Source organism: Helobdella robusta (genome assembly GCF_000326865.2).
Source record: "Helobdella robusta unplaced genomic scaffold HELROscaffold_23, whole genome shotgun sequence".
Taxonomy (NCBI): Eukaryota; Metazoa; Annelida; class Clitellata; order Rhynchobdellida; family Glossiphoniidae; genus Helobdella; species Helobdella robusta.
The window spans coordinates 121,910-193,998 of record NW_008704216.1 but is presented as its reverse complement, the minus strand read 5'-3'; the positions used below and the strand labels follow the sequence as shown (position 1 = coordinate 193,998).

The following is a 72,089-nucleotide window of genomic DNA, read 5'->3' as shown; positions in this document are numbered from 1 at the left end:
GAACAAACGAACGAATAATTAAATGAATGAATGAATGAATGAATGAAAGTTGTAGTGTAAAAATAACATGTGAATGAATGAATAAATAATTAAGTGAGTTAGCAGATGTAGTTGAATAGATAAATTAATGAAAAAATGAATGACTGGACGGACTAGACTAATAAATGAAAGAGTTTGAAAAAAAAACTACAAATTTTATTGGAATAGATTAAGGAATTAAACAAATAAAAAATAAATAAAGTAAAATTAATTTAATTATTTAAAGAAGTAAATGAGTGACATTAATCTTAACTCATAATGGCCAATAAAGAAGATCTACATTTCCGAAGAATAATGAAACGAAAAATTAAGCCCCTCGTATATCAAAGTATAATTGAATAAGTGAATGAATGATAGGATGAATGATTGAATAAATAAATGAATGAATGAATAAGTGAATGAAAGAAAAAATAAAGGAATGTGTGAATGTAGGAATGAATGGATGTTTAATTGTTTATGTGTGAGTGAATAAACAAACAAATGAATGAATGAACAAACGAATGAACAATTGAAACAAATGAACAAATGGATGAATAAAAAGATGACAGAACGAATGAGCGAGCGAATGAATGAATGAACCAGAAACGGAAGAAATTCTTCTCGATTGATTATGCATTACGTTTATGAAATTTGAAGGGTGTGTTTGTTCTCTATCATGTTTGTTTGTTTGTTTGTACGTATGTTTGTGTGTGTTTTGGACGTATTTGTTTGTTTATGTGTGTTTGTTAGTTCGTGCTTTTGTTTGTGTGTGTGTGTGTGTGTTTGTTTGTATGTGTGTTTGTATGTTTGTATTCATGTTTGTGTGTATGGTTATTTAATATTTTTTTTATAAGCTTTTTAATCATAGAAGAGTTTACACATATGGACACAAATTGACAATCACACACGCACACACACACACACACACACACACACACATACACACACACACACACATACACACACACACACTCACACACACATGGACACACACATACAAACAAACATACAACGTTATATAAATCTTTAAACATAAATGCAATCTTGTAAACTTTAAAAAAAAACAAAAACAGAAAAAAAAACTTCCAAAATTTTTCCAAACTCGACCCATACAACCTCAAACAAATTTTTCATACAAACTTGCACACCATTAAATCAATAAAGTAAAACCCACCTACACGCTAAAGTATCATTTAAGAGACACATGCACTCATACACACACACACACACACACACACACACACACACACACACACACACACACACACACACGCACACACATTATTTAATATTTTTGTATAAGCTTTTTAATCATAGAAGAGTTCACACATATGGACACAAATTGACAATCACACACACACACACAAACACACAAACACACATACTTTGTCACACCAAAATACATGCTACAACGCTATACTCTAACGCCGCGTTTTAAAATATACTAATTTTATTTCAAGGTGCATAATTACACGCCTAGTGGAACCGTTTGAAACCTTGAAAACAGAAAGAGAAAGAGAGAGAGAGAGAGAGAGAGAGTGAAAGAGAGATGGAAAGAAAGAGAGAAAAAAGAGGAATAGTGGAAGAGAAAAGAGAAAGAGAGACCGAGAAGAGACAGAAAGAAAGAGGTTAGAGAAAGAAAGAAAAAGAGAGAGAAAAAAAGAGAGAAAGAAAAAGAGAGAGGAAAAACATTTTTTTTGCCAAACATACTAACATAAAATGAATTTCAAGATCCGTCATTTTCTCCTTATCGATATAATTTGAAAGCAACAATTTTAATGCCAGAGCTGTTTCTTTTTTTTCAAAAATAATAATAAAATGATTATTATAATATTATTAATGATATAATTAATAATAACGCACAATTATAAAAACATAATTTATTTGTTTATTTGGTGAAATATAAAAAAGTAAGTTTTTTTAAAGAAAAGAAACATAATTAATCATAGCATGGGAATTTAAATAAAACTGAGAACGGATTTTAAAAACGTTAAAAATATTTAAACTTCAAAATTTTTAGTTGTGTGTGCGCGTGATTATGCGTGTGCTTGCATGTACGTGTTTATACACCTGTGTGTTTGTGTGTGTGTATGTGTGTGTTTGTGTGTGTGTGTGTATGTGTGTGTAGTGTGTGTGTGATATTTGAATGCATCTATGTAGTGTCTATAGGTGTGACTGTATGTGGACATATATGCGTGTGTGTGAGTGTGTGAGAGCTTTTTTCTGCCTTAATTAATTTAATTAATTTTCAAAAACATTCAATAATACACACCCGTAATTCCTTGAATTACGTTTACCTACGCACACATTGCAAGTTGTAGTTAAGGATCTCTTGGTATTCGAACAGGGTCATAGCAACATAAGAACCAGAAATTTTAGCCACTTGACCATTCCACCATCCATTGTGTTTGTTTGTATGTTTGTGTTTGTGTGTGTGTGTGTATGTGTGTGTGTGGGTGTGGGTGTGTGTGTTTGTGTGTGTGTGTGGTTCTGCATATTAAATTTCTGTGATGAAATATTCATTCGCGACAGATGCTAACGTGTTTACGATGAGTCTATTTCGTTTAATTTATCTAATTAATTTTTTAATTTTGATCAATTAATTTTTGATTGAGTAAAATGAAACTGTGGACAATTATGTGTGTGTGTAAATATATATGTATGTGTTGTGTATGTATGTATGTGAGTCTGTGTGTGTGTGCATGTGAGTATGTGTGTGTGTGTTTTGGCACGCGACAATTACTGCCACCAATACAATTACTACCAATTACTACTACTAATACTACTACCACAGATGCTTCAGTTACGACAGCCACAAATAAAATAACGACAGCTGCTATCGCCACTAACCATTACTACTTAATCTTAATATTATTACGTCTGCTACTACACCAACAAGTGGTAAAAATACTACACTGTAACTAGTTATTTACTACTATTATTATTATCATAATTATTATTATTGTATTATTATTATTTTTATATTATTATTTTTGTCGTTGTTGTTTTTAAAACTTTTATTATAAAATCTTCCTTTGTTTACGAGTATTTATTTATTCATCTGCTTTTCAAATGATTTTTCTTCGAACGAGCTTGAATTAATATTTGTCTTAATGATTTTACGTTTGCCACTACTACAACTGCTTCGGCTGCTGCTTCTACTACAACAACTACAACAACAACAACAACAACTACTACTACTACTATCAATAATAATAATAATAATAATAATAATAATAATAATAATAATAATAATAATAATAATAATAATAATAATAATAATAATAATAATAGTAATAACAATAATAATGATAATCAACAACTAACAAATGAATGAATGAACAAATCAGATTTCATATTAGATTCGCACACACACACAAACACACACAAACACACACACACATACAATCAAACAAACACCGAAATTCATATCGGAAATGGCATAAATGAATGATGGAATGAAAGAACGCGAATTGATGGCTGCATTAATGGATGAATGAAGAAATTTAATAACAAGTGAACGAATGAAAAAATCTGACTAATTAATCAATCGATACATGAATGCGTGTATAGAAATTGCATTTCTTAATATGACTGTTAGGTAAAAATGCGTCTGTCTTTGTATGTTCGTGTGTATGTTTGTATAGGTGGTTAAGTGTAAGCTTGTGTATGCCTACGTATGTGTGTGTAAAGATGTGTACGTGTGTGAGCTTGTGTGAGTGTGTTTGTTTAACTGTGTGTATGAGTTTGGGTGTTTGTTTGTGAATGTGTATATAATTGTGTGTGTGTGTGTTTGTTGGTTTGTTTTATGTGAGTGTGTATGAATGTGTATCAGAATACTTATATTTGTACGTAAGTGTATGCTTCTCTATGTTAGTGTTTGCGGTAGAAGTAAAAAAATTTTTAAAAAATAAAATAATAATATTTCTTACCTGTTTTGTTTAATCGCATCCGAGTTTTTTCTTTAAGTTTTTTGTATTCAAATCAAAATTTATAGGCAAAATGAAATTAACAAAAAAACAATTTTACCTAAATAACCAACAAAAACTACAAAACAAATATGAAAAAATGGCAAATAAAATGTATGCCGCTATCTTCGGTAAAGCTGCAGTCGGCATCACATCCGACCGTTGTTTTAAAACAGGAGATGGTCTTCTCAAGAAATGTCTGTATGTATGAATGCATGTATGCATGTATGTATGCATGTATGTTTGTATGTATGTATGTATGCATGTATGTTTGTATGTATGTATGTTTGTATGTATGTATGTGTGTATGTATGTATGTATGTGTGTATGTATGTATGTATGCATGTATGTTTGTATGTATGTATGTTTGTATGTATGTATGTGTGTATGTATGTATGTATGTATGTGTGTATGTATGTGTGTATGTATGTGTGTATGTATGTATGTATGTATATGTATGTGTGTACGTACGTACTTAAGGAAATATGCAAAATGATCAGCGTCAGATCAGGTGACAGCAGGGAACTGTTTTTCGCAACTAACCACATTTCGTGCTTGTTGCAGCGGTTCCTGCGTGTCTGTGTGCTTGAAAATATCCAACTGAATGCCGACATGTGCAATTAACGACAAATCAAAGTGTTAATCCATTTGTTACTTGATGTTTGACGGTTCAGTGTCACTCATCATGTTTTGGTTTTAACGTACGTACGTATGTATGTATGTATGAACCCGTTTTGATGAACAAGCCATGGTTAGGCATGCAATCGTTTCCGAGTTCAACTTTTATCTATGTCCCTGGTCTCGCACAGTCAGGTATCTAGCAGCTCCATCCAGAATGCAAAAGGAATTAAATTTTTGTAATAAAAGTGAAAGAGTTTGTTTTAAATAATTGCCTTCGTTAGGATCACCCGTTATATTAACTATTTTTCTTGTTAATTCGTTAATAAATAATGATGTGTGCTTATCTGTTGGTCCGAACGTTTCAATGCAAATGGGTTGAAATATTTTGCTTAAATTGTTTAATGAAACGTATTTTTCATTTTTGAAATCGGACGCTTTAAGGGCAGCAGTGCCCGCCTCAACTGAAGTGTAGCCGATATATCGGTCAGCCATAGTGTGGGGTAAGGTAACGTCCCAAGCCAGGGACCGTCCCTGAGCCCATGGAGTGATAGTGTAACCATCAGGCCTAAAGGCTCCTTCCTCTATCAAACCCATGGGTTCTTTTATAACCGGGATACCAGCCTTTTGAAAACATCGTACCAGGTATTCGTTGACAGCCGTATGTCTGGCTTGTCTTCCAGGACCCAGACGACAAGAAAGGCTATGGTATCCAAGTTCATCAACCCTTGCCCCACATGCGCATTCGTATTCGGTGACGATCTGGGCTCCGAGTCTCAAACCAAGGCTCACGCGAACACAGGAGTCATCCAATCTAGTGCCGCAGGAGGTGTTGGGTAGCGCTCTCAACCAGGCGGAGCCCAACTCACTTTTGACAGCCATAATTCTAGCCTTGTCAAAAGTAGAGCCATTCAGTTGCAGCCATCGATCAACTGATCTATTAAGACAGGGGGCGATCCAGTGTTTTTGCGAGGGGTTTTCGAGCGCAACCACATCTCCGTTGGTGGCGCGCCACATGTCGTATACTTGCATTCTGAAGTTATCGACATAAATCCCATCCCTCGGCAACATCAGATCCTGGAGGGCCACCGTGGCAGCAGCAGAAGCCAAAAAGGCAGAAGGTGCCAGCTCAGCCGCGGAACCCAAACCCAGGCCACCAACACATATAGGCAGCGTCCCCTGCAACCAATTTTTTTGATCGAGTTTTATGTTGAAGATGGACTGGAATGCGTCACGGAGGTGATCGTCAAAACTATTGAGGATCGAAACATCCAAACATGTTCTCAAAAAATAAACAAGACGAGGCAAAAAAGCAGCTTGTAATAGAAGGACCATTGCATCATGTTTATTGATGATATTTAGCCTTTGGGTGATAAGTTTAAAATTTTCAAATTTTTTAGCTATGGATATGTTTTGGCTTTCACCAGGAAAAATTATTGAGCCTAGAAAATCGATCTAGTTTTTTTCAAGGATTTTAATTGGATGTTTAATGTTAAGTGTAATAGGTTTGTTCATATACAACTCGCATTTTTCAAAATTAAGTTTTAAACCTATGTTTTTTTCTGAATTTATAATAGTATTAAGGTCGTTCAAAACGGACTCGACATCACCTCCCAATGAAATGTCGTCTAGGTAGGCAACAACAAATTTGGATTTTAGTGTTTTAATTAGTGGGTCAACAGAGAGTGCAAAAAGAAGGGGGCCCAGAGGATCTCCCTGCTGAACACCCTCAGCTGACAGGATCCTAGTGTCGCCGAAGGACAGGAAAGAAGGCGAGTCATAAGCCGAATAACAAAAATTGAAAATCTCCGGCAGAATAGATTTGGCGCAGTTCAACATATGGTTGCGTTTTAGAGTATTAAAAGCGTTGGAAAAATCCAATTTGAGCAAACACTGGCCATCACGCGTGCCATCCAAAAATCGTCTCACTGCATGTACCGCTCCCTCTGCCCCACCACTGACGCCGACACCCACCTGTTGTGGCTGTAAAATTGGAACCACTCTGTCTTTGACGGCTAACATGGCGCATTTTGCGGCCAAGCGCCTCCACACACACCCGACTGCTATGGGTCTGATCCCGCCGCATTTTTTCGATAGGGCCACCAGCCTTCCGCCAAAAAAGTATGGGGCCACATCAGGTGGGCAATCACCATTTAAGATCATGTTGATAAATGCAGTGATTGAGTTGATGAGATCAATCGAATCTGTTTTTGAAGATGTGAGGTCTTTGAGATGCTCCGGCGTAAGGCCGTCACTGCCACCTGATGTTCCCTTTGGGAAAGTTTTTAAACAAACCAGTACTTGTTGAGATGTAACGCACAAGCTTGAACTTTCTTTGGAGGGACTTTGCTGTTTGTTGTTGGGTGCGGTGGGATGTTTAGACTTTAGAGCACGTATAGTCTCTTCAGTATCAGGTGCCACGGTGTCCGTTGATGACAGAAGCTGCATTGCATTTTTTATGTTTCCTTTTTCGATCTTAGACTTTACCGAAGATATCAACTTAGATTCGGCTGATTTCTTATTCTCCAATTTATTAACAAATTCCAAGCAGTCAGCCATCTTCTCGACGGATTGTCCGCCAAAATTGTCAATCCTCTGGTTGATTAGTCCAGTTGGATTATGACGTCTACCGCCGCGGTGACTTTTCCTCAAGATCATTGCTGGTAAAAAGAGCAATTTGAGCCAACTGATTGAAATAGAGGGTTTATCAATAATTTCCCTTACCACTTTAGCCAGCGTCTGACCAAATTTTGTTCTTGAATGTTTGGGAATGTGATCCATTAAACAAAAACTAGCAGATTTTCTGAAAAACCTCTCTGCCATGTCGATTTTAGAAACCTGTTGCGGTGCAGCACTGCTGATCGAGACGTTGCCGACGGCATTGGCGGCAGGGGCGCAACCGGAAACGTTTCCCAATGACGCGCGTTTTGACCCGGTCTTGGGCTTCGCCAGGGAACCGGAACATTCTGAACCTTTAACCTTTCCTCCATGCCTAACCAATGCGCCATCGGGACGCAAGCGAAAATGTTTGGAACATACGTGACAACGAGTGAGAGTGCTAGAACCAGAAGAGGAGCTCTGGCTAGAAGCCATAGGAATACAATAAAACCAATGGAGAATACAAAAAAAAACTACTACCAACGACAACTGTGACTGAAGTGAAGTGCAACGATGGGACAACAAAGGATGGCTGCAATAAGCGCTGGCCGAGAGGAAGTAACACAAACCCACTTGAGGGTATAACGGAAATGTGCTCTGGAGGGCCCGCTAGTGAACGGTGCTGAAGCACACAAAAAAAGAAGACATATATACACACAGATACATATATATACACTAGTATTTGGTTGTGATTAATTATTATTGATGAATGATTAGCTGAAAATAGATGCCTATATATATATACATATATACATACATGCACTAGTATTTGGTGGTAATTGATTGCTATTGATGAACGATTAAATGAAGTGATGAATTATGATGAATTAACTAAATTGGTGATTATGGCTAGTTTTTGGTATTGATTGAATATTATTGATGATCGACTAGATGAGAATACGTACATATATGCAAATGCATAAATGCACCTGCACATATGTATATACCGGCTTATACTAGGAGAAGTAAATACTTAGTTAGTTTTTTTGTTTTGTTTTGTTTTGTTTATGTTTAGTTTTTTTTTCTGTAAAAATTAGTGGAAACCGCGTGCAAGTGTGCAACTGTATACCAGTGTACGGGAGTAAGAACTTGAAATTACGAAATTTGCTGTTGTACGAATAAATTAAGTTGGTATACAAATATGCTGTCACATAGTTTAGATTATATTTGAAAAAATGAATGACTGAATGAGTGAATGAATGAATGAATTTCCTAGATGATTTATTAAAATGAATTTATGTTGGGATTTAGTGTAAAATATAAACACAAAAAAATAAACGTCGTTTAACTTAAGGTATGCAGGTGAAATGAGAAAAAAAAATTTTGCAGTACAATTGTAAAATGAATATAAGTGAATTAAAAGTGAGAAACGCTTAATATAAGACCAATATTATTAGAAGAATAACGAAAAACAAGATACAAAATTGTAAAATCAAAGTTAGGTTAAAACCAAGTGATAGTGTAATAAATAAATACCTAATTTTAAACTTTATTTTAAGAATTCAAAAACTAACCAGTCTGTGCGAGACCAACATACAAAAAATGTTGTATGTATGTATGTATGTATGTATGTATGTATGTAGGTTTGTATAAATATATGTATGTATGTATGAATGTATGTTTGTATGTATGTTTGTCATACACACCTACATACCCCAACACACACACACATACAAACAATACAATACAAAAAATACAACAACAACATAAAAACGGAGAACTATTTATAAATCATAGAACCCTCCACGCATCACTACATACAAACGACCTAAACATAAAAACACATATACAATACATAAACGTTTAACATTTCATAAATGCATACAAACAAAATTAACGATACTATTGTCTTTTGGTGGGAATATTTACTCAATTTTATATTTTCTATAATTCAATAAGTATTAATTCTCTATTTGACATAAGTCTTAACGACAAAGTGTTAATGTATAAATAATGAAAGAATGTAAAGGATACACATTGAAACTGTGTGTATGTGTTGATATGCCATTTTCTGTTACATGTTATAGATATTTCAGTATAAGCTAGAGTTAGAGTTAGAGAATAGTTTTATTTACTGACAGTAAACTTGTGAAAGACATGTCAAAATAATCACCATTTATCTTTTGGCAAAACTAGTTTCAGTTGTTTTTTGGTTGCCTACTGAACTTCCACATCTCAAAATAGCCCCCCAAGACATAGAAACTCATCTCAACTTGTTTTAAATTTGGCGGTTCAGACGATAGTTGTGTGATGTGTATTTCATTTTTAAACACTAACTAACGAATGTGTTTGTCGTGGGTGAAATAATTGTTCAGCTACTGTGTAGCAACGATTAAAAAATACAATAGTAATGGTTGGTGTGGGATTTGCCGGTAAAACTTTTAAAAATGAGTATTGAAATTGGTGTTGGCAATACATTTTGAAGCCGGTATTGGTATAGGTATTGGCAATACAGTTAACAACACTGCTTAATATGAATGTATTTGTGTGTGCGTGTCTGTGCGTGTATGTGTGTGTTGTGTGCGTGTGTGTTGTGTGTGCGTGTATGTGTGTGTTGTGGGTGTGTGTTTTTCGCGAAAATGTAATAAATGTTTATGACCATAAAGGACGCTTAACATTAACGTTTAAAAACTTCTCCACATGCATGTTCTGTAGCATAATCTGCGGAGCACTGAATAAAAATTTTACATTCATATCTGGGAGTCTATTATATTTTTATATCCCCTTATCTTTTTACGTCTTCATGTTTCTTTTTTTTTTTGGTGAATTTTTTCATATTTTTTTTGTTTTGTTGTTTTAATTTTTTTTATTGTCTTCCGTCATTTCATCGACTCTTTCTCTCTCTCTATCTCTCTCTCTCTTTCTTTCTCTCCTTCTTATTCTTTCTCACTCTATTTCGTTTTTATTTTTTATTATTTACTTGTTTATTTGTTTGTTTGTTTATTTATTCATTTATTTATTTGTCTTTCACTCTTTCGCTTTCTCTCTCTCTCTCTCTCTCTCTCTCTCTTTCTACCGTGATGCATAATGTTGAGTTTTTAGTTCTCCACACAAATTCCTTCCTTCCATTATTCTGCACTCTCCCTCTCTCGACTTTCCCTTGAGTGCAAAAAACTGCAATGAAAGGAACGATGAAGATGACGATGATGATGACGACTATGATGACGATGATGACAGGTACTACTTTTACATTACCTGCTTTTACTAATATTTACTGATGCTCAAGTAAAAGTAGCAGCAGCAGTAGTAATAACAGTAGTAGCGGTAGTAACGATAGCTGCATTAGCAGCTAATTGACAGTTGTAGCTCTTGTAGTAACGACACCAGACACTGCGGACGCCAGCATTCCATTGCGGCGGTCGTGCATTTTCTACATTGTTTCCCGCCGAAATTTACGTCTGGCAGACGACAATACATCAGGCGCATGTCATGTTTGCTCACGTTCGTTAGTTTGTTGTATGTCTTGTTGTTTGTTCGTCTGTTTGTTTGTTTGTTTGTTTGTGTGAGTGTTTGTTTGACTGATTGTATGTACGTATGTATTTATCTTTTTCTGTTTATGTTTGATAAGATGAACAACATCTTATAACATTTGTGTTTTCATTTTGTGATTGTTTCTATTAAAATGTTTTATTTGAAGATAGATATAGATAGTTATATACCTATTTGTATTTACATACATCTGTATATATGCATGATAGTATGTTTTTATGTTTGCATGAATGTATGTTTGTGTATGTATGGCTGTATGTTCTTGTATGTTTTGCTGTATGTTTGTGTATGTATGGCTGTATGTTTTTGTAAGTATGTTTGCATGTTTTATTATGTATGTCTATATGTTTTTGTATGTATATCTGTGTAAATAAGCATAGTAGTGTGTTTTTATTTTGCATGAAATTGTGTTTCTACATGTATGGCTGTATGTTTTTGCATGTATGTCTGTATGTTTGTGTTTGTGTTTGGCTGTATGTGGGGCTTAATGTGTAGGATAAAATTTTGTCTCCGCATGTTCAGCAAATACATCGTCAATGCATCACTGTCGACCTTAATAAGTTAGAAAAACAATCACATAGCGTCAACATCTAAATCAGCAACAAAAATAACAACAACAACAACATCATCATCAAAAACAACAATATTAACATTAACAACAACAACAACATAACAACAACACTCATATCATTAAAAACAGCGATTCATTCTAGCTCCACCATAAAACACATTATTACATTACCCTACCATCTTCCTTCCAAAAAATTGGCGTCATAATTAACAGAGAAAAAACTCAAAGGAAACAATGCAAGATGAAAAAAAAGAAACACAAAAATTTTTTTAATTACTCAGATTTAACATAAACAACAACAACAAACATAAACAACAACAAACAGAAACAACAGAAACGTAATTAATAACAACATAAACAACAACATAAGCCCAGCAATTCAACTATTACATTATTTACATATTACACTATTACATCAAACAATAAGAACACACATCAACAAAGGCAAATATAAACAGAATGAACATGAAACAAGTTGAAACCTCAGAAACAATCAAATGTTACACACATACATACAAACATTTAAACAGACAAACATACTAAACAAACAAACAATCTGCAGCATAAGCAAAACCCCAAACAACAATTACGACACTTTAATTGCTCTACATATCTTCAAATAAAACCCCACTTAACTTAAATATTTAAATTATTATTCTTCCCACATACACACACACACATACACACACAAACACACACACACAAACACACACATACAAAAAATTGTGAAAATAATTAAGATAGCGTAGATTTGACAACAGCAGCAGTGAAGCAGTAAAATTGAATAATGACAAAATAACATCAATTAACGACACAAATAGAGGTGAGCGAGAACTGAAATTTGTTCCCAGTTCCCTCACATTTCTTCCTCATTCTCGATTCTTTCCCGAACTCCAATTTATGACAACTTTCCCGAAAATTTCAATTCCCTATTTTTTTTAACTCTTTCCCGCCTATTTCCCTCCTGTTCCCCATTTACAAAATTTTTAAACACAAAACACCATTTAAAAAAAAATGCAGATTCACTTCGGTACGGCGGTTCTCATACTCACCTCAAGTCTTGAGATCCGCTCTGAACTTCGTAAGTGATTGAAAAGTAGTCAGAGAAGGATGTAGAAAGTTCCAGAGAAAAGGGCCAAAAAAAGTGATTGAAAAGTAGTCAGAGAAGGATGTAGAAAGTTCCAGAGAAAAGGGCCAAAAAAAGTGATTGAAAAGTAGTCAGAGAAGGATGTAGAAAGTTCCAGAGAAAAGGGCCAAAAAAAGCAAAGGCCGATTTAGCAAAAGAGCGTTTAACACGAGTTAACAAGATGTGAGAACAAGAAGACGATCGTAAACCGGGGCGTTTAGGTTCATTTAATATATTTGATAAGTACTTAGGAAAGAATTTAGATTGAAACTTAAATATTAAGTGCAAAACTTTATAAATTATTCTATATATTTTATTTGAATTGGAGAAGTAATTTATTTGGGGTTGTGATCTGAAGAAAAAGAAATTTATTAGACGGATGATCGTGTTATGGTTTGGAAAATTTGAATTAGAAAATTTTTTTTATTTTGTTTAATATTATTATTATCTAATTATTCAAATTTATTATCATTATTATTCTATTATTATTTCGTAATAAAGTATTATTTTATAATAAAACAAATTAAAATTAATTGTGATAAATTGATTGGTCGGCGTGGTAGAGTAGATGTTTTAGGTGCCTGGCACACACGACGTGTGTGAGGCCTTGATTCACGTTTATATAAACACATACACTGTGTGTTTGTGTGTTTGTGCTCTCTGTTGATACATCTAAGAACCACCTACCGAGTAACCAAATGTAGAAGTATGTTTAAAATATAAATGTAATACATCACCAACTTTTTGCAAATGCCTAATCCTTAGACCAGATGATTAATTTCAAGTGAATAAACATCGAAAAGCATGAACCGTATAAACCACACACACAGACGCAAAAACGCACACACACACACAAACAAACACACTCACAAACAAACACACACACACAACCATATACATACATACATATTACATAGTGTATATTAAAGTATGACTGATGTCATAATACAGTGATAAGAACAAGAAAGCAATGACGTAGAACGAGTTGTTCAATGGCGCGTTGCGACAATAATTCAAGATAGTTTAAAAAAGAAATCGTATATCATTTTGTTGTTTGTAACTGTTGTGTCTTTGTCGGCCATTTTGTTTGTGTTGTTGGTCGGCCATTTTGTTTGTGTCGTTGGTTGAAAGGTCATACAAAGCACATACACATTTTCTTTTAGGCATGGTTAAGTTTTATTTAAACTGATTTTCAAGTTTCGACTTTAAAGTAAAGTCGAAGTCTTCTGGTAAAAACGTGTTTTTAATATAATATTGTCAACAATAAAGAATAAATTGATCCAAGAATAAACTGACATACATACGCACACACACGCACACAAACATATATTATACATTCTAAAATACACACAAAGATGTTTAAACTACAAATACAAATGCGAATAAAAATACGAACAATTAAGTAAGGCATGAAGTACTGAAAATGTTTATCAAATACAATTCTAAACTAATAAACAACGAATATGCTAATCGCTAGTATAGCCTGACATTATAATTTAGGGGGTTCATGAGAACTTTTTCACTGAGGAGTGCTTAGGTTTCACAAGGCTTTCACATTCCTAGGACACCTCTGATGTTAATATGGAAATCCAATGCTAAAAAATACGATGCATTACAGTTTAGTAACGTAATGTTAGTCTAGTTGCAGTTAGCAATCCTTGTATATGAATGTAGATATGTGAAGTATTTTAATAAGTATAAATTAGAATAAATTGTAAAATAAATTTTTTCATTAGTGAATAACAAATTGTAAAGTTGAATTGCTAGCTAAGATAACCTTTGCAAAAATATTTTTTAACGATTCATTTTTCAAATAAGACATTTCGGTGTGTTATTTTAAAGAATAAAATGAGTTTCAAGTTATTTTAAAATACTAAAAACGAGTAAATTTATAAATTATTTTTTTAAGAATGATAATCTCATCAATCTTTCTATAGCAATATGTCAGTACCGTCATCAAAGACAGCTCTTCACTCATCTGAAATCATCATCGTATTCATCATTATCGTCATAACTAATGTTAAAACCATCATCACCATCATCATCTTCTTCTTCATCATCATCATCTTCTCTGATGATAGCATTCTCATTGTTATCATTATCGTTATTAAGATTATTCTTATTGATATCATAAATGTTATAATTTGTATCATCATCGTCGTCATCATCACCATCGTCGTCATCGTCATCAGCATCATTCATATTTGCATTATCATCATCACCATCATCATCATAATAAGATTTATTGTTGTTGCTATTATAATAATAATGAATAATGTTACTAGCAGTAGCAGTAGTAGTAGCTATAGTAGTAGTAGTAGTAGTAGAAGTAGTGGTAATAGCAGTAATAGCAGTAGTAGTAGTAATAGTAGTAGAAATAGTAGTAATAGTAGTAGTAGTAGCAGCAGTAGTAGTAGTAGCAGTATTAGTAGTAGCAGTAGTAGTAGCTGTAGTAGTAGTAGTAGAAGTAGTGGTAGTAGTAGTAGTAATAGTAGTAGTAGAAGAAGTAGTGGTAGTAGTAGTAGCAGAAGTAGTAGTAGTAGTAGCAGTATTAGTAGTAGCAGAAGCAATAATAGCAGAAGCAGCAGTAATAATAGTAGCAGCAGCAGAAGGAGTTTTAATAATTTTAACATTATTATTCACAAAATTTTTATTATTATTATTATTATTATTATTATTACTATTAGCGTTGTAACTGCTCATGTATTTTCTACGACTAATCACATTTTTATTATTATTACTATTATATCTGCTTCTATTTACAATGAAATTATTATTATTACTATTGTTATTCTTGTTATTATCATAATAATAATTATTATTATTATTAATATTATTGTTATTATTATTATTATTGCTGTTCCTTTTAACAGCAGCAGTAGTATTAGTAGTAGTAGAAGAAAATTTTACACCTCCCTCGTTATACCCTTGTGCCATAAGAACTCTATCGCCACCATAGCTGGAACTATTTTCGGAGCAGCTAGATTTGAACCATCTAGAGGCAAACTTTTCAAAAAGCCTCCTAGCTTCAGGTTGAAACTTGTTGAGATGCGCGTCAGAGATAATTTGGGATATAGTTCCACAGTTGCTCACTTGTTTGTTGCTGTTTCTCTTGAAGCGAATGTCGCTACTGCTGTAGTCCGAGGCCTCGTCTGGCGATAGCTGGCTGGCGCAATTTCTCCATATGCTGGCGTTGTTTTCTGTGGGTTTGTGTGTTTTTGAGTGTGTGTGTGTGTGTTTGTGTGTGTGAGTGTGTGTGGGTTTATGAATGTGTGTGCTTTTTTTTGTGGGTGGTTGTAATTTTTCTGGTGAAATTTTATTCTCAAACAATTATTCAAATTTTAAAATTCATTCGCCATGAAATGTGAAACGCGAGCTAAAAAAATTTCTTTTGCTCACAGAAACGCTATCAATTGATGATATTTTTTTAGAGAATAATTTAACCTGCATGAAACAAAAAATAAAGATGGCAGCCAACTGGACACCCCTTCAACTGGACTCGTCCGAAGCACTCCATGCTGTTTATGTTCATCAAGTCTGCCGATGACGTCACCGTTCCGTAGCAGTTACCACACATTACGTAGGGCAAGAACCGCGGTGACGGCGAGGATGACGATGATGAGGAGGAAGAAGAGGAAGAGAAAGATGGTAATGAAGATGATAAAGAAGGAGATGGAGATGGAGAGGATGAAGATGGTAGAAATGTCTCCACTCGTGCAGATGGAGTTACCGTATTAGCCGCTGTAAAATCTGTGTGGAGATTTTAGAATAAATTTATTAGTATGATATTTTGGATACTGTATCTAAGTATAATTTCAAGTTTACAATCAAGATACTATCAATTGCCAGTTGGTTTTGGATATCATTTGTTGATACTCAATTGTTGATTTCTTAATATTTTAAATATTCAAAATTAACATCGTTATCGTTTTCATCATCATCATCTCTTTTAACTTTATAAATTTTATAATTATCACCATTGTTATCTTCATCTTTATCATCGTCACCATCATCATTGTCGTCGTCGTCAATTGAATCATTGCATAAATTATTATAATTACCCCTCTTACTCCTTAGAACCTTGACAGTATTACGTTGGTAAATAAACACCACTTCGTGCGATAAACAGTGCTTCCAATCTCTGAGGTCTTCGTCTATGTTATTTGGATTGGAATGATTACAAATAAGTGATGACAAATTTTAGGATGATAATGGATTAATTAGTGAAAACGGTTAATGATTTTATAATATAGTAAATTTATTAACCAGCCAAAAAGCCAACCAATCAATCAATCACCCAAACAACCAACCAGACAGCCAGCCAACAAATCAACTAATCAACCAACCATCCAACTAACCAGCCAACCAACCAACCAACCAACCAACCAACCAACCAGCCAGCCAACCAACCAACCAACCAATCTTATCAATCTCTTGAACGACAGCCACGTGATCGCACTGCTTCGAGCATTCCTCCTCATTCAACTTGCTGTAAACTTTGAAAGCCCTGCAGAGGACACAGTCCCTCTTCTCGTCACAAGCCGTCGGACACGTCTGCTCGGTCATTTTTTATCATCATCATCATCATCATCATCATTACCTTCACCATCACTATCACCATTGTCGTCATCATCACCACCAATCATCATCATCATCATCACCAATCATCATCAACATCGTCGTCATCATCATCATCACGACTGCCATTTTCACTATCATCCCACCACCACCACCACCACCATCATCACCATCAGACGTCATCATGACCAACATTGTTTGTTGATAAGGTTTTTTGACCTTGACTTATGATCATGTGACTTGGGCAGTTGCTGTTGAAGATGAAGTCAATGCATCTCGCTTCATCATCGTATGGCTGAGAATTAAATTGAATTAACCTAATTTCAATAAATTTATTATTAATCGTTAATAAAAAAAAGTTTTTACCTTATAATAAATTAATTTGTGAATAATATATGTAGGATACTTTACCCGAATGAGATTTGCAAATTTGAATTTGAGAATTTTATTAAAATGTCTTCGATTGAATATGTGACAAAATTTATAAAATAATTCTTTTCAGTTAATCAGTCAGTCAATCAGACAATCAATTAATCAATTTTAAAGATTTTCAGTTGGCATATCAATCAATCAACATATCAGTAAATCATTGAATCAATCAACAAATAAACAAACAAATCAACCAATTAATTAACAAACCAATCAGTCAATCAGTCAAAAGCCAACCAACCAACTAACTAACCAACCAACCATCCAACCAACCAACCAACCAACCAATCATCCAATGAATCAGTCAAGTAGGCTAAAATAATCCATTAAGACGGTTAAAAAAATTTTTATCTATAACGAAACAGCAAATCGAATAACAACTCAACATGTGTGCGTGCCTCGTCAATCAATCATTCACTCAAAACCATTTAGCATCGGCTCAAACTGATGCAGTGGTCTCTTTAAGCGGAGAGCAGATAAGGATAAATACCACCACCACCATCATCGTCATCATCATCTTTAACATCATTATCACCATCGTTGTCATCGTCGCATTATCATTAGCTTCATCATTAATATTGTCATCGTCATCATCATCAGCGTCCCTTGTGACGTATTTTCTGGTATTTCCGGGTTTTGCCCCTACCTTGGCTGGAGATTTCCAGATCTCCATCAAAATTGTTATCATCATCATCATCATTATCATCATCATCATCATCATCATTATCATCATCATCATCATTATCATCATCATCATCATCATCATTATCATCATCAGCATCATCATTATTATCATCATCAATGTCCTCATCATCATCGTTACCCTCACCATCTTGTAATCGTCATCATTTACCAGCACCACCATTGTCATCATCATCATCGACACAATCATACAAACAGACACACACACACACACACACACACACATTTAAATAACACCCGACATTAAATGAATTAAGTTTAAACTTGTAAACCGATAAGCCCAAGCTATTAAGACTACCGCCATCATTCATCATTTTACACACACACGCTCACACACACACGCACACATACAAAGACACGTACATACAAAACACACATACACAGACACACTGAAATATATACATGTTTATATATATATATGTATACAATTTGTTTGTTTGTTTGTGTGTGTTTATTTGTGTGTTAATGTGTGTGTGTGTGTGGTGTGTGTGTGTGTGGTGTGCGTGTGTGGTGTGTGTGTGTGTGTGTGTGGCGTGTGTAGGCCAACGTTCAGTAATAAAATTAGGAAAAGTAATGACGCCGTTGATTTGTGATGTTAACTGCAATCTTCAAACTATACAATAAATCATTTGAAATATGAGAGCAATCAAACAACCATCTAACCAACTAATCAACTAACCAACCGACCAACTTATCAACAAACCATCCAACTAACCAGTTAGCCAACCAACCAACCAACAAACCAACCAATCAATCAACCAGCTAACCAACCACTAAAACAACCAACTATCCAACCAACTACCAACCAGCAAACCAACCAACCAACCAACCAACCAACTAACCAACCAACCAACCAACCAGCCAACCCACCAACCAACCAACCAAACAAACCAACTAACCAACCAATCAACCAACCAACCAGCCAACCAACCAGCCAACCAACCAGTCAGCCAGCCAACCAACCAACCAGCCAGCCGACCAACCAGCCAGCCGACCAACCCACAAACCTCATGACTGCACCAGCCACACGACGATCCAGCCGCCAAACAGTCGTCACACGTCCTATGCCGTAAGCAGCTTTCTGCTTTTATATATAATTAAAAATAATTTTAATATAAATACTATAATAAAATAATAATAATATCATTTGTATTTATGAGTTTATATAAATGTTACTTCATAGTTAACAGATTCATTATTTCAGCAATTTTCTATACTTGTTTCGAGAAATTTGAAATAAAATCTATTAAAAGTCTAAATAAATGTGTATAAAGTAGAAATAATTTTTGGGGAAACTCTTAAAAATGAGAAAAATATAACCTACCAGCCACTGGTGAGGTTGCGACTAGAACGCCATTGGTCCACAAAAAGATAACGACTAGTGCAGCGAGAGATAACAAAAAATTATTTCTATCAATGCTCATAAAAAGTAACATTTTAGAAATAATATTTAATTGATACTTTAATAATTAATATTAGATTAAATTTTTTTAAATAAAACTAGAGATTAAGAAGTATTGCCTGTACATATGGATGCGTATATATACATACACGTGTGCGTTCGTACGTACGTACGCCATCATCATCATCTTCTTCATCATCATCGTCATCATCATCGTCATCATCATTAACATCATCATCAGTTTCATTTGGTTATTGTGGTCCAGTAAACTTAAATTATAAATCTTTCTATTCTTGACAGAAACGATAAATTTGAAAAAATTAACTCACCGATCAGACACATTTCGTCATCATAATAGACTGCGATTCAAAAAAACTTTTCAAGAACGATTAAAACCACTAACTTTCGCCAAAACTAGCACAACTCTTTGCAATTTCGGTATCAATGCCGGTTGAGAACATTAATTTTATTAGAAAAAATTTGTAAAAATGTGGAAAAAGCGATGTAAAAGATTGCTGAAACACAAATTGTTGCTCAATCAAGTCTAGGAAAAGCAATGAAAATAATTAAGGGCCTCCTCTTCTTCATCACTAACGACCTACCAAACTTCTACATCCAGCTCTGATGGTCCCGCCCCTGTGAAATCAACCCAGATTAGGGTAAAAGATCGAATTCGCAGAGTACACACTTGGGAGTGCCGCACTCCTCATCATTCCAGCCATCAGCATTCATCGCCACACAACTTGTTGATAGGTAGCCTGCATTTGGTTTACCGGATCTCCAAGCCGTGAACGTAAACTGGCGCTTGTCCGCTGCTTCAAACGATTGATGCAAGTATTTTTAAACTTTTAAAACTTTGTTGAATCAGGCTTTAGTGTATTTAACGTAATAATGAATAGCCAAAACTTTTCTCAGCGCTCAAATTTAAGAATTAGTGTAATTTAAAGTTAATTATCGAAACTATCATAATGATGCAGCATGTATGTGCTTTACATGCGTTGTTGAATCAAATACTGTTTCCAACTTCAAAAAGAATTTTGACTTATATATGGCCAACAAAGATTTTCTCTATGATAATAAAATTGATTTTGTTGCTTGACTGCTTTTTGTTGTCTTTTAATGCTATTTTGATATTGGCATATATAACTTAGGTTTAAGCCCATTATTTATTTATATTTGTTTATATGTATACGCGTTTCGCATTTATGAACTTGCTAACAAGGGTAAAAGTTCCAGAAGAATGGAGTTTTGGCGTATTGAATCCCGGACGTCCAGATGTCGAGGATATTGGGACAAGAGGGAAGAGCTGGAAAAATATAAATAATAATAATAATATAAATGATAATGATATTAAATAATAATAATAGTTTATCAGGTAGGTATTAAAAAAACTAAAATATTTAAACGAAGAATAAAAAATAAATAAATGTCAATTAACAACAATGTAAATTCTCGAAGATTGAAATCGTGAATGATTTTGCAAACTCGAATTAAATGATTAGTAAATGATTTACATGTAAATTCATTGACAAAAGACTTAATCTCACTGAATCCGTTGGTGACATGGAAAATATACTGCGTGACCGCTAGCATTTCGTAGCGGTCTTCCAGAGCCACAGAGTGAGACGAGAGTGTCTCATGGCAACGGTCTATAGCCGTGTTGTAGTCCAGCATCCTCGTGATCATTGAGTAGCACTTGTGCACCTCGACAATGTAGTCCAAATTCGCCGGACAATCTGTTTGCATTCAGTTTTTCTGAGTCGGTCTCAACGATTGGATTGAGGTATGAAGTGATTAGAATGTTTTATTTTCACTTTGTTTTGAGTATTTCCTTTAAATTTTTATTGTAGGCACACGTTTTCTTGGCATGTTAATTATTTGGTTCAATTTTTACTCAAATCTGACATTTGCAAAATTACTTAAAAATCATTTATATATTTTTCAAAATCAACTCTAGTGCTAAAAATCAAGCTCATCTAAGCCAAACGAGGTACAAGCAAATTCGTGTGCATGCATTCTTATTTTAAAATTTAGTGGCGGAAGCGTTTGAACCGAGTCAACAGACACTCCTACAGACTGAGCTAACAAGCCGCCTTGATAATAATAGTTTCGTGGAATTCTCCATTGCAAAATGTTTTCCGTTAAATTTGTTATGCAAATTTAAGGGACCAATTGAAACATTTTATATTTAGCGTAAATTGACATAAGTTTTTTTTGGCAAATTCGCAGTTCAGTTTTTCATAAAAATTTCAATGTGCTTCGACAAAAAAAATGAGAACTGGAAGAAGATGGTTGCAGTTGTTTGTTTGTTTGTTTGCTAACCAAACAGAAGCGAAGAGAAAAATTTGTTTGCTTTCAATTTTTTCTGCAACCATGCCAGGTGAAATGTACATTTGAATAAAAAGTTTCTACTGGTTTTGGTGTGTGAGTATGTGTGTGTGTGTATGCATGCGTATGTGTGTGTGTGAGTGTGTGTTGTGTAGTGTGTGTGAGTGTGATAGCGTGTATGTGTTTGTATGTGCTGCCTGTGTCCCAGTGTAAGACAAGAATTGTTATTTAATTTAAGACTGTCAACTCAAAAATGGAAAAGTTTTAAATGACAAACTGCGACATGATGCTGAAATTTGCGTACATAATTGTAAGAATAAATCCTTATTAACTAGGAAAACTTCAAGTGTTAATTTTAAAAAAACTTCTAAAAAAATTTAAAAAAAACAAAAAACTAAAAAAATTAATTAGAAAAACTTCAAGTGTCAATTTAAAAAAAATTAATCGATAAATTCTTTAAATATCAAAGCAACAAAAAACATTATCTGACCATGGGTGAAGTAAGCTACACATCCTTCAGGAAGAGTGGAAATGTTGGTGACATTGTACCAGAAGTCAGTTCTTTTCGGGACACAGGAACAAGATGCCCCTGACGACATGAAGTTGATGCCTCTCAAGTTGCTCTTTGTGGTTTTCTGGGGAACAATTCCCAAATAAATGTAGGGAATCAGTAAGTTCTTTTATGCAATTTATAGTATAAAAATTTTTATCAAAATATAATTATGAGACCAAGCCATCAGGCACTCACAAAACATTTCACAAGACAATCCGCAGACGATCTGGCTTTCAGGTTTATGATCCCTGCCATTCTGTCGTCATAGCACACGCTGGCTCTCCCGCTGTCCCCCAGATAGCTGTATGCCCTCTTGTACACTACCCCATCACCATGACACCACCAAAATTTGACGTAGGTTATTATTGCAACTACCCAAAAGATTTCCATTAAAAAATACATGATTGGATTGAAGTTGGATATATTTAGAAATAATATTTGATAGGAATATCAAGTAAAAACAAACGGTACGCTGTGTTAATGTTAATATTTCATCAGAGAACCTCAACTGCAGTAAATTAAAATCCCTGCCAGAGTAACAAGAAAAACTAACGAAACCTATGATCACATGTATTTCTTGGTGAAATAAGAATAAATTTTGTTAAATTATAAAATTTTTTACAGTAACATTATTTCATATTTCGAAACATGCCAGAAAAATTTAATATAGTCATTCTAGCAACTTGAATTTATTCCGATTTGGAGCGTGCGGGAGTTTGCTTAATTGAGGAACCATGTTAAAGTTTTTATAACATTTCGACATTTGTTTGTAGCTAACAATGGAAGGTAGTTGGTTTGTCTTTATAAAATGAATTCGCACATGCACATAGCAACACATCGGTAGTTGTGTTTTTTGTTTGCTCACTCAATGGTCAAAAGTAGAAAAGTGATTTGTGTTGAAAAAAAAATAAGGTGAGTAGGGACGAAAGGAAACAGTCATTGGTGGGATTCTATCAGGGTTTAGAATGGGTTTCATTTAAGGAGGAGTGATATTAAAGTGATTTTATAAGCTAAAAGTATAAAAACTTCCATCTACACCGATTGGTTGAATATATGCATCTAGCGACTGAAAAGAATCTTTTAAATGAAATTAGATTTTTAACTTTAACAGCAATACAAACCATGCTAAAACCAACTGAACTCTGATTGGCTGACAAACTTTTTGACAAAAACCTAACCGTTAATGAAGAAAACAGACATGTGCAAAATAATTTTCATCAGAATGGACAAGATGTGAAATTTTCATCATTCTATTCATTTTTTAAATGGATATCATTCACATCATAAAATCACTAAATTAAAACATTAGACTCTTTGTTACATAAAAAGACAGTTTAGTAGCAGATGGCAAATCCAGGTCCAATTTCATACACCGACCTGTATAAACATACATCCAAAGATTTTAATCTGTATACACATACAACCAAAGATTTTTATCTGTATAAACATACAACCAAAGATTTTTTTAACCAAACTTTTCAAAAATTCGTTAGAATAAGGAAAATGTCGTTAATTTTAAATTCCAAGGCTCACGCCAACTGACCCGTCTGATCACCCCCTATAGTCCGGCATTAAGTAGTAAGTACAACCTCGAGATTCAAAATTAATCAAAGTTTTTTTGAATGATTTTAAGAAGTAAAACTCTGTTCAAATTTGTCTACGTCAACTTTAGCTGTTTAAAATTATTAATATGGGATATATGTGTATGAACGTTTTAAATCTATTTGCCCAGTGTGAAAATTTTCAATTCATTCATATTCTGTACTAAATTTCTCGTTTTTTTTTACGATAAATATCTGCAGTCATTTGCATAACGGTGACGTGTTGCTATGTTTACATACCAACGTTGCTCATTAATACATTTTTATCTTTAATATATGCGGTTCTGAAGACAAAAAAATGCCAAACACGAAATGATTTGAATGACAAGGCATGCAAAAATTGATTTTATACACTCAAGAGAAAAAATTTTGACAAGAGATTGTCTGTCAAAAACAGAAATTTTCATTTTTTTATTTGAAAATACACAAAAACGAAGTAAAATATATGGCAAAAAAATGTATTGCTAAATTTGTGTTTTGGCTTTCAAGAAGAAAATTTAATTAATAAAACTCTTATCATTCACATATTCTTGTAAAATTTCTTTTCAAATAAGCCTAGTAAGAACGATTAACCAAAGAAAGTTATTGAAATATCATACAGTCATCCCCTTTTAATTACGTTGTGGGTGTTTTATAATATAGATTTTGTCACACCACAAACCATTTTTAAGCTTCAAAATACCAAATCCATTTCACAAAACACACATCTGCCGAAATAACAATAACTGTCATCCCATGCGTTTGTATACACAATCATGTACTGTAGACAATTTGTGCTTCCTAGATACGCGTTCGGTTCGCCTCTGTTCCATGATTTGAAATTCATTGTTAGGTTGACACCTTAGTTTAAAATGAAATGCCAAGAGTAATTAACTGAAACTACAATGATTGGTGAGATAGCTCAGTCGGTAGAAGCGCCGTATCTCGGCCAGCTACGTTATGGCCTGGTTCGAACATTGTCTGCCCAAAACTCATTAACTATTATACGCTTTAAGAGTTGGCGGTTATCATCTCATAAGAATCCATTCTGCTGAGAAGTTATTATTTGAAAAATGAGCGTACAAACCAGGGTAGGGGCACCAATAGAACGGAGTGTCGGCAGATTCCTTCAAAAACTGCTTGCCCGATGTCCAAAATACATATCCTACGCTATATCCATAGAAACACATCGTCAAATCTTGCACCATGAACAACGTAGAAGTATAAATAAAACAAATTTATTGGCAGATTAGTTTGATAACTTGCTAAAAATTTAATTTCCAACAATGCAAAACATCCTCTTATAAGAAAGTTAAATATGAATTGGAAAACTTGAAAATGACCTTTGGTGCCAAAGAGCGCGTATTTGATGGTAGCAGTCATTTCATTTTGATCGTCAACGGTCAAGGAATGTGCTGACAGGTTGTTGCAGGTTAGCCGTGCTGCGTCCCATTCCATCAATTGGCCGATCATTTTGTAACATTTGTTCACTTCTACCACGTAATCAAAACTGGAAGGACAATCTGCTTCAAGTTGAAACAAATTGCAGTGAATAAATTTAGAGAATTATTTTTTTATTTAATTTTTTTATACTTGAATACCGTGCGTGAAAAAAGCCACACAGCCAGGAAGTTTGGAACCGTTGGTGACGTTGCACCAGACGTCAGTTAGTTTCGGAACACAGGAGCAAGATGCCACAGATGCCACGTAGTTGATGCCTCTCAAGTTGTTGTTCGTGGCAGACTGTGTAATGGCAAAACAAAAATGATCAATTCTATGCAACCGAAATTTGTTGACCGATTTAATATTCATTTCAAGTTTAACAAAGTTTAATTTACTAAATTTTGTTAAGCAAAGTATCGGATTAGCATTCGAAACTACTCACCGAACACTTAGCAATGCACTCCACCGATGAACTCGCTTCCAATCTCATTACATCTTCCATCATCTCGTCAAAACAAACTCCCACTTTCAAACCACCAACAGCCAAATAGCTGTAAGCCTTGTGGTATAATCTTCCACTTGTTTGGCACTCTATGGCTCCAACCATAACGCATGTTAATATAACTTGAAACATTTTGCCAATTACTAAAGAGCAAGACACAAGAGCGATTTTTGTAGACTTTATCTTGTCATGTACATGAACTTAGCTGCTAAATTTATGTCATAATAATTTCGAGTCTTACTTTATCTTTGCTTACATGAATTTTGAATGGCATATTTTGCTATTCATGCCTATGTAAACATGGAATTCTCGATTTTATTTTACCGTTTTTCTGAATAAAAAATCAAAAATTACAACAATATTATAAACTATTTCAAAAGATAGAAAACTTAAATTATTCTGGCATTTTCACTTCATCTCATATTATGGCGCCTTCTGATAAACAGTTACTTTTATACTTATCTGAGCAGTGCATGGCAATCAGTATGCTGAGTTATATGAATAGTAAACTTTCACTTTGTATCTATTGAAAACAGTAACTGTTTTATTGATCAAATAAATTCTCTTAGAACATTGACTAACAAAATACTTCCATGAAAATTCATTAGAAAGCAACATAAAAAGTTAGTTGGAAAGTAACATAGGCTTGGCAAAAAGTTTGGCGAAAATTGTGTTCTTGGCATGAAAAAAGAAAATTGTATGGAATAACTGCTATCATTTACATTTTCCTAACAAGCCAGTCTTCTAAAGAGCTCGTGCTTGTTCCCAGAAAATCGTTAGGTTCGCCATTGATCCAAGATTTGAAGTTCATTGTTAGGTTGACACCTAGGCTTGAAATGAAATGCCAAAAAATGAAACAAACTGAAATAACAATGATCGGTGAGTAAGCTCAGTCGGTAGAAGCGCCGTGTCTCGTGCAGTTACGCCATGGTCTGGTTCAAAATCAGTCTGTCCGAAACTCATTGACTGTTTGTTGTGGTGCCATTGTACCAGATGTCAGTTAGTTTCGGAACACAGGAGCAAGATGCCACAGACACCACGTAGTTGATGCCTCTCAAGCCTCGTGGTATAATCTTCCACTTGTTTGGCACTCTATGGCTTCAACTATTGCAGAAATTAATATAATTAGCCACATTTTTCAGTTAATTTTTATTGAGAAAAAATTGTTTTTTCAGAGATAAAGGCAGATAAAAGAAAGTTTTACGTCGAAATTTGGCAAAAAATGAATGTAATAAAACACAAAATGTCGCCACAAATATTTCTAACCTTTCCAACTCAATAAATCGTTATATTTTGGGTGAGTCATATTGTTACGTTGCATTAAATCGTGTTCTCTTGCGAAAGAAACTAGTGCAATTGATAAGAAGTTATGAATAGTTCATGAGATGAAACCACAAAGTCAAGACCTTTCTTATTATTCATCTCTTTCTCCATTTATAGTTAAGGATATTTATTACAGGATTCTATATAAAACAATTTGGGGTATTATACATTATGCTGATAAGACAACAGTGTGGGGTGAGCTATTTCACGCGCATTCACATACTCTGCGTGTTTATTGTTGACGCGTCTAAAAATACATACAGGGCGTCAATTTCATTGCATATGTTAGGCTGGGACCTCTTGGCAAATGAGTTCGATAAATAGAACTATATTTTAATAAATGGTTTAGAATATTTCAATAAAGTTTTAATTTGACAACAAACTAAAATAAATTTTTCGTTCATAGTTGCAAATCAATTATACAAATGGAACACAGAGTCAAACTTCAATGCATCAAACTCATTTTTATCATAATAGACTTCCATAAAAATGTGATACAATCCAAATGACGTTGCGTGTGATTGTTTCTAAACTCAATTGTCTTGTAATGCTTGCAAACATGCAATGTACGGTCTACAACATACACAGTTGGTCGATAAATGCCTCTGAGAAATATTGGTAACAAAGCCATCCGCTCCCTACTCATTCAGAAGAACAATCGTTACAAACGCTTTGTTCCTAATTTGAAGATAGTTAATTGGAAAGATATTCTACACAAAAAGGTGCGTGCTATCCGAACATATGAACTAAAAATTATTGCGAAATACAGATAAAATTATATCATACACATACCAAGTTGGCGCAATTTTATATGTTCAAATAAATTTTCATTTTTCAAAATACTTTTTCTCTTACCCTACTTAAACTCATTCTTATTAGGGCATCAAATCAAATCAATCTGACAAACAGTGCAGAGGGTGGTTGTACAATCGCCATCATCCCATCCAAAGAAACTGACATCCAGACTGTAGCTAACGCAGCACTCAGGACCATCGGCTGGCGTGTTCGGCTCTCCACTCAACCAACTGTAATACACCATCCTCTTGTATTGACCTGCTCGAAGAACGATTGAAACGATTGTACAAAATAAATTTTCTGATTTATTTCAAGTCGCTCGTCCGGTAGAAATGCCATCCATGTCAAGGGATGTGTCTGTGCAATGACCACGTTTGAATGCAATCTGTCAGAAACTCTTAGACAGGTGTATGTACGTCGTGTGGTGTGGCACCAAAGCTGAACCATCATAGTCTGTAAGCAGATCTGCGATTGTCTGAGCAGCATGACAATGAAGAAGAAGCAAGCAAAAATTTGCTGCTAATTTTTGGGATTTCATTGTTAAATAAAACTTCGTAATGATCGTCTGCGCGTGTACATGAACGCTCAACTTTGTGGTTATTCTCATTGAAAAAATTTGAAAAAGCGTTTGAAAAAATTTGAAAAACCGTTGAAATCTAAAATTTCGAATCAAACAAGACAAAGCTAGCAACAACCTGGTTGTGGGGACCAGAGGAAGGGCGTGCGAACGCTGTTGTTGTAGGTTATATAGGAGGCAGTCCAGATGAAAAATGTATCGGCATACCCTGGCAGAAGGCATGGTACGGAATCTGTGTGCGTGCGTATGTGTGTATGTGTGCGTGATTTGCTAACGATGGGTGAGTTGAATATGTTTATGTTTTTAAAAATATCTGTTCTGAAGATTTTATGAATTGTTGTGTGTTTGGTGAAATGTTAAAAAGTGTGCTAACTTCAGTTGAAAGAATGCAAACAAATTAACTTTAGAAAATGACCTTTCTTAACTGCTATGGCGTATAGCTGGACGGCACGATTCTCGGTGGAACTTTCAATGATGACAGGGTGGGACGAGAGGAGGTTGTTGCAGAGAGTCCTCGAGTTGTGCCACGTGTTCAGACTCGTCTGCAGACTGAAACATTTGTGGTTCTCAACCACGTAGTCGAAACTCCTGGGACATTCTGAAAATAATTTCAACGTTGGAACGATTCATTTAAAATTATTATACAAAAAAAATTTTTGATGCAGAACTTGCCGTGTGTGAAGAAGGACACACATCCTGGAAGATTGGAACTGTTGGTGACGTTGTACCAGACGTCAGTTACTTTTGGAACACAGGAGCAAGATGCCACAGATGCCACGTAGTTGATGCCTCTCAAGTTGTTGTTCGTGGCTGACTGCAGCAAAACAGTCACAAAATGAAATTTTTAATTCTTTGTTACTTAAATATGGCAAAATTCAAATTCTAAATTGGCTTGTAAAGTAACTTAACGCAAAAATTTACGTCCTATTTTAGATTATTTTTTAAAATCTTATCGTCAAATATCATTAGCTATAAATAAAAATCTCATACCAGGCACTTGCTGAGACAGTCCAATGCTGTTTTAGCTCTCAATTTCTTCAAAACTTTCATCTGATCGTCAAAGCAAATTGAAGTTTTTTGATTCTTCACCGTCAGGTAGCTGTGGGCTTTCGTGTATTTTTGAATGTTAATCTCACTTCTCGCTAACTCTAAGTGTACCAGTATTGTTAAAAGGAAAATAATCTTAATCATTTTATTAGTTACAATATTTTTAAATAAATATAATCGAAATAGTATTTAAATTTTGTTTTTAAATTTATGTAATATTTTAACAATTTGTAATGCAAAATGTTTTTATATTTCTATATTCAAAAATACTATTTCAGTATACCTGTATAGAACAATCGTTCTTTATAAACAAAATGTTTTAAAAAGATACAAATAATAAATCATCTCAACATTATATCTATGGTTACATTCGTGTATCATTACTTGTATAGATACAATTAATTGTTGGTTGCCAAGCAAGGTTTCTCTCAATGTATTTTATTTACAGCAATTATTTCGTGATTGTATTGTTTATAGCTTACTTGTTTATTTAACGTCCTCATATAGAGGCAAAGGTAACGCAACCATGACGTATCATTAACGCATTTTTTGAGATTTTGAAATTTGTTTTCTATATTTATTTAATTACGCAAAAAATATGCGACAAAAATAGTTAAACTTTAGTGTGTTACCATAATTCAAAACGAATAAAGTAATTTTTTAGTTTAAAAAATATTTTGATTGTTTGAAAAAACGCAATGTTTGAATTGTAACAGTTTATTTTAAAAAATGTCTTAATTTGATAGAATGATGTTCTGCTTTTTTTTAAAGAATAGCCAACCAAAATCACAACCAACAAGAAAATTTATAAACCGTTCAACTCGAAATTTCAGACGAAACAAAAAATACGATTGTTTATTCTTTACTCAAACAACTTCTTCCAATCCTAAACTAACCAAATGACACTACTCTTCCAGACCGAGTAGACAGACAGTGAAAAATTTCATTATCATTCCATCCAAAATAAGTGAATTCAAAGGAAAAGCAGACGCAGTATTCGAAACTCATCCGACTGTAAGACATCATTAAAATGCTTTTTTTATTTAATTATTTTCATTAATTTTGTTCTATTGTGTTTTTGAATGTTATAAATTTGAATTAAAGACGTTAGAGCGTTGGTTTAGGTCAAACAGAATGTTAGTTCGTCCGTCTGTCAAAAATTGTAAAAAAAACATAATTTTAATAATTAAATGACCACTGACGTGAGTAATATATTTGATAATGAATTTATTAGTAATCTTTTCAATGAAAACTTAACAAAACTAAAAAACTCTAAAAAGTCAAGGTCAATCCCACCCCACAAAGAGTGCCAAACTTTTTCTAGCCCCAGCCTAGCTGGCAACTATCCAACCGAAAAAATCTCAAATGTCAAGGTCGATTTCACAGAGGGTGCAGAACTCTTCGTAACAGAATCGATCGCCCCACCCCAGCTGGTAACTGTTCAGCCCGTATATGATGCCAAGGTAGTAGTCAGTCGGGGCAATGTTTGGTTCCCCTGACCTCCAATATGTGAAGGTCACTGGTTTCAGGGCAGCTGTTGTTGGAGCGTTAACTTTTTTTTTATCGAGGTATCTTAATCGTCGATGCTTCGGGAACAACTTTGATTAATTTGTTATCTGATTTTAAATTAATCGATTTATAAGAAATTTTACTGTTGAATAAATCTTTAAAACTGCCCTCAAAGATTGAAATTCAAATTTCACAAACTGATTTTAAATAACTCACAGTAAGAATAGGGTTGCCACATGAATGGTGCCATCTGCGAATATTTGAAGGCAGCGGTCCAGATGACGAACGTGTTGTTGAGATGAGGTGCCGAGACACACGGAGAAGGGACTTGGTGTGGGATAAAATTATTTCAATGTAAAGTTTAACGACACGATGGCGTACTGGTAGAGGTGCTGACACTACTGTAGCATTGACCGGATTCAATCCCAACGAGATCCCAACCCATCACATTGAATGTGATTGATGCGTTGATATTTTATCAAATAGTAATTTTAAATAAAAATGTTTAATCAATAAAAGTGAAAATATTTTTTTGTTTCTGGAATATGCACACATTTAAAATTCACGTTTTGGTTGTTGTTTTGTTATGTAGTATACAAATAAACTCGGAATGCTTTTAAAATGCCATGCTAGTAGCGGTTTTGAAAAATTTCATTCGTGTTTCATCGATTTCAAACAGCACACACACCACACACACACACACACAAACAAACACACATACATAAATTATTCACAGCATGCAACGTCAACTTTAAAACAACAGACGTTTATTATTAATGACCAGTTTTACCGAAAAATCAACATTATATTTCTACCCATCCTACAATGGGAATATCTAATCATTCCAGAGAACACTTTAATTGATTAGTAGAGAATTATTGTAGTTATTTTGAATTTGACTAGTTATATTGAAACAAAAATGAAAGTTAGCGATCTTTCTTGCTCAGCTCCATTATTAAAAGCCAGCTTTTTAGTAGTTGAATCAGTTTTACATTATCCTTCCTTTGTGAAGGCCAGATTTTTATGGAAGCCACCAGCCCTAACTGTCCTATCTTAAATCCAGCTTGCATATGTTATCTGCTGATTTGCTAATTCATCTCAAAAACCACATCTCAGCAGCGTTAATCTTTTTTTTCTATTTTTTTTTAGAAATTGTCAAGGACCCACATCCTAACTGTTTTAATTTGGTTGATATTTTGATTTTACTGTTGGTGAGGATGTTTTTCATTTTGGAATAAGCATCTTTCGCCATAGCTATCCTTCTTTTGATATCCATGTCACATTTACAACCTGAGGTAATCAGACTTTCGAGATAGTAGAAGCTGTTGACTTGTTTCACATGTTTAGCATTAATGATTATGGAGCATTTCGGGGCGGTTTTGCTTTTACTGATAACCATGAACTTTGTTTTGATGATAATAATTTGCAAGTTTTTTCTTTTACTTTCAAAAAAAGTTTGGAAAATTTTAAAAACAAGTTTCCAATTGAATCTGTTGTAAGAGCTGTATCATCAGCCTATCTTACATTGTTTATATTCACGTCTCCAATGGATAGATATTTCGGGTAGATCTTCTGTCTTTCCCATGATGGTTTCACCATAGAGATTGTACAGGTCTGGAGAGAATACACAGCCTTGCCTAATACCTTTCTTTATATCGATAAAACTTGTCATCTTGTTACCAACTTTCATCGCTGCTCTTTCGTCCTAATAGAGATTTTTGATAACTCTCGTGTCTTTTCCATCAATGTCCAAATTCTCCAATCATTCCATAGGCTCCACTTGTTTCACGCTATGAAAAGCTTTGGAGTAATCGAAAAAAAACAACATATAAACAAAAGAAGACTTTTTTCATTTCAATCGCTTGTTCACCGATCATTCGTAGCATGAAGAAAGCGTTTTTTGTGCCACAATCCTCAACAAAACTCGACAAAACTGAATAAAACTAATAGCGAATCTAAATTGGAATTTTTTTTGACATTGTTAATTTTTCGTTAAATTGTAACATATATTAACCAGTTTTAAATTTAACAATTTAACGATGAAACTGTTTAAAATCACATTCTAGATGATTTAACATTATTGAGATTTATAAAAAAATTAATATAAAAAAATCCTCAACTGACTAATTTCGCGGGACACTGCATACAGTCTGATGGCCAAATTTTTGTTCGAACTTTCAATGACAACCTGATGAGATGACGAAAGATTGTTGCAGGCCTCTCTTGACTTCAAAAATACATTTCTACTTCTTTGCAGATTGAAACAGACGTGGTTTTCCATAACGTAGTCGAAATTCTTCGGGCAATCTTTGTAGTTTTTTTAAATTAATCTTTCATATATATGAACAGTTAATATTTTTAAATTTATTTATTAAAATCCTGTTTTTAGTATGTTTAAAAAGAAATATTTAGCGTATGTAAATAAAAGTAAAACAACGCATCACACGTATTGCATGCGATATACATGGAAAGGGATCTCATGGCATTCAAACCCAGTGAACGCAACATCAATGCCAAGTACTTCAACCTACACCATAGCGCGACTCTATTTCTCATTCAAAATCTGAGGAACAAACCATGTGTGACAAAAGACATACAGTCTCTAGTTGAATCGAACGTGACATTATACCATGTATCTGGAATTGTGGGAACACAAGAACATGACTTTGCTGATTTTATAAAGTTGACTCCCCTTAAATTGTTGCTGGCAGCTATCTAAATTTTAAAAAAAATATATATTTTTATTTATTAATAATACGATTTATCAATTAAATCGTTTAATTAATTATATCCAAGCAAACATATCAATTAATTAATTAAATTATTCTTTAAAAACTTGAAAAAAATACTGTATAAACAAAACGTAGCATACTCGGCATTTAATAACGCACTCAGTTGCAGAGGCAGTTTTAAACTTGTTGAAAAACTTCGTAGCAACTTCGTCGAAGCAGGCTACTGTCTTTTGGAGATTAACAAGCAAGTAACTGTATGCTCTTTTGTAGATTGCTTGTTCAGTGGTTTTTGAGGAAATTTGTAAGCCGCTGGCGATTAAAATTGTCATGCTTATCACGATTATAGTGATAATGTTCTTGTGTAACTTATGCCAGACAGTACCGCGTGAAGGTTTCATCGTCATTTTGGTTTAAATTTAGATTAAATTATATTTTCTCTTTAAATAAATGAAACAATTTTTTTTACAGTAAATTAGATAAAAAGATAAATAAATGAATTCAATTTTTGATGTAATTTTTCAGATTTATTTCGCAAATTTATTAATAAATTTAAAAATATCAACTCGGCACCACTACAAGAGTTGAACAGGAATTTGGTCTTATGGATATGTAAAGTTGCACCATGTATGTATGTATATATATATATATATATATAAATTAATATATATATTATTAATATATATATTATAAATATTTATATATATATATATATATTTATATTTTTTTGTTTTTTGTTATAGAGGCATAAAAAATGTATTAAATAATTATATAATATTATAATATATATAATAGATATAAGTAAATGTGTGTGTTAGTGTTTGTGTGTGTGTATGAGAGAGAGAGAGAGAGAGAGAGAGAGAGAGAGAGAGAGAGAGAGAAAGTGTCTGTGTGTCTGTGTGTCTAGGTATTATGTTTATAATGATAATGTCTAAACGCCTTCATTTCAAATGCACGGATTGCAATTTACTAAATACGAAAAAAAAAATGGAAAATTCAACAATGATGATGAATAAAAGATGAGGACCAAAAAATGTCATGCCTGACTTCGATTCTCAGTGATTTAAAATGCTAAACAGGTTCATGCGGGAAATTAAAAATTCATAAATAACTTTATAACGAATTTCTGATGAGAATTTTTTTATTTAAATTTAAAAACAAAGACAAAAATATAAATTGTAAATATAACATCATGTTTGTTATTTATTTTTCATTTAATCAATGTTTGACAACTTTTTCTAGATTTTATTTAGAAAAAATCAACAAGAAACATTGTATACGAAAGTTAAAATCACAACATCAAATAAGAAAATTGTTCTAGAGTTATAATATAAACATTTAAAATAAAAATTTATTTATGATATTTTTAAAGATTCGAACAATCAGAGAGACGGAGTCAGTTGGGGTCGGAATTTTTTACTCAAAATCAGAAAATTTCATTGAAAGTTTTGGAGTTTGAAATGTTTTCAACTGACTAGGACACTCCGCTTATAACAAATGCAATAAAAAAATTTGTGAATATTGAATGTTTTAGCGGTATTAACTGGAGCGTAATAAATCTCGACTATGTGTTAATAAATAGTACGTTAGAAGCATACGTAAATAATTTTCTATTTCACAAAGAAATTTTTCAAAATGTTTGATGTCATCATTGTCATAACAGAAGCCGAATTTATCGTAATAGTTTCCATCATATTCACGAATCAATCAGTTCATCAACCAAATTGACAATCAAAAACTTATCAATAAAGTTACTAATAAGGCATGACTCTGCCCGAATATCAATAAACAGACAAAATCTTCAATTTATCAATCAACCAATTAATCATTTATTTAATTAACCAATAATTCAATCAACCAACCAAACAATCATTCAATCAACCAACCAACCAAACAATCAACCAATAATCAAACAACTATCTACTAAACCAACTATCTACTAAACCAACCATCTACCAAACCAGCCAACAAATTAACCATCCTACCAATCTATATCAACCTCACACAGAAAGTACCATAAACTATCGCATCTAACGTCATCAAAGCCGATATCCCAGCTCAGTTTATACACGATGCAATAGCTGGTGTTGTCGTTTTGTAGCTGGTTTGGGTTGTTGGACCTCCAGAGGAAATTTTTTATTGACGTGTTTTGATCTGAGATTATTTTAAAGTTTTTTTTTGATCTGAAAAAATTTAGCAAATTTGTTTGAATCATTTCTTTCTTCAAATTTATATAAATTTTAAAAATATTCTTTTAGCCCGTGTGTTACCCGTGATAACATTTGGCGGCGCGGTGGTATAATGTTCAAGGTGCCTGGCACTGCTGTCGTAGTGACCGAGTTCAAATGGAAAGGAATGCACGTGCGGAGAATCGTATAAAACATTCCAACTTGGATATGGCTCCCACAAAAACGGAGTAGCAAGATCATTGATGTACGTTCTATAACCAGCCGTCCAAAGGCTTGCCGTATCTTTGGCTGGATCGACTGCGTGATTTCGTTAAATTAGCCAATTAATTAACCAATTAATTAATCAATCATTTTTAAAGCGCTGTTTCAGCGATGTTCAAGAGCGCTCCTTAATGAATTTTTTTTATCTCGAAATCCGCTCTGAACTTTGTAAGCCAGAGAGGGAGGAAGAAAAAAAGGTTCGCATATTACTCTACAGTACAAATCTGATGCTTTTAACCTTTAAGACTGTAGCGTTATCCAAGACAGAAATACTTGAATAATAAAAATTTTATATTTAACTTTCAAATCTGGCAAAAACCAACAAGGAAACAAATTTGGAAAGCAGTTTTTGTCGATGACTAACACGGAAAGACGGACACGGAGTACCAGCGGGCAGCGGTCATCTCATTGAACTGCTCCATAACGATGGGGTGAGATGAGACAAAGTTGTTGCAACGCGTTCTGGCACCAGACCAAGTGATCATTACCTTTTGTAACTTGTAACATTTGTGGTTCTCTATAACGTAGTCAAATTTTGGTGGGCAATCTTTGGTAGAAAAATTAGTTTTCTTTGTTTTATCATGCAGCTGTGACAAACATGTCATTCTAAACATGTAGATAAATTTTTTTTGTCGCAAAGGCTGTAACATACACACATACACACCACACCACACATACACACCACAATTACACACCACACATACACACCACACATACACACCACAAATACACACCACACATACACACCACACATACACACCACAAATACACACCAAACATACACACCACACATACACACCACACATACACACCACACATACACACCACAAATACACACCACACATACACATCACACATACACACCACACATCCACACCAAACATTCTCACCACACGAAGCATACCTCATGCAAATTTCAACGCTGACGCAAACACCACATAGTAATATCTGTGGCGTGCCACAGATACTAGTTTGCTAACTTAGGACAGACTATGCTACTGATATAGTTTTACTGAAAATTTGTAAAATAAAGTCAATTAATCTTTAAAAAAATTGTAAGAAAAGTTGAGTTACTTTGAGTCACATAAGCCAGACATTCGCCACCCAGATCAGTGGTCAGGTTGTACAGGACATCCAGCTTTGGCACGCACGAACATGATTCCACTGACTTCTTGTAGTTGAATCCTCTCAAGTTCATCCCAATTGCATCCTCAAATGATTTTTAAAAGTAATTTTTAATTTTAAAATCATGTTTCAAGTCTAAATATGAAACAAATCAAAATATATTTCATCTCATCTGACCTGACATTTCTTGAGACAACTGAGTTTAGACGCAGCCTTCAGTCTGATGAGAATGTCCATGGAGTCGTTGTAGCAAATTGCGGTTTTGGTGTTTGGAATGATAACAAAACTGTAAGCCCTAGAGTATGTCATTTTAATCATTAGCTGATTCCCGTCAACTGAACCACAAAATATTGTTGCAAGTAGAGGTAAAGCCATTGAGAAATGATTGGATTGTTGAGTTTTTGGCATGACAATGAGAGATAAAGGTTTTCTTGTTTTGCCCTCCTGTGTTTTAAGAATTTATTCTACGCTTGCGAAAATGTTTACTTAAGAGCAAAGATAACTAATTCTGTTGAATTAAAGGTTTACATGCTACCGGATCAAAAAATCTTGCATATATTAACAGAGTACAATTGTATTTTGTTTTCCACCGAGACGACTAAACACTTAAACAGACCCAACCTAAAAAAAATTAACATTTTAGCTAAATTTTAAGCACCAGTAGTTATACTACATGAAAATTTTTTGGAATGTTCTAAAGTGATGTGAGACAATGCAAGTCTGTTAAATGCAGGTATGATGTGTAATGAAAGAAATGTCATTTTATGTTTTGAATCGGCAGTTTGTGTGAAGTGTGTGTGTATGTGTGTGTGTGTGTGTGTGTGTGTGGTGTGTGTGTGTGTGTGTGTGTGTGTGTGTGGTCTTGGAGGTTTGCGTTTCTGTAATTATTATTTTATTTTTATATTTTTTTTACACTAAAATGCATTCAAATTCCAAACAAATGACATTTAGAAAACAATTAATTGACTGCGAAATTACTCGCCAACGATTAAAAACTTGATAAATTGATACGAACCCAACAAACGAGTTTTACTAGTCGAGTTATACACAAAATTTTCGTTGTAAATGGAAACAAAAGTTTAGAAAATTTTTTTTTTTTTGGCAAAATCGATATCACGCGGTAGTTTTTGTTACACGGACCGAAGTCGTCACGAACACTGCTACTGCTGATAGTATTACTAACCAACTAGACGCATGGGTGGTTAGTGGGAGCAAATCCGGAATGAATCTTTTTCAGGCCGGATTTACAGGTGGGAGGGCCTTCTGGAGCAACAAAAAGTAGATGCCCTTATATAATTTTATTATTTTATCTTCCAGGGCAAACAAAGCCACTAACAAAATACAAAAATGAAATTTTAAACTGTGGAAACTGTTTTTTTATCTTTCAAACTATGTTTTCTAATGTAAATTTTTGAGATAATACTTCATTAAATAATTTTACTTATTAGTGTTTCTGTTAGTAACTTAGTAGTATTTGCAGATTTCAAACGGTTTAGTTACATTATTTGTATTTTACTTTTAAAAAATATCAACAAACCACGATTGTTAAAAAATTTATATTTTCAGCCCTGTTTAACTTGAAAAGCAATGAAACACAAATCAAAAAACAGTTTTTAGTAGTCTCTAACATTTAATAAATTTTTAAATAATGTTAAAGTTCGTAAAACTCGACAGCAACAAAACACTTTTTCTAATTACATAAATTAATGAAACTGATTTTTTTTCTTCTACAGAAGTTTCAACAACACACACCACACACACACACAAACACACACATTTATTCGTCTGTTCCTTCGTTCGAACATTCATTTACAACTACGCTAATAAAAAAATTTTGTCTACAGAATGATGAGGGGTGGGCAGGGGTGGGCAGGGGTGGGCAGTGGTGGACGTCAGCTCGTTTCATATGGTGGTCTCATGATGATTTACGTATGGTGATAGTGGTGTTGGAAGAATCAGCTCGTTGACTGTTCGACTGACACTCTACAGTTGGGATGACATTTTGTGTGCCGAACAGATGGTGGTGGTCGGTGAATGTTTGCATTTCCTTTGTATCAATTACGTATGTCGCTGACGTCATCATCGTCCGTTTCCGGTTTTGTTTAATTTTATCCTCCTCTTCATCATCAACATCATCGTCAAAGACAAATTTTTATTGAATAATTGAAAATAATTTAAATTTAAATTTAATAATAAATTTCTGCCGTATCTATCGATCAATAATTTTTTGTCACTTGCATGTACTAATTTTTGCCCTTATATGCATATGTACACTTGTTTACGAACGCACTAACCAATATTTTCTTTTGGTGTACAATTAAAGCTAGAAAAGAACAAATACCTGATTTGAATTTGAGGTACTATACAACAAAATATGGTTACGAAATTCACCATTAAGTTTGAAATTAATGTTAATGTTGTAAGCACATGTGTATTGAGTAACAATCCTGCGTTATGTATACCGCTTCTTTTTTCTTTCTTTCAAGAAATTTTTAAACTTGATTTTTTAATTTTATAACTTATTAACTTATATTTTAAATTCATTTTTAAGATTATTTTGTGAAAAATATTAACCCAGCTCTGAAATAAATTAAACGTTTTTTTTTTATTTGATAACGTCAGTAGTGGATTTTAAGTATAATTCATTTTTCATTGGTGAGTAAAATAATTTGGTTTCATTTAAAAATCACACTAACATCTTATAATTCACATCATCATTTAAATTCGTTACTATAATTCATAATTCACATCCGAAATTGAATACTGCTGGGTATTTCAACATTTTGGATTCTCTAATGATCTTTCCAATCAAACTCTTTAAAAAAGAAAAAAAAATTATTTAATGTTTTTCAAATGGTACAATAATGTTAAGCGTGATTATGCATTCATCTAGCATCGATTGGATTTTTTGATAAAAAATTTGATTGAATATAACTGTATGTTTAAATCTAAGAATCTATGCACTTCAAAGGTTTATCCGATTTTTAAACAGATGAAAAAATGATTTTGAAACAGATGATTTTTAAACAGCTCTCAAACTTCATAACGATTTAGTCTTAAATTTCTAGTTTTAAATAACTAGTCAGTAACTAGTTTATCATGTTCACGTTCGAAACATTAGAATTTGTTTAATAAAACCATAGTTTAAAATTTTTTGTACTATAAATTAACTTATAATAGGTTGGTAAGAAGTTTAAAATTTTGAATGTCAAAAGAGTTATTCCCTGAATGGGATGATAATGGATGGAGGCAAGAAAAGAGTGAAGATGAAGATAACAATTTATCGATGAGTCAACAGCCAAGATGGCTTTCAAATCAAAATAGAACTTTAGATACATGCATGCAAGAAATGCCAACAAATTCATCAGTAACGGGAATAAAAATTCCTCAAAAAAGATTAACAACATTTGAATCGTCGCCAGCTTCTTCAAAGTCAGACAAAGATGACGATAACAATTCGTGGTCAGCTTCTGCGATCTTTAGGAGTGAAAATGAAGCATCTTTAAACAAATTTAAACAATCGCAACAAGATAAATCTTTTCAGAATCAAAAAAACACACCACAGTCTAAAGCATTTTATATCCAACATCCATCTAAACTTTTAGAAAATTATTCACCCAGAAGAATAGAAACCACAACAGCAACGATACAATCGTTTGATCCATTCCGAACAAGTAGGCATAGTACATATCAAAACGTGGCCCAACCACAAAACTCTCTCCAACGGCCACCCTTATTGGTACGTGTATGTTTGTCATTTGATTGCCAACATCGTTAACTAACACTATGATATTTTATACTTCATACAGGGGGACGGGCCGCAAAGCAGGCTGACCTTTTGGGAAAAGCCGAAATCAGATCGGACGCCGCTAGGAGGCAGTAGCCGACCACTGTGGGAGGTACTGCGTACAAACCTCACGCCAGGCAGTGAACGGGCATTCGGTGAAAAATCGCAAAAGAAACAGCAGACAGAAGAGAACAGAGACCTTCTAGCAGACCGGATCTCACTGGACAAACAACTAGGGTCCATGAACACGCAATCTGACCATTATTCATTTAATGAAGAGTTGGAACGACAAAAAGATCCAGCAACAAAAAGAAGAATTAAGAAACAACAGCAAGCACAATTACTCTGTGAGTTTCAAAAACGTTCAAAAATTTTGGATAATTTAAAAAAAACATCTTGTTCTTCATCGCGAAATTTATATGGCAAGCCAACGACATCAGATAGCGGACTGGTAAATACGAAAGAATTTTCGCAAAAAATTATGCAAGGTCAGTTTCAAACAGAAATAATATATCCACTGCAAAAAAACCCGAGGATCAACATTATTCAGAAAGAGAGCAAGACTCACAAAACCCACGAGACGATCAGCATAACCCTCGGCAACAAGAGCAACATCAAAAGGGCGATAAAAATAAACCAGATGAAAACGAACGAAAACAACACCAACAGCCTAAACAAGATGATCAATGTCGTAAAAAAGAACCAAAACAACAAAACGAACCAAGAGAAAAGCAGTCACAATCGGCACTTCAACAGCGGCAACACCAGCAGCCACAGGTGTTAAATCGAGACATATCGGGTAGTTTATATTGTCTACCAATTGGTCACACTTTAAAACCACAGACCAAAAAAATTCAACTTCATCATTCTACATCGCAGCTAGAAACTTTAAGACATTCTTTTGCACTTTCCCAACCAATGAAAAAACCAGGAGAAATTAACTCCGAATCGCTAAGTCGTACACCACCAGTCGATCGCGGTCTAACATTTCAAGAAGAAATTCTTCGAAGCATAGGGTTAACACTGTCACCAGAGCCTCAATCGTCTAGTGATCAAACTCAGTTAACACAGCCTCCTTACTCTCATTCAATAACAAATCAAACCTATCGTCCGTCAACTCAACCGTCTTTTGGCCAGACGCAGCAGTTTAAGACTCAAAAACAACACCCTCAATATCAAATACAAAGTCAACCAGAGAAGCAGAATCAAACTCCTTTACAAAACATATTGCAATTTACACAGCATCCTCAACCCCATTCAAAAATCAGTCAAACTTATCTTCCGTCAACTCAACCGTCTCTTGGCCAACCACCACAACCACAAATACTTCAACAACAGTGTCAAAAGAATGAGACTGTTGTTGAGGGACTATCGAATCAGCTGCAACAGATTTCTCTCTCCCAATCATCAATTCGAGCTGTCTGCAACATCGCAGACCTCGTGCCAGTACAACAGTCTCTATCAAACAGACCAGTAAGCAGCGATATTTCATGGACATCATTGTACAATTCGCAAACAGTGAAAAATCCACAACAACAACACCACCACCAACAACAACAAGAACACCAACCACAACAACAAGAACACCACCAACAACAACAAGAACACCAACCACAACAACAAGAACACCACCAACAACAACAAGAACACCACCAACAACAACAAGAACACCAACCACAACAACAAGAACACCAACAACAACACCACCAACAACAACAACAACTACAACATCACCAACAGCATCCACAAAACCAACAACTCCAAGTAATACAACAAACGTCTGGATCTCTTTGCCTAAGCTCTCAAAGATTTGCGGGTATAGGTACTACTCGCTATCGCTATATGCTGTGGCCATCTCAACAACTTCCGTTATTCCCCGAACAGCAAATAATTTCCCAATCTAGACATAGCCAACAACAATCTTGTCTTCAACAACCTTTTTGCCATTATTTCCAACTTTTACCACAACCTTACCACCATCCGCCTCTGCCACAATTTTATCACCAGCAATCTTACAATTATCCTCATTATTCACAGCAACCTTTCTACCAGCAATTTCACCCCTATATTCCTCATCAACAGCTAGCCTACCCAGACCAGCCCTTCACCTATCATCCTCATTCTACACTAAATCTTTCCCATCCTCAACCTTACCAGCATCACTTCCAACAACACCAACAACTTCAACCATCACCTGAAGAAAAATCAAGTAGCGAAAGCGAAGCTACAGAGGAAGAGCTTAGCCGATATCTCAAACCAATACATTTGGAAGAGTACCAAGAGGAAGAGCTTGGCCAAGATCTCATACCAATACATTTGGAAGACTACCAAGAGGAACAGCTTGGCCAAGATCTCGTACCAATACATTTGGAAGAGTACCAAGAGAAACAGCTTGGCCAAGATCTCATACCAATACATTTGGAAGACTACCAAGAGGAACAGCTTGGCCAAGATCTCGTACCAATACATTTGGAAGAGTACCAAGAGAAACAGCTTGGCCAAGATCTCATACCAATACATTTGGAAGAGTACCAAGAGGAACAGCTTGGACAAGATCTCATACCAATACATTTGGAAGAGTACCAAGAGGAACAGCTTGGACAAGATCTCATACCAATACATTTGGAAGAGTATCAAGAGGAACAGCTTGGACAAGATCTCGTACCAATACATTTGGAAGAGTACCAAGAGGAACAGCTTGAGAACACAACTTTTGACAATTTTATAGAAACGACTGCGTATAAATACGAACAGTATTCACGTGAAAACCAATTTGTGCCGATTCAAAATTCGCAATTATTGCGATGTCGCGATTTTCAAATAGCGGTCGAGTTTTTACAAGGAAGTCCAAACGGGAAATTGTACAAAGTTATTGGTTGTGATGATATGTATGCGGATGGAGACGGAAACATCTACGGATATATTGAAGGTTCTAGGTCTTTGGAGTTTGGATATATATGTCGCGCTGGTGAAATACCATATATTGCGGATAAAATTCCGAGTATAAACAGATTACTTCGAACGATATATCCTCAACACGAAATTTTTTGTCCAATTCCTCTGCCGCCCAATGGTTCTCAACTGCAAAGTTTAGAATGGCAACAATCACAACCACAACAACCACAACAATCGCCACAAAAACCACAACAATTGCCACAACAACCACAACAATTGCCACAACAATCGCCACAACAACCACAACAATTGCCCCAACAACCACAACAATTGCCACAACTACCGAAACAATTGCCACAACAACTAAAACAATCGCCACAACAATCGCCACAACAATTGCCACAACAATCGCCACAACAACCACAACAATCGCCAAAACAATCGCCACAACAATTACCGCAAGCAGAGCAACAATCGCTACAACAACCACAACAACGACCACAACAATCGTCACAACAACCCCAACCAGACGAAGACCAAGTTTTATTTGACACAAGTTGGTGGATCGACTAAAACTTCTCCAGTGCCAGATAATATTTAACCGTGTGTGTGTGTGTGTGTGTGTGTGTGTGTGTGTGTGTGTGTGTGTGTGTGTGTGCGTGTGCCATCTTTTGAGTGGATTTCCAATGTTAGCGTTTATGTATAATATACCGATGTTATTATGTAGTAGTTTGATACCCTTTATGACTTCATGATTTAGGAATTCAAAGTTTTTATTTGATACATATGTCACTTATTTTTTAAGTTTATGCTCATTTGTGTATTTTAAGACATTCCATGGTTTTTTGACCATTTTTAATGGATGATAATCTAGACATCATATTTTTTTAATGACATTTTTATGTCAATTTGCTTAATAAATAGGTTAACCTATTTATTTTTCTGACTTTTTGAAGTATGACATAACTGCTAAAATGTCGAATTAACGTGATTCTGTAAGAGTTTTGTATAAAAAAATGTTTCTAATAGATTTGTCTTGTTAATATTTGGATGAAAATGTTATTTGACAAACTACTACACTTCATAATTTTTTTAAACATATATAGAATAAAGTAGAAAGTTAAATTTAATTATATATATTTAAATTTAATTTAATTATATATAATTAAGTTTAATTATGATATTATTTAGGTGTTTTAAATGAATATTTTGTCATTTATGAAACGCTGTATGATTAATTCTCCATGTAAATATACATTTACACGTAGGCGATTTTGCGGCCGTTAAAAAATCTAATTTCTTTCACGGATTAGGAACTTAGGGATTGGGGTACGTTATTTTTGTTTTAGTTTTCCGTTTTTTTTTATTTATCAATTTATGAATTCGTGTAAATCAAAATGTCTGAATTCTCGGCGACTTACCCTTCTTACTTGCCTTGCTTACTTGGCTGGCCTTTTGTTCTTTTAATTTTGTTTCGTTTTATTAAATCATTTTATTATTTTATTTATTATCATTATTATATATATATTATATTATTATATTTTATTATTATAATTTTATTGCGTTGGTATCTTGTTTTTATACCGTATCCAGTAGCATAGCCATAATGTTATTCAATGTTTTGTCTTTGTATGATACTATGATATTTATTAAAAAATAAATAATCATAATGTAAAATCAAATAATTACAATTAAAATATTTAATAATATACTTAATATTAATAATTTGTATTGTCTACTGAAATAAAATAAAAAGTTATTTAAAAACCACATGTCAAAATCTACCTATCATGGAATAAATAAAAATAATAAATAATGATATAGAATTGATTATAGAAGAATAAATTTTCTTATTTTATTTCTTTTTTTTCAGCTAAACATCGATTAAGATTAAGAAGATCAAAGTTCTCCATCGAAATCAACCAATGACCACAGAGTAGGTCTAAAATAGAATTCCTAGACCAGAATTTTCATCTTCATCTGAAAAGAACTCATTCATAAATAAAGAAAAAAATGAGACAACTAAAAGGCAAAGTAAAAGAAAACAATAAAGAGAAGAGAGAGCGAAAAGAAGACTTCAAGAAACAAAAGGATAGACTGTTCACCATTGTACTGCCTACACTCGGAGTCCTCTTCCTACTTCTCGTCATTTTTGTCTATGTTCAAAGTCGGCCAAAGAATAATGTCTGAATTCGAGAGATGTGGAAATAATATTTATTTTTATATTTTCGATATCTACGTTGTGCATGCTTTGGTTTTGTTTTAAGATTTATTCTGTTTATGTTTGTCTATTTTTTTTTTAAATTAATTTCATTTTTGTTTATTCATACATTCATTCATTTATTCATTCAGTCAGTTATTCATTTATTCATTCATCATTCATTCATTTTTATCTTAACTATGTCTGGTAGTGGTTTGCTTGTCATTATTATATGAAAGGCTTGTGGTTTTTGTATAGTAGATAATAAGAGTTGACAAGTCAAATATTATAATATAAATATTATAATTATAATATTATAAATATTATTATATTTTTATATCTTTGTATATCTTAATATATATTTGCTTGTGTGAATAATTTTTGGGTTATTGACAGTTTCACTTTCTCTCTTTCTCTCTTTCTCTCTCTCTCTCTCTCTCTCTCTTTCTCTCTCTCTCTCTCTCTCTCTCTCTATATATATATATATATATATATATATATATATATATATGCTATTATAAATTTAAACATGTTGATATCTTATATAAGTGTTAATTATCCATAACGTAAACATACATGCATACACATTTATCAACATACATACATACGTACATACATACATACAACAAACATACAGGCGTATTTATCATTCATTGTATGTAAGCCTGCATTTATTTTGGGTAATGCCTACAGCAGAAAAAGATATTTTGTTTATATAAATATATTTAGCTTTTTCAGTGGCGTCTGGTTTGTTGGGATGATATGATGTTATATAAACATTAAATAATGGGCGCGAAGAACATATGCCCGTATCTAAATGAAATAAAATGTTATTACAACATCCTTATATATGATAACTTTTCAAAAACAGAAATAAACACACACACACACACACAATTTATTAATGTTTAATTATAAGTGTTTCATTATTGTTATTATTTTTATTTTCAGCATTTGCCCCATTTCCACCTTGTTAAAGTCGATCAAATTAATTTTCTGAACTTTTAGTATGTCCATCTTTTAACAAATTAAACTTTTTTTTATAAATTTAAACTTTTTTACCTTAAATAAATTTTCTATTTTTAATTATTTTATTACTGATTCTAATGTTCAATGTGAATTTCTCCTTTGTATCTACTATAGTCATGGTGTGTGCAACTAACTGAAACATATTAACATATATGCTAAAATATGTTTATTTGTTAGCGTAAATAAAGTTTTATAAAGAAACGTGTATGTTTCTCTGTATTTTTTTCCCAAATTAAAGTTAAAAAGGATACGAAAGAACACTCGTGACCAATAAGTTAGCCCATCTGTCGCTTGGTGATTTCTGGTTAAAATTATAATTAAATTATGACGTCAGGATGTTGACGTCAGATAAAAGTGTCATTTTGTTGATTGTGGCGTCACGAAGTTAATGAGAACGACGATATCTTCTTTTTGAACATGATGTGTGCGTGTTGCGTTATGTCGTGTTTGCATGTAAAGGTCATAAAAGGAAGAACGCGGTGTGGTCTCATCATCAGAATTCTCAAGAGAAGTTTTGTAAGAGCTGATTGTTCGATGTAGTTCACATTCCGTTGCATCAGATTTTATAGGCAATGCAATAAATATTGACTTGAATAGATCTTCAAGAATTTCGCCGCTGTTATAAATCTCATTCAAAATTTCTGTCACTTTTTCAATGCCGAATTCATCAAGGCATTTAACTTTCTCAACAACTATCTCATCTGGACCTGTCGTTTTATTTGATTTCATTTTGGTAAGAACGGTACGAACTTCAGATCTAAGTATCTTTGGTTCTTAGACTTTTAATAGGAAGCTTTTTACCACCTTATATCATCAAAAAGATCACTAATGTATTCAGTCCGTCTTTCAAGTACTTTTTCTTTATGATTACTTTACCGGATTTTGCTTTTATGCATCCCGAAATGGTACAAGCTTTTTTCCCCAGTGATTTCTTTGATGTTTTTATACATTGCATTTGTATTACTGTCTTTTGATCTTTTCAATGATTTCGCAATTGTCATTTAACCCTTTAACCCTATGCCTTCTTTGCCTCTAAGCACTTTTTTAATTGTTTTGTCCGGCTTTTTGTAACTATCAGGACATAAGACGTGACATTGCATGCCAATTCTTCTGGATGAACTTCTGGATATCATAAAAAATATATTTTATGATATGGTTAATAATTGTCAATATATTTCAGTTGTATCTTTTCGTTATCCCCCTAATAAACTGAAAACAGAAATTGAAGGCTTAAACAAAGTGTCGCTACGAACCATATATGTCTCGATGTAATAGCCTATTAAGAGGCTATTACATCGAGACATCTATGATACTGACGCATACATTTCGAGAAGTGGCTGGAACCTTCTGACTGCGAGATATCTAGGACGTTGGAGAAGCGTCGGTAAGACTGGTATATAAAGACGTGTTGGCTAACGAATAGCGATTGTTAGTGTCGAAAGTGTTATTTGATAATTGACTCAGTGTTCAAAGCGTTATTGTACTGCGATAGTTTAAAAGTTATTTTGTGTCGCTATTTTTACTGGGATTAAACGAACTCCAGTTATAACATAATTTTTTTTCTCCAATATTCATTTAATAATAATTGACACCAAACTTTTTCTGAGAAAAATAATTTTTTAATTTAAATGCATTGCTTCATTCCCACTAATTAAACTAATAATGAACGTTAGAAATAAACATTCCAAAGTGCGATTTAATTAATTTCAATAGACATGTCAGGATGGGCTATTTATTAACTCAAGGAACCAATCCCATCTCCCGAAAGTTCATCTCCATCGTCCGGCCCTTCCTCGTCGTCGGGAATCTCGTCCGGATCCAGGCCTGGGTATTTCTTGTTCTCTTTGCACGAAGCGTTCTTCCATTTCTTAACTAAGAAGTTGTAAGCTTTGCTCTTTGGGCTGAAATGTTTTTTGATGTCAGATTTTTCAAACATAGTGGTCAACTCTTTACAGTTGCTTTTTTCTTTTCTGCTATAATAAAAGCCTCTAACTTCATTCTTTCCCTCAGATTTCTCCAATTTATATTTTCTGTTCTCTCTGTTGGATGTACATATTCTAGTTATCTTTATCAATCTGCCTGTAAAGATTGAACAGTTCCAGTTAAAATAATCATTTATTTAAATCATCAAACAAATTATTACAAAACTGTTCACAAGTCCAAATCTAAATAAACCAAATTTTAAATGAAATTTTTTTTTATTTTGTTCTATTTATTGATATTATGCAACTTTAAACTCATTCTTTTTTTTACTTTTTTGTGTTCTTACTGCATCTATGAATAAAACACTGATGAGGCAAAAGAATAGGCAAAAACATTAAAAAAACTCTTTTAGGGATTTTCAAAATGATTCACATATATTTATTTCAAAAACAAACCTAATCTAAAGCGGATTCATTAAGTAACTGGGTTTAAATATTAACTTTGTAATCCAAAACAAATCACACAAACTGGTTTGTATTGGGATGAAAAGATTACTGAAATTCAACAGAAAAGCTTCTAATTTATAAAAAATTCATAATAATACCCCCGTTCTATAATTTTTTGATGTTGAAATGAGATTTTTTTCACAATTTTTCACAGGAATGGATGCATGTTCAAATCCGCAAAAAATAAAATAAGTATTTTTCAATTAATGCTATAGTTTGATGCAGATTGGACATACCTAATCCGTAAAATCTAATTTTAAAAATACTTGATGATTTCTGAGTAAGAAGGAAATTTTTTTTCTAAAATAAAGTTAGTGAATCATTAACATATTTTATGTTCCATTTAGAACAATGCAAGGTACAAGAATTAATTATTATAATTGTGGTTATGGTATTTAAAATAAATGAGTTTCTAAAATTAGATAAAACTGTCAAAGATCAATTTAAAACCCTTGTACAACTCATTTTCTAAAGATTATCGCATTGGTTTAAGAATAAATGCTCAGTTGATTAGTTCTTCAATTTATTATTTTATATATAACGAAAATTAGTCAATATGAATAGCAGAAACATTTTGAAACAAAAAAATTTTTAGAAAAAATATTAAAACTAAAACATGCTCAACTTAATTAACTTGCCTGTTATAGAAACATAAAATCCACAGATGTTCTCAGGCACTGGGCAAATTGTTGTGCGGACCTCGAGGAAACAATCCTTCGGGACTTCGTCGCTGAGATTCGCCTTACCAGAACAATAACCACAGATAAATGCATCAACCTGTACGACTATTTGTTGTAATGTTTAAAATTATTTTTAGTTTACTTGACACGAGGGAGTAATGATCTGCTGATTTTTACCAGTTAGTTTGCCATTGAAAAATTTTCTGGATTATTTATATACATACTTATATTCTTAAAACTTGATGAATTCAGTTTTGGATGGATTAAAGTGCATGTTGTTGTGCAGAAACCATGAATGAAATAAAGAAATACAAGATGTTAAGTTATTGTTATCAGGAGTTGGATTGCGGGGATTTATATTATAGAATAATTGAGTATCATCAGCATATTGATGGAAGGGTATGTTAAACTGTTGAAAAATATGGCTTACGGGAGAAATGTAGGCAGAGAAAAGCAGTGGGCCCAGGACAGACTTTTGTGGCACACCTTGCTCTAATATTATGAATAAAGTTGAAAAATCTTCAACGTTGACAAATTGATATCAATCACTTAGGTAGGATTTAAAGCAGGCTAGAGCAGCATCACCAATGGCAAACTCTCGACTGAGTCTATTAAGTAAAATTTTATGATTGACGGTATCAAATGCAACAGAAAGCTCAAGGCTCGCCAGAAGAGTGATACTCTTGCTGTCACATGGATTGGAAGTTTTATCTAAAATATGTAGAAGTGTTGTTTCTGTTGAATGATTCACACGATATGCAGACTGCTAAGTGAAATTTGGATTAGATGTTAGATGAGCCAAAAGTCTATTCAAAGCTAATCTTTTAATTATTTTCGATAAAATGGAGAGATTAGATATTGTTCTATTAGATATAACATGTTCGCTAACCCTGGTTGATTAGTAGGAGGAAGTTCAAAATTGCCTGAATTGTCATCTTTATTGATCCTTTGACATCAAACTCAAAATATTTTGTCTAAATTTGTGTAAATGTACGTTAATTTTGTTGTTAAACGTTCTGTAATAAAAAAAATATTTTACTCTTCAAAACTTAAAATTTGAAACCGTGAAAAGAAATTGATAGAGTAGCAGCATTGCTTGCTGTCACATAAAATTTATTTGCCATTTAGACAATATAAAACAAACGCTTGCGAAAAAATTCATGAGTTACCAAAAATTTGGAGGTGTTTAACATAAGTTTTGATTTTTCTAGTCAACATATTGATGTTGATTTGCATTTATCTATCTTTCAAGTTCTCGTCGTGTTAAGTGTTTTGGAGTTATTTTTTTTATTTATTTTTTTTTACAAAAAATTAATTTTAAGTTTGTTTGTTTATGGATTCAATAAGCACATTTCAAATATTTTTATTAACTGAAGGTGCAAGTCCCATGTAGGTCAAACTTATTTTGAGGAAATCATTATAGTCACACTGGAGGACTAATGTTTCACTCATCTTCGCCAACGATTTCTTAATTTTTTCATTCATCTACCAGCCACTGAGTTAGATACAAATGCAAAATCTAATCGCTTACTTTGCAGTTTGTTATTCGAAGTTATTATCGTGGTATAAAAAGCAAAGTTATTCTACATATATATTTAAACGAAAATTCAAAATATGAATAAAAATTTTTTGTCTATGAACAGTTTGATAATTAATATCTTTTATTCATCATCTGTATTTTGTTCATCACACGAAGCAGAGTCCCAATCTTTCATCAGATCTTGGTGTGAAGGCAGCGAAGCGAAACCCGGATGAAACCTTTCAAAATCGGGTGCAGCAGCACAGTTGCTGCCATTTTGGCCGGTTTTAATCTGATATTGCTTACTTACCTGCAGGTCGGGAGCTCTACGTATTCTCCTTTCAAAACAGTATCTTTCTATTTGAACTCCCACGACTGTGGTGAAGGGTTATTGATTTGTTTTCTAAATATTTAGGGTTTGTATAATATTCAAATAAATCATTCAATTTATAATTTGAAATTTTTTCTTTTAAAAAAATACCTTTACATCAATTTATAGTGAATATATTTTTTACTTGGATAATTACCTTCATCATCATTTATTATTATTTCACTGACTACAGTAATACATTGGCCAATGCAAGTTTCCATCCTGTTGGTTTTCTTAAAACATTTCTTCGGTAGACGATTTCCAATGAAGTATCTATTCTTGCAAGCCCAACATGTAACATATTCCGCGTCAACAAATGCCACTGAATTGTACAAATTAAAAGGACAAATGTTTTTAAAAAATATATAATCGAGGTAAAAAATTATTCATCTTCATATTAGAGGGCAACCAAAAGCGAGTTTTGGAGCTGGCTAAAGTTCCACCAAAGTGAAAAATTTGCGTAGACTTAAGACTCTATACAAATATATATATATATATATATATATATATATATATATATATATATATATATATCCGTTGTCTTCACTATTTATTTCTGGTTACGCCTTCTACATATAAAATAATATAATCAAATATAGGCGGCGTGATAGCGTAATGGTCAAGAAGCGCCTGGTTGGCGTTGTTATAGTGACTGGCTTCGAATTCATAGAGATTCTCGTCTATCATATAAAATGTGTCTGTGTGATGCGTCGTTTTCACTCGTGTTCATGTACGTTGGCGTTGAAACTTCTGAAGCAAGTGCACAAGAGAGATTGACCTTTAACCTTTTTAACTTTTAAACATATATTCCTACTATATGCAAATAAAAGATGAGCATTGCCTACTTTGAATGAACAAAGTAAACAAAGTTAAATAAATGGTATTCACCATAGCAACAAACTCCAAGAAGCAAGAGGTGAAATGGAAACATCTGTCAGAGTTATAAATGGTTTTAAATATTATTAAACATTTATAAATTAAAACCAATTTCAATAATAATTGTAATTGAAAAATCTATATTTTACTCAATATTCCCATAGCATCGTTAATTTCAAATGTTTAAAATATTAATTTTGTCGAATTATTTTTGTTTTGGCATATTTTCACAGTTGTGGTAATAATTTTTCGAATGAATGGTTTAAATGAACATTCTAGCCAGTGACACAAATAATATCGGATCAATAATACAATGAGCAATTTTTAAAGCACTGGAACACTTAGAATACATAAAACATTTTTTTTTCAAAATTTTTGAAGTAGTTAAAATTATTTTCAATAATTCTCAAAAATTACTCGTCATAAAATACACGAACTTCTACTCACATTGAACTGGTGCTGGCTGTTAAACAGGAGAAGCGATGAGAAATTTCAAATTCTCACTCTGACCAGAAAGGCTCGGTAGATTTGTGCTGCAGTTTTTAACATCACGTGATTTTTCATATTCACTCTACGAATCAAGTTTAAACAAATCATCATCAATTATTAATTATTACTGTAAATGTTATTATATTATTCAATTTTTAATTGATTTTAGAAATAATTTGCCGTTTTCAAAGAACTCGCGAGAAAATTTTTTTTCTAAAATCTAGATAACGACATGCTAAGAACCAATTATATAATAATGTTTTCTATGTAATTGTTTTCCTCGTTATCAGATAATTAAATATTCTAAACAAAATTCAACCTGCATTAAAACCACTGCTGCCTCACTGACTATCTCCGTTTATTTAAATTTCAATAATGATTGATTTTGATTTGAAATAAACTCAACAAATATATATTTGTTTGCCTTTTTCAGTTATTGAACGATTAACCAAAATAAACCCCAGACAGATTTCTCTGCAGCTTCTAATAACAATAATTTTTCTTCTTCCTAATTTTAGTCAGTGAAATTATTTTTGTTTGAGTAATGCGATTTCAAGTAGTTTACACATTACACACACACACACACACACACACACACACACACACACACACACACACACACACACACACACACACACACACACACACACACACACACACACACACACAACAAACACACATACACAAACACACACACACACGCACATCACATATACAAACACATGCCACACATGACAACATACGGATGATGAGAGTTCAACTTAGTGAAACTATTTCTGTCGGGTAAAATGAATAAGTCTTATTCCTGAATAACATAAATGTAGAGTTGATTGATTGATTGATTCGGTTCGAGCATTTTTTTTGTTTCAACAAACTCTGCGGTTTTAACGGGTAGATCACTCCAGATGTCTGTTGATGATGAAATAGCTAGCTTCGCCAAGATTCAGCCTGATGATAAGGTGGTACCATCAGAAGGTCTGATGAAGTTCAACTCAGGGAACGCATCCACAATAATTTGTGTCGACATTTCTATTTTCTTTTTTACTTTTATTATCCAAAATTTTAAATAATGATTTCAATTTTTTTGTAATTTTTATAGAAATCAGTGTTTTTAATTGTGAAATAAATTTGTTTAATCGTTCAGAACATTGTTTAGTTTGTCTAGTTTCTTCAAACTTATTTGTTAATTTACACATAGGTTTTGTTTTTTGCTACTTATCCCTTAGTTCCTCGTCATTAGCTCACACATTTATTTAGAGTTTCAATCCATGTTTTCTCACATTTTCTCAAATTACACTGAAGACCTAATGTTTCAGTCGCGCATTTTGCATCTCACCCACAAATTATATCATTTTTTCATCATAACATCAATCCATCTATCTAGCTATTGAGTCGTTTACAAATGTAAGGGGCGGCCAAACTTTTTGTTGTAAGGGTTACATTGAGAACTATTTTATCTTTGAAGGGCCGCATATGTACTTAAATAGCAAATTTTTTCGACTTCGCGGGCCGCATAACATACCTTCGCGGGCCGTACTTTGCCCACCTCTGCTCTACGCTAATGCTGAAAATAAAATTTGAATTTTTAATTAAATTTTTTTTTGTAATTATATCAATAAAAATATTTTATAATAAAATTGGTATAAATAGAATTGAAGTTGGAAAAAAACTTAAATTTTTAATTATTAAATTGAATGACATAAATAAAATTTTATTATTTATAATGATAATTTTGTAAATATATTTTGCTTAAAAACCATGAATATATTATAATATTATATATATATTCATGTTAAAAACAAATTGCGTGTTGTATATGAATGTCTCATAAGTGTCTCATAAATTAAGTGACCTTGACTGGCTATTACAAATTTTTTAAACATTTTGTTAAAAAATTCAAAGGTTACTGAAAAATTTGAAAAAAGATCAAACTCTGATGTAGAAAAAAATACCATTGCTGAAAAACAAAACTTGCAACTTTGTTTAAACAGCGGTGGATGGTTGAGTGGTGAATTATTTCATCGTTATTTGAAGAGCGGGGCTTAAGCAAATAACTGTAAAAGATACTGGAAATCATCATGTGCAAAATGAACAACTGTGCTATAACTTAAGGGATTTCTATATAAACACTAGATGGCAAACTGTTCTGAAACCTATTGCTGATATCTGCAAGTGAGTCTGAACTTTTGCAGTACTATAATTTATAAAATATTTATCTTTTATAAAACCAATGCAACAAATTAATGATACGAATTACATATAGAGTTATAATAAATTTACAGATAGATTTAAAAAAAACCATGAAGCTATTCGTTGCTGTCATCCTCTTGGCATTCCAATGTGAGTTATTATTTCAGTTTAAATTCTCTTCAAGAAATATTAAAATTAGCCCTAAACTACCCCATCAGACGCCCATGCAGCCAACCACTACTGCTCCATCTGCAACGCGAAAGTTTCGCTGGGGGCAGGTCTGACGGACGACTGCTTCCTAAAGCCTGTGCTAAGTGACTGCAAGGCTGACGAACATGGATGCTACGCCTCACTGAAGATCAACACTGCTGGTTTGTATGTATAAATTCTTGAAGTAATTGTAAAATCGAACAGATCAAATTGAAAATGGAAATAAAAAATAATTTTTCCCCATTTACAATCTTTATTCTATTCATTTAGTTTAAACGAGTTCAACATATAAAATATTTCTTCATATTAATAACGAAAACTAGGTGAGTTAAATTATCAATAATCGCGAAATATTTTTAATATTGAGTCGAACGAACACGCAGCCAAGACCATGGAGTTCAAGAGGTCATGCACGGCAGAGGGCAAGGAGTTGGGTCAGAGCAGTGTCAATGGTGATGAAATCCTCATGGAGAGGTTCTTCAGCGAATACGGAAGCAACTGCGACAACGGTGAGATCCTCTTCAGCCACAACAGCCTGTCCGGAGCTCAGCTGGCCACATTCAAGGATGCCGTCAAGAACTGGGAACGCCCGGAATGCGACTTCACCGGCAGAATTTAAGAAGGATTAGCAGTCGAAACAATTTTTAAAACATTGAAACACATTTTTCAATAGAAATTTGATAAGTATAACTGGTTAATTTGGTTTCAATAAAATAATATTCATATTACTTCGATTGGTTTCATGTAAAATAAACATTCCTAAATTATAAATTAGATATTTTAACTTCAAAATTTCAAAGCTCAGTCCTGAACTTATAAAAATTTTGTTCATTAAGTTAGCAAATAAAACTTTGTAAATACTTGAACTACAATGGCGATATTTCTTGGGAAAGTTATCTTTCTTGCAGAAAACCACAAAATATTTTGAAAATTTATAAATTTCTGACTGAAAAAGAATCGGAAGAGTGTTAGTAACTGGAACCTTTATACGGCCACTTTTGGCAAATCAAAAAAAGGAAATTCAGTTATAAAAAATTTCTCTGGCTAACTTTCCAATGTATAAGACGAGACTTTCAGACGTTTAAAATAGAACAGATTAGTTTGTTAAGTAGCATTCTTAAGTTAGAATGTATGTAGAGAGAGAGAGAGAGAGAGAGAGAGAGAGAGAGATGAGAGAGATCTGATGAAAACATACTTTTTATTAAATTGAGCAAACTAAAACAAAATAACTCTTTGAAATAATTCATAAATTAGAGGAATCATCGTTGTCATCATCATCAAATAATTTCTCCTCTTTTTACTCTTCTTCTTTTTCCTCCTCATCATCATCGCCTTCATCATCATCATCGTCGTCGTCATCATCGCCATCAGTTTTGTTATCGTCATCATTATCACTCATTGCCATCACTCTTCTATCACCATGATTGTACTTTTATTATTTTTTATCATCACCATCATCACCAACAACACTATCATCATAAAAACCATCATCATCACCACCATCATCATCATCATCGCTATCGTCGCCATCATTATCATCATCTTCATCATCGTCATCATCATCATCTTCATCATCATCATCATCATCATCATCTTCTTCATCATCGTCATCATCATCTTCTTCATCATCCTCATCATCATCATCAACACCATCATCATCATCATCATCATCATTATCATCTTTTCTTAAATCGTCATCACCAACAACAGTCTTTTCATCATCGTCGCGATTTTTCATCATCATCACTTTACTCTTCTTTTTATTTTTATTTGAATCTACAGTTGCAACTCTGACATAGAACAAAAAATATGCCTCGGCCTTTTTCACATTTTGCCAGCTGGTTGGAATTACACTATTATCGTTGAACTGGTACCATCTGTGGTTGTTGTTGGTGTTGTCTACGTATTGGTAGCGGTTGCAGTTGCTGCTGCTGCTACTGTTGTTGTCGTAGTTGTCATTGTAGTTGTTGTCTCTAAGCCTCTTGCAATCAGAAAACTGGTTGTCGTAATTTTCGTTGTAGTTGTTATGACTGTTGTTATCGTTACTAAGTGAGCCTGGATCGAGGACATAGGCATAATAATGTCCTGAACCTATGGAGGAACCTACATGTACCACAACGCCTTCGAGTCTGTATATGTTGTTGTTGTTGTTGTTGTTGTTGTTGTTGTTGTTGGGTTTATTAGAACGATAACCAGCAGCGCAATTTGCACTGACGTACAATATCACATCGAGATATTCCTCAAACTCAACATGGTGGGTTACCTTGTATGGCCTTTCATCAGAGTGTCCAAACCTTTGCAGTTGCAGTATGAGAACATTCGGCAGCTGATGGATTTTAAAATGTTTCTTGGCTCGTTGTTTTAATTTGCAATTCGTACATGAATACCATTTTGTATTCTTCATATCTTCAGCCAAGCAGAAGTATTTAAGAGCTTCTTCAACTGACCCCTCCAGACTGACCTCCAGAGTTATGTTGAAAAAGGTTTCATAATGATTCGAAGCATGCCGACACTGTTGGCATATAACTGTGGGATTGATATAAAGGAACGTTTGTCATTGTAATTGAGCTGTAGAAAATAAATTACTCATGGTCAAAATAAACTTCAAATCTTTCTGTAGAGTAAAACAGAATTGATTCATTCTAATGCATATAATTACCCTCTCTTTGAATGATTAACAATATAGTTTTTGAATTTAGTTACTGAAAGAAACATACATCTTTGTTTTATTAACTTTTTAAATTATTTAAACCATTAAAATAGTCAATAATATCGGTATTAATTTTTGACAAATGGCACAATTGAACTTTCTAGTGAAACAAATGTCAATATCGCAATCTTCTCTGTAAAAAATTTTTACTTTAATTTAAACTAACAACATACTGTTATAAACGAAGCCTATACAAAAATTCTCATCTTAACATCGTCGTCATCTCTTTATATAACAACTCTTTATTTATTTTCATCATGTTTCATCATTTTTATGTTTCATCCAGATCTTAACTTTTTTATCTTCTTAAACTTTTAGACTTTTTTTAATTTAGTGTTTTTTATTATTTGTTAGTATAATTTTTGTTCCCGTCTTAAGGTTATACTCGATGATTATTATTTTTATTTGCAAAGTTTAAAACGAAAATCATTTTTCTAACTTATGGTTTAATCGAATTGAAAGTTTAAACTTTCTTTCGGCGACCAATAAATTAAACAATTGTATGCTTCTTATCAACTTACGACCTTCATAATAACATTGGTGGAGATAACAGACATAGAGATGATAGCGAACGAAATTTTACGATCCTAAAAAACAAAGTGATATAAAAATAAATTACAAACAAACAACTGAAAAATGTTAAATAAAAAATTTAGTTACTTTGGCTTCTGAGGTACCCGCTGAAAATTTTTGAAAGTGCAGTTGTCCTCTCAGTGTACTTATCCACTTTCGATCCAAGTGTAATCTCTGTTTGCAGGAAATTCAAAAGGCAGAGTAAAAATTCATGCGCATCTCCCTGCCTGCCGAGCTGCATCTGCGGGCAGATGTCTTTCATCTTCACAACTGCCACAGGACAGACTGGTTCATCACTCTCGAATAGCACCCAGGCCAGACTCTGTAGCACGCACGCGGAACATTCTTCACTGTTTATAATCATGCACTCTTCACTGTGATTGAACATCAGATAGTTATTCCAAGCTGGAATCCGCAACAGACACTGAAGGACAGAGGCAATGAAACAGGTGTTTCCCAAGTTGTGCAAGCCAACACCAACAATTGATTGCTTCCACACGGGATCCAACTCCTCTTCGAAGAGTTCGTCTGACGGGGCGGGCAACAGCTCACCCTGGATCAACTTGACAAACAACGTTTCAATTACTACGGAAGAAGATGTTGTTGTTACTGACGATGATTGTTTTCGAGAGGTCATGTGATGTTATTCGTCTGCCTGTGGTTGGGTATCTCCTACCTGAACGCCTCTGCCTTCTGGCAAACTCATTTTTCTCTTCCTTGGACGACCGGTCAAATAATTTTTATCCGTATCAATTCCGTCTGGCTCGTTGTCATGGCTGACGGATTTTTCTTCAAGATTTTCCAGGATCGAAAATAGTATTTGAATTAAGAAAAATCTTTAAAGTAAAGTGTTTTTAAATTTTAAAATTTTCCAAGTTAAATAAAAATCTCCAAGTTGCCTGTCTAGAATATTTTCGAGTTACAAGGGTTGCTAGACTGTTGTTGGCTCTGAAAACTAGAGAAGTTAAATTACATTTCACTGTTAATATATATTTAAATTAAATAAATCACAAAAATAAAACTATGTGTAATCTTTACTACAAGATTGTTATATTTATTTCTTCATCTGGTTCCAATATTAACTACATTATATTTATATTGACGTATACTTTCTAAGTACTGCTGGATAATTATGTTCAGATAGTAATGGATGTACGAAATTAATGTACATCAATTTGGAATCTTACTAATTTGTTTCAAAGTTTGAGGTTAATCATAATAAATCTCTCTAATGACAAACAAGTTGTTAACTCAGCTTGCAATGGAAACTAAAAGTTATTAACGACAATCTTACTAATACTTCCAATGTATCTAGAAATTGTTTATTATATTGGAATGGCAATACAGTAACATCTATAAAAACACAGTAATTATCCAAGTTATTATCCAGCTAGATCAGTACTTAGATAATTATTATGATGACCAATCATACAGACAATTCAGCCGGACACCAGTACTAGATATATGTTAGGATGACAAATTTTACAAAGGGTTTGTATTTAATTATCTCATTAGCAACTACATCATCAGTTGTTTAAATATTTTAGTAATTTTACGTGACCGGGGCTTCGTGAACCACGGGTAGGTTGAACTAGTTGGGTACATTTGCTTATTTATAACAAATGCTAGTAGGCGTTTTATAATTGTAACTAATAATGCGTAATGGACTAGCTGAGTTAATCTGTTATGTTTATGTCTAGACGGATGGATATGAATATTGACTGATCAAATGAACCAGCAAGTGAATTAGTGAATGACTGGCTGAATGAATAAATAAATGAATAAATGAGTGATCGAATAAATGCGAAAATGAATGAGTGTAGTAGGTGAATGAATAGAATACAGAAGTTCAGGTTATCATCAAACTAAACGCCTTAAAGATTTGAAATGCAGTTGCAGTATTAGGCAGTTGACGAATGTTGAAATGTTTAACGACTCGTTGTTTTGATTTACACTCTTTACATGTTTAGATAAAATTATTTTCTATTTCAATTTAAATAATAATAAAACTCGCGGCTAAAACACCAGCATCTTGATCATAACATCATTCTGCTGCTTAAAAACTGTTATGGTTTGGCAACTAAAGTACCGTATCTTTGGCAGATGAGTAAGAAATATGAGTGGCACTTAAATTTTTGGGCGTCGGGTCTCACTGTAAAAAGACGTGATATCAGTAGAATATTTTTTCAAGATAATGACAGAAGCAATTTGGTAGAATTATTTTTGTAATGGTTTCATTACTGAGTAAAACAAACTTGAAAAAAAAACAAGATGGAGGTGGAAAAAGAATTTCTCAGACGCAACCGACGATTTAAAAACACAAAAAATAAAATTTAGATTCTGAGATTGGAGATTTGATTTTCAAGGATTGTTACAAGTAAGCTTGTTGCTTTGGATTCTATGGTTACATTACATCTAATACATTCTATATTCTTGTATTCTTTATTTTACAGAAAATAAAGAATTCATATGCTTCATATTTTATTTCTATTCGCAAATCCACTCACTGAACATCAAAAGGTTTTTTTTCAATCTCATGAGATGATATAGTTTAAATTTTTCTCTCGGACGAGCTTGGCTAAAGCAAATAATATAAATAGTTTAGTTTGCGTATTTTGAACGTAGAGTGAAACTGAGTGGTACCATTCATAAGTGATACGTTTTTCGAAACATCTGCTCAACCAACCCATCGTTCGTCGCTATAACGTTGTTCATTATTTTCACAAAATTAACCACGCCAAATAAAAAATTTCATCTGCATAATGTTTTTTTTTGTTTTTTTTTGTTTCATATTTGACGCAATGACGATAGAAACGTTAATAAGGAGAATATAAAACTCACTAAATTACATGCAACAATAAGAAATTTTGTATAAAATGTTTAAAAAAGTCATGAAATTTATATCCTTGCGTCTATTTTTTTTAATTTAATATCTTAATAATTGAGAAACACAATTATTAATAATAATAATAATTAAAAAATTAACTATTAAAAACAAATTTGGAAAAAATTTATTAATACCCAAGAAGAGTTTTTCATAAAAGAATTGTACAGCGTGGTTTGGCTTAATTGCAAAAATTTCTTTCAACCAAAAATATCATATGCGTGGTCTATTGTTTTGTTTGTAGAGCGTGGTAGCGTATTTTCTATGTTTGAAAAAATAAAATAGTTATAGACAAAAATACGTATGAGAAACATACACGAGAAGTCTCTATAAAAGCGGAGGACCTCAACGAGCAAACTAGAAAGTCCCACAGTGTTGAAATCAGCCTGCGAGTGTTTTTTAGCTGTTCGTGTTGGGAGTTGTTTTTGTGAATGCTGTTTGATGAGATTAACGAGTATATTATTTTTAATTTTTTAATTTTATTTCAGATTGACCAGTTGATCTCCTACGAAAAATGAAGGTACTCTTTGTCGTCCTTTTGCTGGCCTATGAATGTAAGTTGACTCTCGTTCGTTGCCACTCAAAGATCATTTATTTAATTATTTTGAAATTCATTTATGAATTTTATTTGAGAATAAACCTTAATTAATTAGAATTAATTTAAAAATTATTAAATTGCCGTTGGTTATTATTTCTAATGTTATATTTCCCAGACTTTACGCTACCTACAAATCAGTCAAAATTCTAACACACACGTTTTACTACTTAACGTCTCCAGAATTAAATTCAAAATTGAATAAATATTCATTATAAACGACGACGGCGACAGACGCCCATGCAGCCAACCACTACTGCTCCATCTGCAACGCGAAAGTTTCGCTGGGAGCAGGTCTGACGGACGACTGCTTCCTAAAGCCTGTGCTAAGTGACTGCAAGGCTGACGAACATGGATGCTACGCCTCACTGAAGATCAACACTGCTGGTTTGTATACAGCGTCCTTTTCATGGCTTATAAAATTTCACCGGTCCTATTTATTAATTCGTTGTATTTCACGGATAGAGTCTTAGACGAGTAGTTTTATAACAATTCAAGGTAAATAGACTAAGTTATGTTTACACGTTATGTTGTAAGTTTTGTGCTGGACTATCCAGAACAAAGTTTTAAAATGAAAAATAATTTTTCATAAAAAAAATTTGTGAACATCATCATTTCCATATTCAGCCAAGACCATGGAGTTCAAGAGGTCATGCACGGCAGAGGGCAAGGAGTTGGGTCAGAGCAGTGTCAATGGTGATGAAATCCTCATGGAGAGGTTCTTCAGCGAATACGGAAGCAACTGCGACAACGGTGAGATCCTCTTCAGCCACAACAGCCTGTCCGGAGCTCAGCTGGCCACATTCAAGGATGCCGTCAAGAACTGGGAACGCCCGGAATGCGACTTCACCGGCAGAATTTAAGAAGGATTATGAAAATATGATTTCATTTCAATTACAAAATCTATTTGTTCCATCTCCTCAATAAATTTCATTAATTTAAAAATTTGTTTTTGAGTTTATTAACTTTCGAAAAACTATTAAAACAACCAAAAGTTAAAACAAAAATTTATTAATTAGTACATAATTATTAACATTTCATCTGTGTATCAATTTTACATGTGCGTAAATGTGCATAGTCCGTTTTAAAATAATAGTTGACTTTAATCAATCAATGAGTTTTCAAAGCGCTATTTTCGCGATGTTCAACAGCGCTCCTCAATTAATATTGCAATTAGATGAATCTTGAGATCCGCTCTGAACTTTTTAAGTGATGGAAAAGAAGTCAGAGAAGGAGGTAGAAAGTTCCAGAGAAAAAAGCCAGAAAAAGCAAAAGCAGATTTAGCTAAAGAGTGTTTAACACGAGTTAAGAAAAAGTGAGAACAAGAAGACGATCGTAAAATGGGGCGTTTAGGTTCAATTATAAATCTGATAAGTATTAGGAAATAATTTAGATTGAGACATATACAAAAATATTCAAATTTTAAAAAATAATTTTTATTTTATAGTTAACACATAGAGTCAGACCAAGCGATAATTGAAGAAAGACATAGAAATAAATAATAAAGAACACTATTGAGATTAGATGGAGGATTTGCGCGGTCTATAATTTAATCTTTAACGATAAAACCTTTAAGAAAACGTCAATACATAGGATAAAAAAGCGCTTTTTACAAATTTATAAAATTTTTAGCTACTAGATAAATTAGTATTATAAAATAATAGCATGTTTCAAATGTTGCCTCACTTTGCTCAATCAAAACGAGACCCCATGCCGATTTATTACATTCGCCCTATGAAGTTTACAATTAAAAAACGTCCGTTCGTGTGAATTATCCATATCGATTTAGTCAGTGTCTAATTTTATTCGTTTGAATCACTCTCAATTTCACGATTATTTAAAAAGTTTTATTCAGAATGTGAACAGCATTAATACGAATGATGTAAAAATACTATCATTTCTAAGAAGACAGGTGTGGTATGGTATATAAACATGTAACATAGAGTATACATACATCATAGAGATCACACAAATATATTACGTTGTATTTATCGTATATCATAAGATTATATATAATATATTATAATATGTGATATTATACCATATCATAAGATTAACTGCACAAGTTATAAAAATAAGAGTTAGATCTGAGTTTGTATAAAAAAAAAAACCTCGAAACTACATCCACAAACAATATCTATAAAAATTTTATAAAATAAACAGCTGTTTTAAACTAAAAAAAAGTAAGTGAATTTCGTTCAGATTTTGAGGTATAATATTGCTGTAGTGGAAAACTTAGTCTTGTCTTAAAGATTCTGCTGATGTGGTTGTGTATGTCAGGCTAGTTTGACCTTCGACCTCATCCAAATCTTTAACCTCAACATCGTTATCGCAAACTGACGATGTCCATCTTTGGATGAACTTTTCATACTTTTCTCTCTTGCTCGCGCTAAACTTTTCAATAATACTCTTGGGAAATAATTCCTGAGGAGTTCCGCAGTTTGACAGTGATGAGTTGTAAAGGTTGAAGAGGAATATGGTGTTTTCCTTCTCGCCAGAGCCATGCCTTTCGCCCATGCATGTCCTCACAATAGTCACGGTGTGAACTGGCGGGAAGATATTTGCAATGTTAGATTATAAGCGTTTCTCTGTCAAAGCACGAAGCTAAACAAGAGTAAGGTTGAGAAGTTTCTGGGATAGAAAGTTAAAAATATCGACTGTCTTGTTGTGAAATGTGCAGTTTCGCTTCGACAGTTGCATGCCTGCTGACAAGTGGTTTCGTCTAACTTAGTTTCGGCTAATGTTTATGTGGAAAAAGTTTGTTAACTTCCGCACTGCCTAGTGCACTCCTACATTTACATGCATGCGTTTGCACAAAATCACAGACACGACATAGAAGGACAGTCTTTGATTTTCTCAGAGACGGCATTTGAATGAAGGAAACAAGACAAAACAAAATGAAACGAATAAAAACGTAAAATATTACTATACCCTAGGCTAATCCGAATTTACAAATATCCACAAATTTAATTAAAATACATTCAACTTTAAAATGATAAGTAATCGATTTCACAGCTTCTCAAATTTCATTTTTTTTTGTATAACTAACAGAAACAAGTCGAAATGTCAAACCTTTGAAATCAAAAAACAAGTTAGCAGCGCACTGCATGGAGCAGTTCTTGAAAGGAGAAACGGAGAAACATCGTTGGGGGATGATGTTCGGAGCTATCACCATGTTGCTACACTCTGCACATAGCAGGGGGGGTTGGTTCGCACCGACCTCTACAACATTAAACAGTTTGCATTGTAACTTTTATAACTTTAATTGTAAGAGAAATTTTATATTAGGCTAAAATAAAACCACAATAATTTAACGATTATGAAAAATTTTTTGTTGAGGTACGTTATTTAAATTTTCGGTCACATAAAAATTAATTCTTATTACTATGATTAAAATGTATATTGAGTGATTAATAAACATGGATGGCAACGTATTAAAATTTTTATAAAGTTGAATCATTAAGAAATCAGACACCATTTCAAACTGCGAACGAATAAACGATCATTTATCTATCTATCTATCTAGCTATCTATCTATTTACCTACCTACCTACCTGACTGGCGATGAATGAGGCAGACTACCATTGCAACGAGCAACTGTAACTTGTTCATTTTCAACCGTCTAATCGCTTGTCAAGTTGATTTTAAAAAATAGTTTGCAGTTAAACTTTTCAAATCCTAATGCACTAGGAGAGGAATTAGAGTGACGAATCTTGCGTTTGAAATAAGAGTTACCTGCTCCGCAGAGAGAAAGAGAGAGAGAGAGAGAGAGAGAGAGAGAGAGAGAGAGAACAACAATTGGCAAAACACATAAATTACCAATCTTTAAATAAATACACGCTAATATATTTTTTTCTAACTAAATTTCAATTTTAAAAAATATTAATCATTCAATAAAACCTGGAAATTTAAACGAAAATAATCAAGTATAAACAAATAAAAGAATGATTAGGTATTATTCGTCAGACGAAACCTAGAGACTACAGAATAAATAATAAATCCAACGCCGAGCTCAACGCCAACTGAATGGTAGTTAATGTAATCTATATGTGGCATAATGTGGTGTTGTGTGTGTTTAAAATTTTGTACTGTAATGTAATATTGTACGTGTATATATTTACATTAGTATATATATATTTACATTAGTATATATATATATATATATATATATATATATATATATAATGTATGGATGATGTGTATAGTTATATGCAATGTATTGTATTGTAATGTAATGGTATATATATATATATATATATATATATATATATATATATATATATGTATATATATAATTTATTTTAATTTAATTAATATAATATATTGAAGACGGCACAATCATCTGAAGATCTTGATAGCTAGCTATTATAACATAACTTTGTGAACCTTGATTGAATCCGATATTATATCTGTTTTAATGTGTTTATGTGTGTGTGAATGTGTTTGTTTATATGTGTGTGTGTGTGTTTGCGTGTGTGAGAGCTTGCGTGCATGTGTGTGAGTTAACTTCAGAAAAGAGGAGAAACCTACTGAAGCGATAAGTTGTATTTCTTAAGTTACAAATCCTATTATGTAAATGTGTTATATCGTTAAATTTATATTCTTATTAACACATAACATTCAGTCATAAGTATTTTGTATCGGTATTGGTTACTATCTAGTAATAATATTACATAATAATTAATTCTTCACCATTATAATAATATAGAAGTTTTTTTGCAACACTCTTACATATTTATTTAACTATATGCAATTAATAATAAATTTCTAAGCACTGTTTATTTTATTTTGAACCAAGACATCATTTCTGGATTTCTATCTTGAAATGTTTATTCGACTTGTTAACATTATGTAGAAATCATTGATTTTTTTATTTTTAAATTCAGGTTTGTTTACATTTAAACCCACACTCTCTTTCTCTCTCTTTCTCTCTCTCTCTCTCTCTCTCACACACACATACACACCCATGCACACACACACACACACACACTCACATATATATATATATATATATATATATATATATATATATATATATATATAATACTAAACTTTACCAAGCAATGAAATAATACATCAGCTATTAAACTATTTTGAACAATTTAGAGAAGCTATGCTAGAGTTAGAAGACAGACAATATGTCATTGTTCACTATAGGCTGAGAAATTTCTATTTCAAATTTTAAAATTTTATTCTTGTATTATAATGCTAGAAAACTAAAATAAAACATGGTAAAATTGTTTTATCAGATACGCCATAGTAAAACAAATTAAACGTTAATCCTATAAATAAACAAGTTTTAACTTAAACGTCAACAATTTTAGCAAATGCATTTTTTAAGGTGACTGCCATTAATTTGAATTAATTTTGAAAAGTTTATCCGAAAGTTAAACTTTCTATGTCCAAAAAGTCAAGTTTACGTTAAATTTGTTGAGCAAATCAATTTTTAACCTCAATTTTCAATTTCAATATTGACCGAGCAAACATCATCGGCATCGTAAAGTTCACTTCAGTGCAATTGGTTCCATGTTCGGGGTATGGCACGTTGATGTGTTCGACATTTGAATGAGCATCTCATACAATACGTTTTTGGGTTGCCTGAAATCCGTGACGTTGGTTAACTTTCGGAAAATAACTCAATAAGTGTATCGCAGTTTCCCAGAGATGATTTGAATCGTGCTAAGATATCTAGTTCGGAGTTTGATTCAGCAATTTGGCCTGTCAGTACTTCTTATGTTCCATTACCTTGGCTTAACACTACTTCTTTCTTGCATGATTTCTCAATGTCGGCATACCTTACTTATAATCCGCAAAAAATATTTACACAAAATAATCAGATTGTAATTTACAGCAATTGTGTAAGTAGAAATATGAAATTATTAACTAACGAACCGACTTGAAAAATAAATTTTCATCATATTTCCTTGAACAATTGGGAAACTAATACAATATAAGCTTTAGAAGTGATGTAGGTTAAGGTTATCTATGTTCATTGTAAGTTTATAAGCTCTGTACAAGTATTTATTAAATCGCTTGTATGTATGTTATGTTGTTTGTGTTGCATGTATGTATGTTGTACTGTTGTAGATGTCGGGTGATGTTTTCGAAATATCTATGATCTCTTAGTTACCTATAAGATATAAAATGCACTCTTATGCAAAAATCCATCAATCCAATTCTCTCGTTCACTACATCAACTTCTTTAACACAATATTATTTATGTAATACATTTATTGTATAAAATTTTAACTCGACTTAAATGTACCTATCAACGCAAATTAATATGCGCACGCTTTGTAAACAAGTGTTAGACAGTGAAACAACAATAATTCGTTCTTACTCAAACAAACTTTTTATTGACGTTAATGAACCCTTTTTGATGAAGTTTACTACCACCTATCGCTATCTTACCATGCTCTCTTTGAAGTGGTTGTTTAACTATATAGTGACAATACTCACTAAGGAAATCAATATAGAGATAGGCAAAGCATTCCATTGAGCAGTTCTTAACTAGAGAACGTTTGAAGCACTCCTCGAATTCAACTTTAAATGAAATTCTGTTGGAGCATACTGCACATAGAATGGATTCTGTTCCACCTGCTGTCGGCAAAAAATTTGTTGAAAACTCCAACGTATTTAGATGGAAATTGAAGAACATTTAAAATTGCATTAGTGGTTGGCAAATTCGTAAATGGTTTTTTGGCAAAAGTTTTGGACAGTAGGTAGCCATTACTTGCTGGGAACTTTTCTACTTCTATATGAGATGGGTCATGACAAATAAAGTTGTTAAAATCTAACAACTATTGGAAAGATTACTGGGGAAAGAGATCGCGGTTAACAACGATTAACTTTCGTGAAGTTATTGTGCCACTTGTTGAATTTCACCACATTTCAAATACTACAAAGTGTTCAAGATCGGGTTTTGTGGAGGTCGATGGTCGCCAATGTCCTGAAAGGATAAGGCACGAGAAAGAAAAAGAAGGTTGGCAAATATTTTCAAAATATTGCACGAAATATGTGTGGATATGTTTATAATTATAAAATAATAAATGTCTGTTATGTTCATCCATTTGTAATCATATTTGAAAAAAATTTAGTTTCCTTGTTCAAATGAACATTATTATTGGTTAGCATATATAAACTATTTTCTAAATAAATGTACTGATAATAATATAAAGCATAATGAGAAAACTCTTACTTAACTGACGGTGACAGCAAAGAGCAATGAAAATCAGCAAACTCTTGTACCAGTTCATTGTAGAATGAGATGAAATGCTGTTGAAACTTCTTTCAAATATTATTTCACCGCAGTTGAGTTTAAGTTTTAAAATACAGTACCTTAACTTTCTCAATTTTGTGCATTTTAATTATCGATTCTTAACATTTTAATATCTTCAGTTTACATGCAAATGTCAATAAGAAAAGATTGATCGAGCGTAGAACATGTATTTGGATTTACATCACCGTAAGAACTTAATGGCGTTCTTTTTTTGTTATTTATAATACATTAAAAATATTATTGAAAATACTATGTATATAAAATCTATCTATTGCACTTCGAAAAGCATTAATTTAACTTTACAAAAATAATAAAAAGAACTTTCCGCTTGTTTTATACTTACTTTACCGACCAAATTTATATTTATATTTGATATATAACAGATGATAGAAATTCGCTTGTTTTAAACTATGTCTAGTTTATTTTCGTTTTCTCGTAAGTTACCCTATTAATTTCGTTCGAAAAACTATTTTGAAGTTTGAATTTTATGTCATTTTAAGAAGCCAGTTTGGATCTTGAATTAATCAAAAGTTTAAATGAAGGTAAAATCTTCAATTTGGTATGCAAATTCAATTTTTTCATTTTATTTTTGTAGTCTGCATTTAATTTTACAAACATCGATAACTTCTCAACAGTTTAACTCAAGTTTTTTTCCATAGATCGATAAGGCATCTAAACACTGTGAATGATTTTAATTTGAAATTTTTAATCAGTGGTTCACCAAAACCATGGTAAAGAAACATTTTTTACTTCCATTAATTATTTCGTATCGAGTATCAAACTAAAAACTGGGCTTCAAAAAAGTTTAATCAATTCTAATATTTAAACTTTTCAGTGAAATTTGTATCGGTGAAAATTACTGAAAACATATATTGCCTATCATCTTACAAAAAATTTTCATCATAAAAATATCATCATTAATTTATCAAATTATTCGAGTTTTATAAATGAAAAACAGGAAAAATTTCATTTGATGAATATCAAATCGAAAGTAATATTTTACAGATACGAGAGAAAGTTATAGAAATATTTAATACTCAACATTACACCCATTAGTGCTCTCCTGTTTGCATGTTCACTTCATACAAGCCTATCGCGCACATTGCACTGTGTTTAGTGGATTGAATGAATTATATTTGTGAAAGGTGGTGACGTAACTAAGAAAAAAAAACAAATGCAAACAAGTAGAAACAAAAAAATGGCCACTTGGAGATTATCAATATTTTATTTGGTATCTTTGAAATTATCTATATCCTATGTGGTATCTCCGAGATTATCTATATCTTATTTGGTATCTCCGAGATTATCTATATTTTTTTGGTATCATTGAGATTATCACTATTTTATTTGATATAGTCGAGATTAACTATCTTTTCCAGGTTATCTTAGAGTTTACCAATAACTCGTTTGGTATCCTTGATATTATCTTCATTTTATTTAGTATTTTTGAGATTTTATAAAACTTATTTAGTACCTTCAAGATTATCTATATCTTATTTGGTATCTTCGAAATTATCTATATCTTATTTGGTATCTTTCCTCTTCCGAACCCAGCCATTCGTTTCCTGGAAGGAATTATAAGAAACGGGATAGATGAAATTCGTAAAATTTAGATAAAAATACCAAAGTTGCCATGTCTTTATGGAGTATAGATTTAATATAAAGTTTTAGCATCTAATTGAAATCTAAATAAAAATACTTTCAAAAATATCAGATTGCACAAGACAAGTTTGCAGAAATTTTTCAAAAAATTTATTTATTTATATAATTAAAAAACAACTATTGGAAAATATTAAACTCTCACTTTAACAATAATATTCCAGATAAATAAACAATTTTTTCATTTTTGTTTTA

General features: G+C 32.9%; 13 protein-coding genes across 13 annotated transcripts; 3 read left to right on the top strand and 10 right to left on the bottom strand.

The window, feature by feature from the left end:
- Positions 1-4,769: 4,769 nt before the first annotated feature.
- Positions 4,770-7,697, bottom strand: HELRODRAFT_172175 (hypothetical protein; the record flags this gene model as incomplete). The annotated part of the gene is made up of 3 exons (XM_009018858.1): positions 4,770-5,228; positions 5,481-5,783; positions 6,708-7,697. The coding sequence occupies 3 exons, from the start codon at positions 7,695-7,697 to the stop codon at positions 4,770-4,772; spliced, it is 1,752 nt and encodes a 583-aa protein (XP_009017106.1).
- A 5,086-nt stretch (positions 7,698-12,783) lies between these two features.
- On the bottom strand, positions 12,784-19,593 carry HELRODRAFT_172174 (hypothetical protein; the record flags this gene model as incomplete). The annotated part of the gene is made up of 7 exons (XM_009018857.1): positions 12,784-12,800; positions 15,361-15,648; positions 15,893-16,198; positions 16,426-16,528; positions 16,898-17,002; positions 17,220-17,343; positions 19,478-19,593. The coding sequence occupies 7 exons, from the start codon at positions 19,591-19,593 to the stop codon at positions 12,784-12,786; spliced, it is 1,059 nt and encodes a 352-aa protein (XP_009017105.1).
- A 5,121-nt stretch (positions 19,594-24,714) lies between these two features.
- On the bottom strand, positions 24,715-26,097 carry HELRODRAFT_172172 (hypothetical protein; the record flags this gene model as incomplete). Its single annotated transcript, XM_009018856.1, has 5 exons — positions 24,715-24,881; positions 25,108-25,218; positions 25,364-25,546; positions 25,622-25,763; positions 25,906-26,097. The coding sequence occupies 5 exons, from the start codon at positions 26,095-26,097 to the stop codon at positions 24,715-24,717; spliced, it is 795 nt and encodes a 264-aa protein (XP_009017104.1).
- Positions 26,098-27,503: 1,406 nt separating this feature from the next.
- On the bottom strand, positions 27,504-29,885 carry HELRODRAFT_191609 (hypothetical protein; the record flags this gene model as incomplete). The annotated part of the gene is made up of 6 exons (XM_009018855.1): positions 29,651-29,885; positions 29,333-29,474; positions 29,076-29,258; positions 28,779-28,892; positions 28,247-28,341; positions 27,504-27,614 (listed from the first exon to the last, which is right to left on the bottom strand). Exons 1-6 carry the CDS (start codon positions 29,849-29,851, stop codon positions 27,504-27,506), a joined length of 846 nt encoding a protein of 281 aa, XP_009017103.1. The 5' UTR covers positions 29,852-29,885.
- A 1,183-nt stretch (positions 29,886-31,068) lies between these two features.
- HELRODRAFT_172170 (hypothetical protein) lies at positions 31,069-31,661 on the bottom strand (the record flags this gene model as incomplete). Its single annotated transcript, XM_009018854.1, has 3 exons — positions 31,069-31,241; positions 31,433-31,543; positions 31,598-31,661. The coding sequence occupies 3 exons, from the start codon at positions 31,659-31,661 to the stop codon at positions 31,069-31,071; spliced, it is 348 nt and encodes a 115-aa protein (XP_009017102.1).
- Positions 31,662-33,314: 1,653 nt separating this feature from the next.
- On the bottom strand, positions 33,315-34,352 carry HELRODRAFT_172169 (hypothetical protein; the record flags this gene model as incomplete). Its single annotated transcript, XM_009018853.1, has 3 exons — positions 33,315-33,523; positions 33,793-33,931; positions 34,089-34,352. 3 exons carry the CDS (start codon positions 34,350-34,352, stop codon positions 33,315-33,317), a joined length of 612 nt encoding a protein of 203 aa, XP_009017101.1.
- Positions 34,353-35,159: 807 nt separating this feature from the next.
- HELRODRAFT_172168 (hypothetical protein) lies at positions 35,160-38,716 on the bottom strand (the record flags this gene model as incomplete). Its single annotated transcript, XM_009018852.1, has 8 exons — positions 35,160-35,183; positions 35,981-36,099; positions 36,216-36,431; positions 36,760-36,942; positions 37,470-37,605; positions 37,698-37,964; positions 38,137-38,141; positions 38,704-38,716. 8 exons carry the CDS (start codon positions 38,714-38,716, stop codon positions 35,160-35,162), a joined length of 963 nt encoding a protein of 320 aa, XP_009017100.1.
- A 4,841-nt stretch (positions 38,717-43,557) lies between these two features.
- HELRODRAFT_144115 (hypothetical protein) lies at positions 43,558-43,989 on the top strand (the record flags this gene model as incomplete). Its single annotated transcript, XM_009018851.1, has 1 exon — positions 43,558-43,989. A coding segment is annotated over one exon (432 nt), but the record flags the coding sequence as incomplete, so codon positions are not given.
- A 5,177-nt stretch (positions 43,990-49,166) lies between these two features.
- Positions 49,167-51,992, bottom strand: HELRODRAFT_172166 (hypothetical protein; the record flags this gene model as incomplete). Its single annotated transcript, XM_009018850.1, has 6 exons — positions 49,167-49,510; positions 49,810-49,814; positions 50,495-50,637; positions 50,971-51,032; positions 51,430-51,514; positions 51,912-51,992. The coding sequence occupies 6 exons, from the start codon at positions 51,990-51,992 to the stop codon at positions 49,167-49,169; spliced, it is 720 nt and encodes a 239-aa protein (XP_009017098.1).
- A 4,102-nt stretch (positions 51,993-56,094) lies between these two features.
- HELRODRAFT_172165 (hypothetical protein) lies at positions 56,095-56,813 on the top strand (the record flags this gene model as incomplete). Its single annotated transcript, XM_009018849.1, has 3 exons — positions 56,095-56,134; positions 56,203-56,355; positions 56,578-56,813. 3 exons carry the CDS (start codon positions 56,095-56,097, stop codon positions 56,811-56,813), a joined length of 429 nt encoding a protein of 142 aa, XP_009017097.1.
- Positions 56,814-57,983: 1,170 nt separating this feature from the next.
- Positions 57,984-59,973, bottom strand: HELRODRAFT_143038 (hypothetical protein; the record flags this gene model as incomplete). The annotated part of the gene is made up of 4 exons (XM_009018848.1): positions 57,984-58,093; positions 58,241-58,720; positions 59,565-59,630; positions 59,775-59,973. Coding segments are annotated over 4 exons (855 nt in total), but the record flags the coding sequence as incomplete, so codon positions are not given.
- Positions 59,974-62,729: 2,756 nt separating this feature from the next.
- HELRODRAFT_191607 (hypothetical protein) lies at positions 62,730-63,901 on the top strand. Its single transcript, XM_009018847.1, has 4 exons — positions 62,730-62,749; positions 62,850-62,915; positions 63,191-63,343; positions 63,584-63,901. The coding sequence occupies exons 2-4, from the start codon at positions 62,876-62,878 to the stop codon at positions 63,817-63,819; spliced, it is 429 nt and encodes a 142-aa protein (XP_009017095.1). The 5' UTR covers positions 62,730-62,749; positions 62,850-62,875; the 3' UTR covers positions 63,820-63,901.
- A 1,290-nt stretch (positions 63,902-65,191) lies between these two features.
- On the bottom strand, positions 65,192-66,131 carry HELRODRAFT_172162 (hypothetical protein; the record flags this gene model as incomplete). Its single annotated transcript, XM_009018846.1, has 2 exons — positions 65,192-65,502; positions 66,029-66,131. The coding sequence occupies 2 exons, from the start codon at positions 66,129-66,131 to the stop codon at positions 65,192-65,194; spliced, it is 414 nt and encodes a 137-aa protein (XP_009017094.1).
- Positions 66,132-72,089: the final 5,958 nt, after the last annotated feature.

Coding starts and splice junctions, on each gene's coding strand:
- HELRODRAFT_191607 (XM_009018847.1), top strand. CDS start 62,876: ATGAAGGTACTCTTTGTCGTCCTTTTGCTGGCCTATGAAT. Junction 62,916..63,190: donor CCTTTTGCTGGCCTATGAAT/GTAAGTTGACTC, acceptor CGACGGCGACAG/ACGCCCATGCAGCCAACCAC. Junction 63,344..63,583: donor ACTGAAGATCAACACTGCTG/GTTTGTATACAG, acceptor TTCCATATTCAG/CCAAGACCATGGAGTTCAAG.